General features: G+C 48.8%; 2 protein-coding genes across 2 annotated transcripts; both read right to left on the bottom strand.

Moving 5' to 3' along the window:
• Positions 1 to 6,437: 6,437 nt before the first annotated feature.
• On the bottom strand, positions 6,438 to 23,362 carry CADM4 (cell adhesion molecule 4). The gene is made up of 9 exons (XM_049900120.1): positions 23,256 to 23,362; positions 13,054 to 13,200; positions 11,951 to 12,103; positions 11,353 to 11,487; positions 9,674 to 9,838; positions 9,494 to 9,584; positions 8,764 to 8,936; positions 7,374 to 7,502; positions 6,438 to 6,875 (listed from the first exon to the last, which is right to left on the bottom strand). The coding sequence occupies exons 1-9, from the start codon at positions 23,317 to 23,319 to the stop codon at positions 6,766 to 6,768; spliced, it is 1,167 nt and encodes a 388-aa protein (XP_049756077.1). The 5' UTR covers positions 23,320 to 23,362; the 3' UTR covers positions 6,438 to 6,765.
• Positions 23,363 to 35,964: 12,602 nt separating this feature from the next.
• On the bottom strand, positions 35,965 to 52,965 carry PLAUR (plasminogen activator, urokinase receptor). The gene is made up of 7 exons (XM_049900121.1): positions 52,827 to 52,965; positions 50,748 to 50,858; positions 48,810 to 48,953; positions 41,111 to 41,263; positions 39,743 to 39,877; positions 37,564 to 37,710; positions 35,965 to 36,530 (listed from the first exon to the last, which is right to left on the bottom strand). Exons 1-7 carry the CDS (start codon positions 52,894 to 52,896, stop codon positions 36,277 to 36,279), a joined length of 1,014 nt encoding a protein of 337 aa, XP_049756078.1. The 5' UTR covers positions 52,897 to 52,965; the 3' UTR covers positions 35,965 to 36,276.
• Between the last annotated feature and the right edge of the window lie 2,372 nt (positions 52,966 to 55,337).

Raw genomic sequence — 55,337 nt, 5'->3', positions numbered from 1 at the left:
ATCTTTAAGCCAAGAATAGCATGCAGCTAGAATGGGAATCTTTCTGGCAGAAGGAAGAGCCAGAGGCAAAAAGTGCATGGTTTGAGGAAGTGAAAGTTTAGTATGCCTGGAACACAGAGTGGGAGAGGGGAAGGGCTCCTACTGGTAAAATTGGTTGCTGTCATCAGTCACGACTCAAAGTGACCCCATGTGTGTCAAAATAGAACTCAGCTCCGTAGGGTTTTCATGGCTATGACCTTTGGAAATAGATTGCCAGGCCTTTCTTTTGAGGCACATTAATATTTGCACCACCCCGAGACTAAGGCTTTTACAGTCAGACTGTATTCTGAGAGTGTAGGAAGTTCTTGCAGCATTCCAGACTTACAGGAAAAAGTGACTCTGTCACATCCCAGCTTAAAACTCTCCAGTGGCATTTCGTTGCACTTCGGAAAAAATCTAGACTCCTTATCATGGCAGTCCATGGGTTACAGATGAGATCCGTTCCTAAGCCTATCTTCTTTAAGTCGGATTTGTACATAAGTCGGAACGGGAACATACGGTTCTTACTTAGTGTCCTGGCGGCACAGTGGTTAAGCGTTCAGCTACCGAAAGGTCAGCAGTTCGAATCCACCAGCCACTCCTTGGAAGCCCTATGGGGCAGTTCTACTCTGTCCTATAAGGTCGCTATGAGTTGAAATCAACTCAACGGCACTGGGTTTAGTGTTTTGGTTTTTTTTAGTCAAATGTTTGTCTTAGTATTGATTTAGAAAATAATATTGGAATCACCATTCCCTGAGCATAGAGAATGTGACCCAGCTGGAGCTGGGTTCACAAGGACTCACAAGGACACATCAAATGGGCCAGGAGGTATAAAGACAATAGCTAGGATAATCTTGGAAAATATCTTTAGAGAACCTTTTACATATGCCAAAAAACAGAACACAAGAGTTTCCATTCTTATCCTTTTCTATTAGCATTTAGTGAATAGAAAATTTGTTGGACCAATAGAAACCCTGGTGGCTTCGAGGTTAAAAGCTACAGCCCCTAACCAAAACGTCAGCAGTTCAAATCCACCAGCCACTCCTTGGAAACCCTACGGGGCAGTTCTATTCTGTCCTGTAGGGCCTCCATGTGTCAGAATCAACTCGATGGCAATGAGTTTGGGGGTTTTTTCCCCCCGGTTTTGACCGTTGTTAATGAAGTCTGTAGCGATGATTATTAAGAAAGATGCTCCAAATATGAGATCACAGTTTCTAGCCTATCTGCGAAAAGGTGAAGCTTTCAGTGGTTTTTGCCTCTTTGTGATGTTAATATATACTGATGACTCTGTACTCTTCCGCGGCTCTAGCAGCATGCTTGTCCGGTTTCCCACTTTTGCTTATTCTGTAATATTCCTCAGACTCAGGCAGACATGAGTCTAGCAGCACGCTTGTCTGTTTTCCCCACTCTTGCTTATTCGGTAATACTCTTTGGACTCGGGCAGACGTGGTTCTGGCAGCATTCTTGTCCGTTTTCCGACTTTTGCCTTTTTGAATATATGCCAACTAAAACTTTTTTTGCTTTACTAAACTTTGTGATTTTTTTTTTGCCCTACAACAGTATATAGCATATGTTTTACCTCTCTATGCATATAAAACACTCAAGAAACACTCTCAAATACACTAAAACATCTTAATAACACAGCACATAATAATGCAGTAATAATAAAAGTAACTACATATGGTACTGGACTGAAGAGAGATCTGTGTGTATGTGTGTAGGTATAAAGTTAAAAAAAAAAACTGAAAAACAGTATACAGTACTGTAAAAAAAAATTGTAAAGAAACAGGTCTTAAAACAGTTTAGATAGAAAAAAGGTCATGATTAAAGGTTAACACACTCTCGTTCCATTGATATCTTGGACGATGGAGGAAAAGATGATGGAGAGGTGGCTACTATTGAGATGAAGGGCCTGGTGCTGGAGAGTCAGGGTTTGATTGTGCTGCTGGAGCTGAGCGGTTTACTACTGGAGTCAATTTCTTGAAGTAGGCATCAAGACAGGTTTGTATAGAGTGTTTCTTTTTCTTGTCATAAATGGCCTTGTAGCAGCTAAGGCCCTCATTAACTGTACGGTAAACTTTGGTGAACCTTTCTGTATTAGGGTCTTGCTCCTCTAACTTTGCCATCCCTGCTTCAATGAGACGAAAGGCTTCAGCTAACTCTTACGTCAAAAATTTTTTCATTTCTGAAGTTTTTAGGTCCTGGTCTTCTTTAAATGCTATCATCTTGTTTACATTAAATATTTGGTCTGGCAAATAACCTTCATCCTCAATAATGTTTTCCATCTTTTCAGGAAGGTCACTCACAGCACTTATATCTGCACTCGCTGCTTCACCTTGCACTTTGATATTATGTAAATTTGCCCTTCCTTTGAAACGATTGAACCAACCCCTACTCGCAAGAAATTCTTCTTCACAATCGCCTTCACTTGCTGCACGTGTAGCTTTTAAATCACTGAAAAGACTACGAGCCTTTTCTTGCACTAAAGTAAGGCTAATAGGCATATTACGTTGATTTTGATCCTCTAACCAAATTATCAATAGCCTTTCCATTTCAATAATTAAACCGCTGTGTTGCTTAGTGATAATTGTTGCTTTCATCGGGGCACAGCCTTTCACGTATTCCATTATTCTCACTGTATTCTTTATAATTGTTCCAACTGTTGACCGACGGTAGCCTAACGCTTTTCCAATGACCGATGGCATTTCTCCCCTTTCTGATCGCTTTATTATTTCCATTTTATTTTCAATCGTGATCGTTCTCCTTTTCCTTGAATCACCAGCACTAGCATTGGATTTACGCTTTGGAGGCATGGTTACAAGGGTAAATGAGGGGAAAATGTAAGCCAAAATTACACACTCGACACAGTGTTAACAGCAACGTGGTCCAGCGTAAAATGGCAGACGGGTTCTTCTTCCTCAAGTTGACAAACCGCTGACGCTGCAAAACGTTTTCCCGAGCACCACAAAGTAGTGCGTGTGTTGCTTGTTATGAACCATTGTACAGGCAGTCCCCGGGTTACAAACAAGATCCGTTCCTAAGTGAGGCTTTAAGAATTTGTAGGTAAATCAGAACAGGTGCACACAGTTCTTATTTAGCCTTACTTGAATGGAAGAAAAGGCTCAAAACCTTTTCAATGATTTAAAAGCTGCACCTGCAGCAAGTGAAGGTGATTGTGATGAAGAATTTGTTGGGAGTAGGGCTTGGTTCAATGATTTCAAAGTGAGGGCAAATTTACATAACATTAAAGAGCAAAAAAAAAAAAAAAATTAACCCGGGGGAGTGCCTGTATTTAACTTAAATTTTAATACTTTATGTTGGAAACCCTGGTGGCGTAGTGGCTTAGAGCTACGGCTGCTCAGCAGTTCAAATCCACCAGGCGCTTCTTGGAAACCCTCTGGGGCAGTTCTACTCTGTTCTATAGGGTCACTATGAGTCGGAATCGACTTAATGGCAACGGGTAGGCTTATATGGTAGTTAGTTCTGAAGTACGAGTCGTCCAAGTCAGACGTTCTTAACCCGGGGCCTTGGCCTGGCCAAGCTTATCTTTCTATCCTCATCCACTTCTCTCCTATTTATCCATTCCACTCCTGTCTAGCTCCACTTCACCTCAGACACAATCTCTTTACCATCTCAGGCCTTTGCTCTTGCTGTTCCCTCTACCAGAAAGTGCTTTTCCTTCTGATTTTCCAACAGTTGCCCTTGTGCTCACCATTTGTATCTTGGCACAGATGCCAATCTGAGAGACTTTCCCTGATCTTTATAAAACAGCACCTCCAGATTTGCTTTAGGATAACACTGAAGTGGGTGGCATTGTGGATAAAGCAGGACTGGCCACGAATCAATGAATTGTTGAAGCTGGGGTGATGGGTACATGGAATTTAATTGTCTTGTCTATTATTTATGTATGTTTGAAGTTCTCCATAATAACAAGTTAAAATAGCCCCCCACAACCCCATACTCTGCATTTTATCTTAATAGTACTTATTGCAATGGGAAATTAAGTTTTTCTGCTTCCTTAGCTAAAGCTTCAAGAGGGTAAGAATGGGATCACCCTGTTTCACTTTGGGTCCTCCAAGTCTAGAAGATCAAGTTTCAGATTTGTGCTAAACTGTCTCTAACCCCAGTTTGGGACAAAGAATTTGACTTGGCCTTTTGTCTTTGGTTTCTGAAAATAGCCCTAACAATTAAGGTGTTTTTTGTCGTTTTTAAAACGGCTGGGCAACACTTAAAAACTTTAAACATGTGTAAATAAGTACACAGGTCCCACCCTGGCTACAAGCCTCTGGAAGGCAGGAGCTTGATGCAGTAAGTAATGCGTATTTACTGCTTGGACCAATCATAACTATGCATTAAGACCCCAGTCATGCATATACTTTGGGGTCCCGATGACTTATAAGGAACACTAAGCCTTGGAACTCTCTTTTTTGGGTGGCTTCCTGGATTTGGTGACAACATCTATATGCTGGAGAGGGTGGTTTGTCCCAGAGGACAATGGAGGCCCTATGCCAGGAGCTCTCCCAGATACGCCTGATGAGTCTTTTCCTTGTATCCTTTCTGGTTATAATAAATGGGTAACTGCAAGTATAGTTAATATTTTCCGTGAATTTTATGAGCCATTATTGAGAATTAACGAACCCACAGGGACAATGAAATTCTGATTTAGCTCAGGGTGGCTAATTCAGAAGAGGGCTGTGCAGAGAGTTGTAAGGACAGAGACCTAACTCCTGAGGAACCAGCTTTGGGTGGCCAATGGACGGGGAAAGGCGGGACAGTCAGTTAATGAAGAGGGACCAAGACCTAGCTTGTGACCTAGTCTCAGGGGGCTAGGGGCAGAGAGAGGGGCTGGCTGGTCTGAAGTGCAGGGAGTTGCGCAGATTCCTGAGACTATGGCTGGTACCTGATGACCTGGTTCCAGGTGGCCAGGGATGTTTTGGCCTAACTTTGGGTGGTCAGGATGAAGAGGAAGTGCCACAGAAATGGCTAGTGACGAGGAGTAGAGATAAAGGAAGGTGAAGCCTGGGTCTTCTTCCAACTGGTAATTGGATTTATGCTGACCCTTGCCAGGCAGGGGGGGGTTTGTCACTAACAAATAGTGCAGTTAATGACAGCAGAGCGCAACACCTAACGTTTGGCAGTTTAATTCACCGGGGATCTCCAGACCTCTGAGCAGCACCTGGCACACAATAAGAGTTCAATATTTTTAGATTTTAAAATTAGAATCATTCATCTAAAATTTAGACGAATGAATGATTGAGGGGCCTGGAATGCCAGGCTAAGGAGCTTTGACTTGATCTAGAGGTGATGGAAGCCAGGGAAGAGTTTTGAACAGGGTAGGGACCGGGTGAGATGTAAATGAAAGCCCCCTTAGAGACAGATGAGAAGGGTGAGAGAAGCCAATGTAAGGGTCTAGGCCACCGCGATGGGAGAGGGTAGCTCAGGCCAAAGAGAAAAGACTAACCAAACCCGTTGCCATCAAGTCAATTCCGACTCATGGCAACCCTATAGGGCAGAGTAGAACTGCCCCATAGGATTTCCAAAGAGTGGTTAGTGGATCTGACCTTTTGGTTAGCAGCTGTAGCTCTTAACCACTGCACCACCAGGGCTCTGAGAAGACTAGGGCACCATTTAGCTAAAAGAGTGGCCAAGAAAAAAAAAAAACAGGTTTCTCGGGAGGGTAGAGATGCCCTCGGTGAGGTCAGGACCCTCTCCTGTCCCATAGGACCCACCAACAGCTGTTAGACTCCCCTTCCCCCACCCATTTCTACCAAAGTGATACAGCCCTGGCCAGAGGGGCAGACACACAGCCACTCCAAACACTTGTTCTCTCCTCAGTTTAATGGTGGTTAGTGGAATTGCCAAACCCCTCCCCGTCCCATATAAAACATGTTTTTTTTGTTTTTAACAAGAAAAAGGGGGCAAAAGCCAGGAATGGGGGGGGGGTTTCAATCTGATATTTTCATACAGATTTTTGATTTTTTTAATATATTATATATAAAACCATATAGATCAATGTGCCCCCCCCCCAACTGCTTTCCCCCTCCCAGGGGGGCCTGGAGGAGAGATGGGGAAGGCCCCCCAAGGAGTGGGTAGACAGAGAGACAAATATGGGTGGGACAGATGTGGGTGGAGGAGGTGGAAGGCAGGGGAGCCCTGGGACCTGGGGAAGAGGAATTTAGAGAAAAGGGTTGGGCCTGTCTCCCTCACCGCCCCCCATCAAAGTTATGACACAAAGACACGGAATCCCTGTTTCCACACCCTCCCCCCGCCCCTCCCCCCACCGTGCAAACATGGCTTTGCAAAGAGGTGCCCAGAGCTCTGTGGAACTCTTACAATGGCTGGCATGGGGTCTGAGACCCCCAAAGAAATCTGTGTTCCCCTTCCCTGCCCACCCCCCCTTCCCAGAATCTGTTCCCCTCCCCACAAGACCTGGTTCTGCAGCCTAGGGGCCCTGGCCTTCCCCTAGTTATCTTCCCCCAACCCAATTCCTACTGCCCTCCCTGCACTTGGGGGGTTTGGACCTTTGGCCCCTGCCCCCAGGGGACCCAGATCTCTGGGACCTCAGTTCTGGCTGGCCCTGGCAGAGACCCAGTCATCCGACAGCCCCATCCCTGCCCAAGCGTCTGAGGTGTTAGTGGTGGGGGGAGAAGCCCACCATCCCAGACTCTGGCAAATGTCTTTGCTGGTTCCTTGCAACTGGCAGTGCGGGCGACCGAGCCCAGGCCCAGGCCTGGGGTGGAGGTGGGGTCAGATGAAGAATTCTTCTTTCCGCTTGTGTCCATCGCTGCCATTGAGGAAGGCTTCTCTTGCTTCTCCCTGTTCATCCAAGCCACTGGCTTCGTGGGTCAGATAGGAGCCTGAGAGGCGACGCAGTCCCATGCAGAAGGAACATATATGCAGACCCAGACGTTGGACAGAAATATACGAGACAGACACCGCATGAAGGAAGAGGGGGAACAGAACCCACAGGGAGTCAAGTTCAGGGAATAGCAAAACAATGGCAGAGAAAGAAGTAAAAGCAGAAATTAGGAAGGTTCCAAAAGTTCAGGAACCCTCATCCCTTGCTCTGCTCCCAATAAACCCAGCAAAAGATAAATTGTTTTCTTCAAGCTTGTGCCCTTAATTCAGATTCTTAAATTTCTTCGCTTTTAGAGTCCTCGGCCGGCCCAAAGCCTAGCCCTTTTCAGGATCTGGGCTTCAAGTCCCCACTAGGTTTCCAATCTTGGATCCAGGCCCTGCCCCCTTATTATCCTGGTTTTAACGCCCTCTTCCGAGTCCGGACTTTAGGCCCCGCCCCTTCCCGAATCCCACAGCCAACCACACCCCTCGCTGAGCCCAGGCCCCGCCCCACTCACCCTTCTGTCGTACCGAGCACCAGACCATGCCCACCAGTACACAAATGATGAGAAAGACCAGTAGCGCCAGGATGCCGCCCACAATGGCGTAGGGCACCGATGTCTGAGCCTCTACCACAGCACCGGGGTCTGCCAGAGGGACAGGGCGCAGTACCAGGTCACCAGAGGATGGTCCTAGCGCTGCCAAACTCTTAACCCATTCTGCACACCACACCGAGCCGTGCCCCTTTATGTGCCACCCCCTTCAAAAATTACTGCCATCTTGTGGCCCCATCTCATGACTCCACTCTTCCAGATGCCTCGTTTCCTCAAGGAATGAATGTTCATTGGTTTGCACACTGCTTGACTCCGCTCCTCTATCCCCTTAGTTAATATACGCCCTGCTTTTTCCCTCCTCCCACACAGAAACCGCATACTCCTTTTCTTTTTACTGTTTCTTCCCCCACAGAACCTCAGGTCCCATTTCCTTCCCACCTTATCTACAACGCTCCAGTTAGTTAAAATGCTGGGCTAGGAGCCAACCACTTCCAAAATTCCTGCCTCTCCATGTTGTCGTTATTGCTAGGTGCCAGAGAGTCGGTTCCGACTCATAGCAACCTTGTGTACAACAGAACGAAACACTGCCCCGTCCTGTGCCATCCTCACAATCATTGCTCTGTTTGAACCCACTGTTGCAGCCACTGTGTCAAGCCATCTCATTGAGGGTCTTCCTCTTTTTCACTGACCCTTTACCAAAAATGATGTCCTTCTCCAGGGACTGGTCCCTCCTGGCCCCACTATAATAAGAGCTAAACACATACCACTTATTATGAGCTAGGGACCATTCCAACCACTTTACACATTTAGTGCATATGACCCTCACAACTCTATGAGGTAGGTGCTATTGTTTATTTCCACTTTACTGATGTGGAAACTTAAGGCAAAAATAAACCCCCCCAAAACAAGCCCGTTGCTATCGAGTCGATTCCGACTGGTAGCAACCCTCTAGGACAGAGTAGAACAGCCCCATAGGGTTTCCAGGCTGGATATCTCTACAGAAGCCGACTGCCACATCTTTCTCTGGCGGAGCGGCTGGTGGGCTCAAACCGCTGACTTTTGGTTAGCAGCCAAGCGCTTAACCACCACACTGCAATAAGGTACAGCAAAGCTGAATTTGAACCCAGACCGTCGGTCTGGCCCCGGAACTATTGAACTGTGTTAGCTGTTGACGCCCTGAATATTAGCTTTGCACAAACCCCGCCCCTCAAACGCAACTGCAGCTTGTGGACCTTCTGCCCTGGGGGCCTTTTGAGCCCATTCCCAAAGCCCCATCCCACCCAGGGCACGGTGGTTTGCGCGAGAGCTTTAGGGACCGAGCCCCGCCCCCAGGCCTGCCGCAGTCTTCCCTCACCGTAGACTACAAGCACATAGAGCGCCCTCGCGTGGCCATGCTTGTTCGATGCCTCGCAAGTGTAGGTGCCGTTATCCGCTGACACTAGCCCTGGAAGCGTGAGCGTTTCCCCCAGAGCCTCGGCCCGCTCTGGCAGAGACTCGTTTCCGCGGTTCCAGCGGATCTGGTTTGGCCTGGGGTAAGGGGGAAGGTGAGCAAAGGATAGTGAGAATTAAGGACTCGGGTACCAGCTCCCAATTCATGTTTCGCAGGAATCTGGACAGGCAATTCCCACCCTGCCCTTAGCCCGTAGCCCACTGTCTGGAATCAATTCCTGGAGACCCCATGTGTTACAGAATAAAACTGCTCCATAGGGTTTTCTTGGCTATAATCTTTATGGAAGCAGACTGCCAGGCCTTTCTGTGGCACTACCAGATGACTTCAAACTATGAATCTTTAGGTTAGTAGCTGAGCACAAACGTTCTGCATCATCCCACAGGGACCCCAAAATAATAGGGCTCCTCTAGTCCTTTCCTTCTCAGCAAACCAACAGTTCCAGGCTCAGTTCCCAGCCATCACCAGGATCTCAGGAATCCTAGGCCACAGTCCATTTCCCCTTCAGAATCCAAGAGTCGAAGACCCCCCAGATTCCTTCCTCAGGAACCAGGAGTCCGAGCCTCCAAACCCCTCCTTGCTGAGGACCCAGGAGTCTAGGCCCCAGCCCTCTTCTCCTCGGGGCCCCAGAGCTCACCTGGGGTTCCCTGTTACAGCACAGGTCAGCACCAGTGTGTCTCCCTCCCTCACCACAGCCTGGGAGGCATGGATCCGGGCAGTAGGGGAGTCTGTGGGAAAGAAGTGAAAAAGCAGAGTGGATGTCTGGGTCATTATACCGGACAAGGGACCACCCTGGGATGACATTGGGGGCACTTACACTGTACATCCAGCTCATACTGTGTCTGCTTGCTGTGTCCAGCGGGCAGCGCCTGGTTCTGTGCCTCACAGGTGATAATACCGCCGTCGTCCTTGCGGTCCACCCGAAACCGCACTGTGCTTATCACTCTCCAGACCTTGCCATTTTCCTGTTGGCTGCTCACTCCTGCCAGGTGCCGCCCAAATACAGTCAGACAAGGATTCTGGACCCACCCACCCAGGACTGTCCCCTCCTCAGCAAATCCCACAGCAACCTACAGTCATGTCCTGATTAACATCCATGATATAGTCTGCAAAATTGGACATTATGTGATTTGGACGTTGTGTGAACATTATATTATATACAGGTACTCTGTAGTTACGAACCAACCCCCATAAAGCTTATTATATTAAAACCTTATGGGAGCCCACAGAACAAAACTCCAGAGCTGTATCTACTGGATACAGGAGGCTGGCCTTGCCAGGTGTGCCGCTACTAGCTGGGCAGGGGCTGCACTGGCAGCCAGATCAGGACTTTTCACATACCTGGGTGCAGGGTGAGGGGCACATGGGGACCAGGCTGGGTGCGGGTGTGCGGGTGTCCAGAGTGCTGCTGGCAGTGGTGGCCCTGACTGCCACCGGTCCTGTTGGGACTGCTCCCTGGTCATGTGTGGCCACCACCGCCCCAAGCCCGTGAGCATAACCAGGCCCAGCTGGTGCCCCCACCGGGGCCAAGGCAGGAGCAAAAGAACCATGGCAGGCGCTGCCCTGCACAGGGAATGAACCACTGCAAGGCGCTGGGACGGGTGAATGAAGCCAGGAGGAGGGGAAGAAGGAGGAGGAGGTGGTAGTGGCGGTGGAGGAGGAGGCACTGTGGGGGCTGGGATACACCCTAGAACCTCATTCACTCCAGGGGTTTGAGGTCTTTAAAACCATGATGAGGAAATAATAAAAGGAGAGCTGCTTTCCCTTTTTTTAAAAAAGAAAAACCTTATGGGCCCATAGACATACATGGTGGGACCTTGCCCCAACAGACATTATGAGGGGATGACTGTATTTACCAAGCTTTTGTCCCTTACCTACATGCCTCTCCTCTAGTCTTCCAAGCCCTTCCCAAACCAAGCCTACAGCCGCACTTGCCTCTTCCCAAATTTTCTCCCGCATTCACTCAAACCCCTTCCGAATGTTCGATTCATTCAACAGCTGCATACAGAGTGGTAAGTAGCTGTCAGGACTGGTACGCTCTCTCCTCCAATCTCTGTTCACACAGAACTCACCATTTTCCCAATAACCTCCAAGCCCCATCCAAGATAAAAAAAAAAAATTGCCTCTTTAAAAAAATTCTGGTCTTTCTTCAAACACTACTCCTAAGGGACCTGCCTCTTCCCCAAGCTCATCTTCTTTGAATCCCGATTTATTTCCAATCTCCATCCTCTTAGAATTGGTACTATTTTCTGAGCTCCGCACCCATGGAATCCCTCTCTTTTCTGAGCTCCGCACCCATGGAATCCCTCTCTTTTCTGAGCCCTCTGAGAATCCTGACTTTTTTCCAAGCTCACGCCCATAGAACAGGCCTCTTTTCCAGGCTCCCCATCGGAGAAACCCCGCCCAAGCCCCGCCCGCAGACCGCCTCTTTTCTAAGCCCTACCCCAGCAGCCCTTCCTCATGTCCCGCCCTCGCCGGCATCCCACCCCCAGGTACCTTTCAACTCCTTGCGGTCACGGTACCAGCGCAGGATGGCAGCCGGGCGGGACCGTGGAACGAGGCAACTGACCTCCACCTCGCCGCCCTCCACTGCCTGCTCCCGGACCTCCACCACGGGATTCTCGGGGGCCACTGCCGCAGGGAGAGGGGAGTAAGGGGAGCAGTCAAGGGAGACACAGACGTGGGCCCAAAGTGACCAGCCCCCAGGATTAAGGGGAACCAGGGTCCAGGTAGCACGGATTAAACACAGAGGCCACAGGTCAGGAAGACCATATTTACTGGGGCCAAGATGTCCCAAACCAAAAGCCAAATCGCTGCCATCCAGTCAATTCCAACTCACAGCGACCCTACAGGACAGGGGAGAACTGCCCGCACAGGGTTTCCAAGGCCTTAATCTTTCTGGGAGCAGACTGCCACATCTTTCTCCCATGGAGCAGCTGGTGGGTTAGAACTGCTGACCTTTCCGTTAGGAGCTGAGTGCTTAACCACTGTGCGACCAGGGCTCCTCCAAGATGTCCAGGAAGTTAAAAATAGGCAGGTCAGTCCATCTCAGGATAAAAGGAAAGCAGAGGAAAAAGGAGGGGGAGGCCGTTACCCAGTACGGTGAGCGTGGCGATCTGGTGGTGGGTATCCTCCGTGTAGAGCTGGCAGAAGTAGCCCCCCTCGTCCTCCAGGCGGGCATCGGAGAGTCGGATCCGCACCCTGCGTGGGGAGAACTCCTCAAGCTGGAAACGCTCATCCTTCAGGGCTAGAGGGGGTGAAGGGGAAGGGATGAACTTGGGAAGTCCTGGCCTCCAGAATCCCACCCCTTCTCCAGCCCTCTTTTCTCCAGCCATACTTGAGTCTGAGGTGCCCACACCGTTTACTCCCAGGATGATCCAGGCCCTCCTGACTACAGACCCAGGAGTCCAAACCCCCAGGCCCTTCATCCCTCAGACCCAGGAGTACAGCCCCCAGCCCCCTCTTCCCCAGACCCAGGAGTCAGCCCCCAGCCCCCTCCTCCCTCAGACCCAGGAGTCCAGGCCCCCAACCCCCTCCTTCCTCAGACCCAGGAGTCCAGCCCCCAGCCCATCATCCCTCAGGCTGAGGAGTACAGACCCCAACCCCTTCCTCCCTCAGACCCAGGAGTCCAGGCCCCCAGCCCCCTCCTCCCTCAGACCCAGGAGTCCAGGCCCACAGCCCCCTCCTCCCTCAGACTCAGGAGTCCAGGCCCCAGCCCCCTCCTCCCTTAGGCTCAGGAGTCCAGACCCCCAGCCTCCTCCTCCCTCAGGCCAGGGAATTCAGGCCCCAGCCCCTTCCTCCCTCAGACCCAGAAGTCCAGGTCCCCAGGCCCCTCCTCCCTCAGACCCAGGAATTCAGGCCCCCAGCTTCCTCCTCCCTCAAACCCAGACCCCTCCTCCCTCAGATCCAGAAGTCCAGGCCCCCAACTCCTTCTTCCCTCAGACCCAAGAGTTCAGGTGTCCAGCCCCCTCCTCCCTCAGACTCAGGAGTCCAGACCCTCAACCCCCTCCTCCCTCTGACCCAGGAATTCAGGCCCCCAGCCTCCTCCTCCCTCAGACACAGGAATTCAGGCCCCAGCCCCTTCCTCCCTCAGACCCAGGAGTCCAGGTCCCCAGCCCCTTCCTCCCTCAGACCCAGAAATCCAAGCCCCAGCCCTTCCCTCCTTCAAGACTCAAGATTCTGGTTCCCAGCACTCACCCCGGGTGCCATTGAAGAAGAGGGTCTGCCGGGCTGGGTTCTGAATGACAACTATGGACCCATCATACTGGTGCAGACGGCAGGTGATCTCAGCCACCCCGCCTTCAGCCACTGTCACATTCTCAGTCTGTACTTCCTGTCCTGTCCCTGTAGAGAAAGAGACAGAATAGGAGACGGCTTGAGAGCTACAAATCAACCTTTCCTTTCTCCTTCTGCTCCTCGCCCACCCAAACCTCCAAGCCTTCTCCTTCAGTTCCTTACACCCACTTCCTGGGGGCTGGAGTCCAGGAGATGGATAAAACCTGCTCCATGCTCTGGAGGAGTTGCAGTCAGAATCCAGTGTTACGCACTCTAACTGGGCTGCACAGGGTGTGCTAGGAGCCCAGAGGAAAGGAAGACTAGGATTGCCTGGGGAGCCCAGTGGTCAGAGGAGAAGGCTGCTGGGAAGAAACTATGTTGAATCTGGGTCTTAAAGAGTGAGCAAGTTAGGGGACACTGAGCTTCTGCTAAGGGTGATGGAAAAACGTGGAACCGAATTAGGTTGAACAATATGATAAACGTTAACAAATGTCGCTGGATTGTACACGTGAAGAATGTTGAAAAGACAAATGATCTGTTACATACACATTTAGCACAATTTTTAAAAAGAAATCATCATAAAATAAAAACAGTGAGCAAGAGTTTACCAGGTGTGAGACTGCTGTGTGTACACCAAACCCCATCTTTCACACCTGGGCACATGTGGCTTGTCTACAAAGAGGGTTGCAATACTCACAATATTTTTTGCATCCCTGCACCTGCCCCTTGCAAGCTGACTTTCGCATTCCTCCCATGAAGGAGGAGGTACTCCACACCCTGGAATCTGGGTAGGTCTTGTGACTTGCTCTGACCGATAGAATTTTCTGGAAGTGATGTTGTACTCTGGGTGGTGCAAATAGTTTGTGCTTGACTACTAACCTAAAGATTGGCAGTTTGAACCCATCCACTGGTGCTGTGGAAGAAAGGCCTGGCAATCTGCTGCCATAAAGATTACAAGCAAGAAAACCCTATGGGGCAGTTCTACTCTGTAACAGATGGGGTCACCATGAGTCGGAATCAGCTCGACAGCAATGGGGTGGTTTTTTTTTTTTTTTTAATGTACGAGTTCTGGAGTTTAGGCCTCAAGAAGCCTTGCAGCTTCTGCTCTTGCCTTCTTGCTGCCCCTAAGATTGTTTCGTGAAGATGCCTGGATGAGCCTCTTTGAAGATGAGAGACCACACAGAGCGGGAAGCCCAGCCAACAGTCAGCACCAACTGCCAGACTTGTGAGTGTGGCCGTCCTGGATCAGTTGCACCACCAGATGACTGTAGCCGCAGGAGTGACCCCAGTTAAGATCGAGAGAAGAACTGCCCAGCTGGATCCAGCCCAAATTGCTGACCGCCTGGGTGGTGAGCGAATAAAGTGGTGGTTGTTTTAAGCCATTAAATTTTGGGAAGTGTGTTAAGTGATACAACACACAATTAAGCTACATTTTCCAGCATCCTTTGTAGTTAATCCAGCCCATGTAACCTGTTATGAGTTCCTGGGTGGTGGAAACGGTTAAGAGCTAGATTAGGAGCCAAAATGTTGGCAGTTCAAACCCACCCAGAGGCACCTCAGAAGGCCTGGCGATCTGCTTTGAAAGCCCTATGGAGTACAGTTCTACTCTGCACACATGGGGGTCACCATGAGTTGGAGCTGACCCCATGGCAACTCCACATCACACAGCAATGTGGGACTTATTGCTGGACAGCGGGATAGAGATGAAAGAGATAAACGCCTTTTCCAGGCCTGGCCCATCTCCCACACAATCCTTCATGCAAGCTGAGTGGAGAGGACTCCAAGGACTCCAGAAGAGGTCAGGGTGACAAGATGGAGGAGCCTGGGTTCCTGACTGACTGTCCCCCATGACCTACACAGGACTGTGACACGCATGAGCGAGAAATACAGTTTTTTGTAAAGTCGTTGAAATGTCAGTGCTGCTTCTTACCAAAGTCAACCTATCCTGATCAGAGGAACCAGGTGGGGGATTAGAAAGGGGGTGCTTCCGGCAAAGGAAACAGCATATAGAAAAGCTCAAAGTTGAGACTCATCATCACCACCACCATCCCCACCATTGTTGTTGTCACCTTCAAAATAGCAATAACCACAACTGTTGTCATTGTTAGCTGCCGTTGAGTTGGTCCCCGACTCAGGGCAACTCATGCAGTTCGGACAAAATGCTGCCTGCTCCACACGGATTGGTTGCGGATTGAATGGTTGTGATCCACAGGGTTTTCATTGGCTGATTTTCAGAAGTACATTGCCAGGCCTTTCTTCCTAGTCTGTCTTAGTCTGGAAGTTCTGCTGAAATCTGTTCATCATCATAGCAGTACACAAGCCTCCACTGACAGGTGGTGTCTATACATGAGGTGCATTGGTTGGGAATCAAACCCAGATCTCCTGCAAGGAAGGCAAGAATTCTACCACTGAAACACCACAGCCCCCCTCGATAACCACAACAGTTATCATTGATTAGGCACTTGCTGTGCCAGGCCCTGGGCTAAAGGATATTTCCTATACAATTCCATTTAATCATCACAATACCTGTATAAGTTAGGTGCTATCATCAATCCTCTTTTTTTTTCCCATCCCCATCTTATAGGTGAGAACATCAGCCCAGGGAGATGAAATGACTTGCCCAAGATCACAGCATCCAGACCTCTCTGATCCCATCTCCTGCATCCATATCCGCTCCCCCGTGTCTGGGTGGAGTGTGCGGCATTGGTGAGGGGTGGTGGAAGGAGGCTGATCATATTAAGTGGGATGAGGTTTTGAAGGACATAGAATGCCAAGCTCAGAGATTAGCTTTTATCCTGAAGACCAGAGGAGGTTTTGAAGCAGGGCAGTGTCATGATCAGATCTGGTTATTAATCTTTAAATGTTGGATAGCTAGCTCTTCATGTCTCCTTCATTCTGTCTCAGGGTCTCATTCATTCATTCATTTGAGTGTTTCCTGAGCAGCTGATAGGTTTTCAGGGGCTGGGTGTCCAGAGATGAGACACATGAGGTCCCTGCCTTTGAGATTTATGGGGGAGTAGGCACAAATCACAGTATTACCCCATCAAAGATGTTACATTCCCTGTAAGCAGGACAATTAACCTGATTTGGGGACAGAGGGCTGGGAAAGATTAATTCTGGTGGGTGGAGGCAGAAACAGCAGGCTGCCTTCCCTTACATCCCTCCTTCCTCTTCTCTTCAGCAAAAAAAGCCCTGATCACATTTTATGGTTGTCCTATGTTCTGCTGAAAGAGATATTTCCCAGCGTCCCTTATGGGTAGGTGAGGCCAGGTAACAAAGTTTTGTCCAATTGGATGTAAGCAAAAGCAACACATGGTAATTTGGGGAGGGCTTCTTAAACAAAAAGGACAAGTTATTTTTCCACCAGGTCACTTTTGTGCTGACTGAAGCTAGGATGTGATGGCTGGAGTTCTGGCAGCCATATTGGACCACAAAGACAAGAGCATTAGGAATGGTGGAACAAAGTGCTGGAAAGTGCCTGTGTTTCTGGTGATGATGTGGGGCTGCCATAACAGCCCTGGACTCCTACTTCTGGACTTTTTTTCATGTTTGAGTATAAACTTTGGGTATTTAAGCCACTATTTGAAGTGTACCCAGTGCTTCCTGGAATATCAAACTTAACATGTCCAACCCTTGCCCTAAACTTCTTCATCTCGAGTTTTTGTAATCTCAGTAAATGTCAGAATCATCCACCCAGTTGCTCTGGTCAAAACTTAGGAATTATCCAAGCTCTTGCTCTTTCACACACGCAAACATCCACTCATTCTATCAGCAAGATCTGTCCATTCTAGCTCTAAAACATCTCCCAAATCTATTCACCTTCGTCTACATCCCCTACCCTCACCCTAGACCAAAATATCACCTCTCACCTGGACACTTCAAAAGCCTACTCAAGGGTCTCCCTGCTTCTATGCCTGTCTCTCCCCAGGCCATTCTCCACACAGCAGCCAGATGGATTTTTCAAAAAGCTAAATCAGATTAAGTCACCTCTCTGCTTAAACCTTCCCGAGGGCTGCCCGTTACACTTAGGATAAAATCTAGATTCCTTCCCCAGCTCTTCAAGATGCTGTGTGGCCTGACCATGGTTATGACCACTCAGTTCACTCCAGCCTCACTGACCTTGATGTCCCTCAAACACACTGAGCTTGTTCCCACCTCAGGGCCTTTGCACTTGCTCTTCTCTCTGCCTGGAATGTTCTTCCCCCGATTATCCCAGGGCTGCCTTCTGTTCTCATTTGGGTCTCTGCTTGCATTGACACCTCCTCAGAGAGGCCTTCCCTCACTGCCCATCCTTTCGCCTCCGGAACACTTTATATTTCATTATTACTGTTTTATTTCCTCTATGGAAATTTCTGGAAACTTCACTGAGACTATCTGATTAATTTGTTTACTTGTTTATTGTCTGTCCTTCATGACTAGAAAATACACACCATGAAGGCAACGATGTAAACTGTTGGATTTACCCCTAGTGCCTAGAAGTGTGCCTGGTACTCAGTACATGTCTGGGGAGCTTGCTGAATAAATGACACTTCTCAGGCAGTATATGGTTTCAGCCTCACAAGGAGCTCATGACATCATTATTCTCATCGTACACCAGGACCACTTGCCATCTGTGTGACCTTGGGCTTAACTTTTTGGAGCCTCAATGACCCCATCTGTAAAATGGGGATGATGCCAGCGCCTGCCCCATATGGATGGGCCCAATGCCTGAAGCTCAGGGAGTTCTCTCTGCAAGGCTGTTGTGATTATAACCTCTGGAAATATGCCCATGCACATGAAGACTGGTCGGCACATTTGGGCACTTAAAAAAAACATCTTGAAGCCTATCCATGGATTTTGGAACCCAGGGCTAGTCTAATGCCAGCTAATCCCCCCCACCCCCATTTTACAGATGCGGAGAATGAGGCTAAGGGGTCCCAGGGCAAGTCAGTGGCAGAAATAACCATCTCCTGGGAGCCATCAGGATCTCTGGATCTGCCCCCCAAAACTTATCCTCTGCTCTCTGCTTGAGGGTGTACATGGGGTGAAGGTGGGGGGGCTTTTGTCCTACTCCCTCCCCCTCCTGAGGACTCAGTAACCAACAGTGACTGTGCCTGGAATATTAATGTCCTGGCAGCTTTTGTTTCAGGGTTGGGGGTGGTGGGGGCGGGACTTTTGGTCAGAGAGGGGTTGAGCTTTTGGGACTGGGGCACTGGCCCTTTAAACCGTGTTGACAGCCTGGAGTCGTCATGGGGATGGTGTCTGGAAAAAGGGACAAGGGAGGGTTTGGGAAAGAGAGAGGCTGAGCAGGTGATATTTAGAGACCCAGGAATCCAGCCTCCGCCCCCTCCTCCCTCAGGACCCAGGATTCTGACCCTTGACTTTCTCCTCCCTCTGACTGAGGAATCCAGGCTCCAACCTCCTCCTCTCCCAGAACCCAGAAGTCTGGCCCCCAGCTCCCTCCTCCATCAGGACCTAGGAGACTGGGTTCCTAGCATCCTTCTCCCTTAAAGCCCAGGAGTCCAAGCCCCCAGACTTCTCCCCCACTTCAGACACAGGAGTCTGGGCCTCCAGCCCCCTCCTCCTTCAACAGCCAGGAGACAGGGGGTCTGGAGTACACAGCTGGTGGATGTTTCCACGGAGACTAAGCAGGGTGGGGGGAGCACTTCCTGGGCCCTGAGTCAGCAAATACCCAAGGGAGTCTCAAGGTCACAGTTCTGGGAAGGTCACAGCCACCCACTCCTTATCCACTCCCCAGTGGGCTCATGGCATCATGCCTCTTTCCCTCCTTGCTCCCCCAGGGAGGTGGTATATCCCTTCGTCCTGACCGAACCCCCCATCAGCCCCCCATCAATGGCGGAGTCCGAACATCCTTGCACAAAGCATCAATTCTTCCCTAGCTCAGCCTTGTGAAGGCGCGCCTGTATTCGCAGGACCTAGGCGTCAGGGTCCCAGCCCCTCCTCCCTCGGAAACCTGAAGTGGGACCCCCAGCCCCTTCCTGTCTCAGGACCTAGCAGTATGTACCCCAAGCTCCCCCGCCTCCCTTAGGGCCAAGGAGTTTAAGAGCCAGCCCTCTCGACCCTCAGTCCCTCAGACCAAGAAGCCCAAGACCCCATACCTCTTCTCCTTCAGACCCAGGAATCTGGGGCCCCTAGACCTTCCTCCATCAGACCCAGGTATCCAGGCCCCCAGCCCAGGAGTCCAGGTCCTAGCTCCCTCCTCCCTCAGATTCAGAAGTCCAGGTCCCCAGACCCACCTCCCTCAGACCCAGGAGTCCAGGTCCCCCAGACTCTCCTCCCTCAGACCCAGGAGTCCAGGTCCCCAGGCCCTCCTTCCTCAGACTCAGGAGTCCAGGTCCCCAGACCCTCCTTCCTCAGACTCAGGAGTCCAGGTCCCCAGACCCTCCTCCCTCAGACCCAGGAATCCAGGTCCCCAGACCCTCCTCCCTCAGACTCAGGAGTCCAGGTCCCCAGCCCCTCCTCCCTCAGGCCCAGGAGTCCAGGTCCCCAGCCCCTCCTCCCTCTGACCCAGGAGTCCAGGTCCCCAGCCCCCTCCTCTCCCGGAAACTTTTGACCCCAGATCCACAGTCCTCAACCCTCAGAATTACAGTCCCGTCTTCCCCCAGCCCTTTGGCCCCCTCCTATCTGGGGACCCAGGCCATCAGATGGGGGCGTGGGGGTGAGTCAGCAGTCTCACACACAAAGCCCCCCCTGTGGTCCCCACATTCCCAGGATATTTGGAACTCCCTGGATTCTGGCCTCAGGCCCAGCCAGGGGGTGGGGGAGTCCTCCAGAGGTTCCCCCTGAGTGGGGGTCGGCACAAGAATTACTGCTCCAGAAAAGATGCAAGTGACACTGAGTTATCGCTGTCCAGTCCTCCACCCCCGGTGCCCTCTATTCACCCCTCTCCCCAGAACAGCCCAGGCTCTGCCGTGTGTGGGGGGCCTGGGGGCCTGGATCCTTGAAGGCCAATGGGCCTGGGGTCTGCACAGGCGGGAACCTGTGGGTGCTTGGGTCCTGATGCCACAGGACATTGGGCACTGGCGGGTCTGTCTGTCTCCAGGCACCCCCCCAACACCCCACCCAGAGAGAGAAAGCTGCCTTTGTGCTTCCTAAGACGGGGACAGGCCAGGCTCGCACGACATTAACCCACCCCAGGCCCCAGGCCTGCTGCGTCTGAGGTCTTAAAGTCTATTGCAGAACCTGACCCCCACCCCCAGGCTCCGGAGGCTCAGGCGTCTGGCTCATGGGTGGGTGGGGGTCAGCGATGGAAGCCTCCAAAGACCTGTTCCCTGGGGTGATTCAGAGTCGGGGTAGAGTTCCCCTGTTGTCAGTGACAGGTCAGAACTTCAGCAGGGAAAAGTGAGTCACGCTGAGGGGGAAACATTATTCTGGATCGACAAGCTCTCCTGCACAAGGCCCCCAACTCTTGAAGCCTCTCTGTTCTTTCTTTGTATCTGCGTATCTGTTTCCTCTGCTCCTTTCTGTTCCACCCAGTTTCTGGCCTGTGTGCATCTCCGGGCAGTCAATCAATCTCTCTTTTTCTCTCCCTCACCCCCTTCCTGCCGTCCCCGACCCTGACTCTTCTTTCTTTTGGCATTAGGTCTCATTATCCCCTTCTGCTTTTGTCTCGGCACATGAGTGAACCAGGAAAGAGAATAATTTTTTGAAAGGGCACAAATGGGCCCCACTTCTCATCCCCACTTCTGCTGGCTGGGCAAGGTGAGAGAGGAAGGGCACTATAGGGACAACCCACTACCATCTGGTGGCCAAGGCCATTCAGAAATATCTAATGAGAAGGAAAGCAGGCAGAACCCTCTGAGACCATGAACTCTAGCCCCGACACCATGCTTTACAGAAGTGGAAAGAGAGGCTCAGAGAGGGGCAGGGACTGGCATAAAATCATACCAGAGAGGCCTGGGCAAGTCTGGGACCCCGGTTTCTTAGCTTCTTATGACACCTAGCTCTTTGCCAACCTATCAAGCCCCACGTCATGTAATATGAGAAAGTTTACAGAGCAGATTAAGGTACTAGGAAGCAGCGACTTTAAAATCAGACAAAGGACAAGGCTGTAGAGTTATTCTCCAAAAGTGCTGAAGAATGGATTCTTGAACTGAGTAGGTGGTCATCTCAGGCCGTATTCTGATTCTGAGAATCCAAAGCCCCATGATTCTAAGCTTTCAAGATTTCAGATGCCAGAGATGTCAAGAGCCAAGAACTCAAGGGGTCAAGATTTCAGAATTCTAAAGATGCCGAAATGCTAGAATGCTAACAACCATCGAGGTTTGAGAATTTTAAAGTTGTAGGGATTCTATGATTCTGAAAGATGTCAAGGGTTCTAAAAAACCCTCAGGTTCTTTGTTTACTGGATTCATCTGTTCCAGGATTCTATGAGCCTGATTTTCAAGGGCTAAAAAAAAACTAAATAAAGAAACAGAAAATTCAGTGGAAACGTAGCTAAGGTACCAAAGCTCTTATCTGGGAAATTGTGGTGCATCTGTCGCAAAGAAAGGAGGCAATGATAAAAGTTCTGAAGTGATCGCAGAAGACTAGAGGAGAAAGAAAGGTGGAGGGTGACAGGTCAGCTTTGCCCTTCGCCTTGTCCTGAGGAGAGGGAGACTCTGCCCTTCACCCTCAAACCCTGGAGTCCGGAAGGTGTTAACTGCACCCAAATTGCCAGAAACACACACAAGGGTCCAAGCTGGAACTGGTCATTGAGTTCAACATCCTCATTTTACAGAAAAGGAAACTGAGGTCCAACGAGAGCGAAATACTTTCGTCCTTGGCTGCTGTGGCAAATGGCAAGAGCCAGGATTCAAATCCAGGCGCCCAGCCCTGTGCCAGCTGGCCACACTCCTCTCCCAAATCTCTACAGAACATCCATCTCTCTCTGTTTTGGCCAAGTACCTCCCAGCCATCCATTCCTCCCAAGAGCAGCTTTAAACTGCCAATGAGGGGGTGACCTGTGTAGGTTCAAGGCACACACAGTGTCAGGGTGTGAGTGTGCAGGTAACATCTCCTGACCTTGCCCCCAGCCTCAGGGACACCCCATCTCAGGGGTCTCCAGCTTTTCACAGTGTGGGATAAGGAGCTGTGGATGGCTCCCTTGATATCCAGCTCTGGAGGGGGGATCTCTGTAAGTCATGCCCTGGGTGTACGAATGGGTGGAGGGGGGGGACAGGGTTTGGGAGGCAACTGCTGAATCCACATGTGTACCCACATGCCAGTGTTCCCCATTCTCACGTCCCCACACACATACACATGGCATTCTCCCCAGGGCTCTTTCAGATGCCCTGCCTGACTCAATTCCTCTCCAGAGGCACTGAGGGAGAGAGATGGAGGGAATGAAGGAAGGGGACGAGGGTCCTGGGATGGAGGTTATAAGGGTAGAGAGAAAGGCAGAGGGACGGAGGACAGGGAGAGTGGGACAGAGAGGGGATACAGAGGGAGGTGGGTAACAGAGGAGGCTAAAGAAGCAGGGGTGACACAAAGATAGGGGACAGAGACGGGGGATGGGGTAGAAGGGGGGACAGAGAGAAAGGAACAGAGAAACAAGGATGATAGCAAGACGGGGCAGAGAGGGGAAATGGGGGCAGAGAGGGAAGGCAGAAATACAGGGGGACAGACTACAGAGGAAACAGGGTGATGGGGGACACAATGACCCAGTCAAAGGGCACAGAGGTGGGGGACAAAGGGTAGAGATGGGGCTACAGGGAGGCAGGGAGAAAGGGGGGTAGAGAGAGGGAGGGACAGGACTTTGAGGCTGGGGGACAGAGGACAAGGGTAGGGGGACAAGGAAAGAGACAGAAGGACCCAGAGATGAGCGGGCAAAGGGACGCAGAGACCGGACGAAAGGGCAGCTGGACCAGCCTCGGGAAGGCGGGCTTGGTGGTGGTGGGGGTCTCGGGCCCTTTGTCCCCTCCGGGATCGGGGCCTGTGCGGGGTGGGAGGGCTGCGGCACGGCGGCCGGGGCCCGCGCCCCCTCCCCCGCCCGCGGCTCCCGGCTCCCGGCCCGCGCTGCGCTTTGTCCCGGGGAGGGGGCCCGGCCCGGCTCCGCGCGCATTGTTCGGCCTCTGCAGCCCCGCGGCGGCCGGGCTGTCACCGCGGCGCGTCCCCGCCCCGGCCCGGCCGGCCCCCGACCCTACCTGGCCCCGCCGCGGCCGCCCACAGCAGCAGCAGCGGCCACTGGAAGCGCCGGGCCCGGCCCATGGTGCCGCCGCCGCCGCCGCCGCTCGCTCCCGGCCCGGCACCTGCACCGCCCGCGCCGCCCGCCCCGCCCCTCGCGCCCCTCGCGCCCCGCCCCCTGCCCGCCTGGGGGCGGGGCGCCGAGGCCGGGGCGGGGCCATCGGGCCGGGGGGAGCAGGAGAGGAGGGGCGGGGGTACCCGAGGCGGCAAGGGCGGGGGGAGGATGCGGGCACCGAGATGTGGGGAGATAAGGGGGGGCGAGGGCTGGAAGGCGTCGCGTGTGAGCGTGAAGGTGCTGCGAGGGTCCCGGGCGAGGGCGCTGTGCGAAAGGGGGAGACCGCGAGGTTGGGGGTGTGCAGAGGTGAGAGTGTGTGAGGGTGAGAACACTGTCATGTGCTATGTGTGAGGGTGAGAACATCGTGTGGAAGTGTTAGTGTGTGAAGGTGAGTGTGTTGTTGGAGAGAAGTGTTGCCAGAGTGTGTGAAGGTGCAGGTGGGTGTGAGCCATGCGGGCGGTGGGTAAGATGGGGAAGGGAAGGTAACTGTGAAGGTTTGGCTCTTGTGTGCGGGGGTGCGCGAGAGGGGAGAATGTTCTGTGAGGAGAGAGGGTGAGTGTGTTATGGGAGAGGTGAGTGTGAGAGGGTGTTCTGTGGACAGGTGAGTGTGAAGGCGAAGGTGTCTGGTGAGAGGCTGTGAGCTGAGCCACCTCGTGAGGGAGGGAAGGGTGCAGCGGGGTGTCTGGGCAGGTCCAGGATCTCCCAGTGTAGGGTGGGGCTGAGGCTCAGGCTTGGGGTGGGTCAAGCCCCTCCCTTCCTCCATTCTGTCCTGGCCAGAAAACCCGTTTTTCTGCATGGGTCCCTGGGAGGGGCCCCCAAAAGTGACCCAACCGGAGGGAAGCCTGAGTCCTGGGCCCCAGGGAGGGAGTGATCGCCTGTAGAGGCCTCATAGGCCCTAGCGTCCCAGGTTCTCCACCCTGCTCCTCCTCTGTGTCCCTGTTTATCTGTGTGTCCTTGTTTCTCTGCCCTTGCTGCTGCTTCTCTCTCCATTGTTGGTGCTGACTCAGCCTTCCAGACTTTGGTCTCTTCTCCTTCCTGGGGAGGTATTCTTCCTGAGTTCACTTTTGGGGGACCCTGTAGACCTAGTGCAGGATCCTCATCCATAGGATCCAAGAAGAGTGAGAAAGCATGGAAGATCAGAGGCCTCAAACTCTCTCATGCCTGCTTGACAATCAGGTACACTGAGGCCCAGAGATGCCAATTATGAAAATCTTTACTCTTTATCCATCACTAGTGAATTCTATATCCAGGTCTACAAAGGGACTTGAGCTCCCAGCATCCTCTCTGTCCTCAGGACCAAAGCCTCCATCAGCCCAGTGTCCCAAGGCCTACTATTGTTACTGTTGTTCCTTGCTGTTGAGCCGATTGCGACTCATGGTGACCTATGTGCAGAGTAGAACTGTTCCATAGGGTTTTCAAGGCCATGACCTTTCAGGAGCAGATCACCAGGCTCCACTGGGTGGGTTCAAACTGCCAACCTTAAGTGCTAGCCGAGCACTTAAACTGTTTGAGCCACCCAGGGACTCCCCAGGACCATGGCTCCTAGCAACTTCTTTTCACTTCTCTGTTTACCCTTCCATAAAAGTCCCTACCCAGAAACCCATTGCCGTTGAGTTGATTCTCACTCTTAGCGACCCTACAGGACAGAGTATAACTGCCCCATAGGATTTTTTTTTTTTTTTAATCTTTATGGGAGCAGACTGCCACATCTTTCTGACTGCTAACCTAAAGGTTGGTGGTTCATACCCATCCAGTGGTACCATGGAAGTAAAGGCCTGGTGATACGCTTCTGTAAAAACTGTTGTTGTTGTTAGGTGCCATCGAGTCCGCTCCGACTCATACTGACCCTATGCACAACAGAACGAAACACTGCCTGGTCCTGAGCCATCCTTACAATCGTTGTTACGCTTGAGCTCGTTGTCGCAGCCACTGTGTCAGTCCACCTCGTTGAGGGTCTTCCACTTTTCCCCTGTCCCTGTACTTTGCCAAGCATGATGTCCTTCTCCAGGGACTGATCCCTTCTGACAACATGTCCAAAGTATGTAAGACACAGTCTCGCCATCCTTGCTTCTAAGGAGCATTCTGGTTGTACTTCTTCTACGACAGATTTGTTCATTCTTTTGGCAGTCCATGGTATGTATATTCAATATTCTTCGCCAACACCACAATTCAAAGGCGTCAATTCTTCGGTCCTCCTTCTAAAAATTACAACCAAGAAAACCCTATGGAGCAGTTTTACTCTGTAACACATGGGGTTGCCATGAGTCAGAATCCACTACTTAACAACTAACAGCAACAGCAAGCTGTAGGAGGAGGTGGTCAGGCTGGATAATATCTACTCCTCCTTCCAGGGCTCACCTTGTATGAGTTAGGATAAGAGGCAGAGATGTGTTTGACCTGGATTCAGGATACCCGTTCAGGGGGTAGCTGATAGTTTTTTTTTTCCCCAAGAACCTATACGCCCCCTTGCTCAGGGTTCTAACTAGTGTCTCTTGGCCCAGCCGCAGGGCACCCTGGGAGATGTTGGTTTGGTTCATATGTGACATTTGGGTCCCACCATTTCTCCACCTGAGGGCACCATAAGAGTGGTGGTCCAATTTCCATCCTACTCCAGGTTACTATATCCATTAGGATTTTCGTGCAAATGACAGCAAATCCAACCCAAACTGGCTTAAGATAATGGGAATTAGATCACATAACAGAGTTACATACGGATGGCTGGCTTTGGCATAGAAACCCTGGTGGTGTAGTGGTTAGGTGCTACAGCTGCTAATCAAAAGTTCGGCAGTTCAAATCCACCATGCACTCCTTGGAAACTCTTTGGGGCAGTTCTACTCTGACCTCTAGGGTCACTATGAGTCGGAATCCAGTCGATGGCAAGGGTTTTTTTTGTGTGTGTGTGTTTTTTTTTTGGCTTTGGCATGGCCTGTCCATCACTCTGTCCTGAGGTTGTATGGCTCCTCCTTGTGTTGCAAGATGGCTGGCAAAAGTTCTGGGGTCACATTTCTTCACATTTGGGGAGTAGGGAGAGAAAAGGTTCCTAGGTAGTGCAATTAGTTTGCGCTCGACTGCTAAATTAAAGGAACCCACCCTTGAAAAATAGGCTTGGTGACCTGCTTCTGTAAAGATTACAGCCAAGAAAACCCTATGGAGCAGTTCTATTCTGTAACACATGGGGTCGCTGTGAGCCAGAATCCACTAACAATCATAACCAAAACCAAACCAAACCCACTGCGGGTGACCCTGTAGGACAGAGGAGACCTGCCCCATAGGGTTTCCAAGGCTGTGAAGCTGACTTGCCACGTCTTTCTCCCACGGAATGGCTGGTGGGTTCCAACCACCGACACTTTGGTGAGCAGCTGAATGCTTTAACCACTGTGCTGCCAGGGCTCCTAACAATAACAAGAGGGACAGAAACAGACAGACTGAGAGAGCTGACTAAGGAAGCCTGAGAGGGGAAGAGAAGGGAGAGAAAAAACAGACTTTAATTCCGTGAGCAGGGTGGGAAACCTTTTCTTCCCCCCAGAACCAGTTGGCATTAACTTGATTCTGGCTCATGGCAACCCCATGTGTATCAGAGCAGACCTGTTCTGCACAGGGTTTTCAGTGACTGATTTTCCGGAAGTAGATCCCCAGGCCTTTTTTCTGAGGCACCTCTGGGTGGACTTGAACCAGTGCAATAATAAATAATCTTTTGCACGACTCAGAGACTTTTCCCCCCGCAGAAAAAAAAAAAAATTTTTTTTTTTCCCGAAACCTCTGACAAACCTTTCATTGTGCCTTAGTGGCCCAAATGGTGCTATGCACCTATCCCTGAACGAATAAATATGGCCAGGGGGTGGGATTATGCTGATTAAATTAGACAAGAACCTGAGGCTCCAGCCTGGGGTCAGAGGTGAAATCAGCTTTCTTGAGCAGAAATGGATACTGGGGAGATAGCTATTATGCCTACCATTTAGGGGGCAAAGAATAGGTCCCTAAAAGATATGTGGGCTGCAGGCCATGAGTTAATCATTCTTGAGGCCTTGAAATCTTGGGATGGTGCAGACTTTGTTTTCTGTCCCTGGTGATGTCTGGTACCTAGCTCTTGTTTGGACTCTTCCAATGAAGTTGTCATTTTTGCTTAAGTCAGCTGAAATAGATTTTGTTTCTTGAGACTGAAAATCCGTGGACAAAAACTTGAAAGCTATAAAAGATGAGATCCTGATCCAGTATCATTCCCTCCCCCTTTGCTTCTTCCTGAAAAGAGCCCTGGTGACACGGTGGCTAAGCGCTCGGCTGCTAGCTAAAAGGTTGGCAGTTTGAACCCGCAAGCCACTCCGTGGGAGAAAGATGTGGCAGTCAGCTTCCATAAAGATGACAGCCTTGGAAACCCTATGAGGCAGTTTTGTCTGTCCTACAGGGTCACTATGAGTTGGCATCGACTTGACAGCAATGGGGTTTGGTTTTGGTTTTTTTGTTTCTTCCTAAGAGAATTCTGATTTCGTTCATTCACCTTTCTCTAATAGTCAGGCGACTTGGGGGGAAGCCCAGGAGTATACTTTGCCAAAGATTGTGGTCTCAGGCTCTCCTCTAGTGATTGCTTTAGGCATGGAAATATGAAACAAGTCAGGCCAACAGGAGGGCAAGTCTAAAAGGATGTTTGGGGGTAAGCTTTCCTTGTTTTTTTAAAAAAGACCCAAGAAAAAATGGCCTCTTTGTTATTGGCTCTGGATGTGGTTGTGATGTCTGGAACTGCAGCAGTCACCTTGAGGCCATGAGATAGACCAGCCTGAATGGGTCCCTTAGGAACTGGTGGAATCCTTGAACTGCCATAATTTGCCGTCTCTTGTTATTCCAGATCATTTATTTTATCTTTGTTTTAGCCATTTTGAGTTGAATGTTCTGTTATGTGCAGCCTTGGCCACCATATTGCCCATGATTCACATAGAATGGAGAGAGCCTTTCTCGCAGATTAAAACATTCTAGCAGTGCCATGGAAGAAAGGCCTGGTGATCTGCTTCCGTAAGATTACAAAAAAAAAAAAAACCTGTTGCCATCGAGTCCATTCTGACTCATGGTGACCCATGTGTTCCAGAGTAGATCTGAGCTCCATAGCTCCATCACGTAATCTTTATGGAAGCAGGTCACCAGGCCTTTGTTCTGTGACACCACTGGGTGGGTTCGAACCACCAAACTTTTGGTTAATAGATGAGCACAAACTGCTTGCACTACCCAGGGACCTTTCCGTAAGATTACAGACATTGAAAACCCCACAGGGTGCAGTTCTACCCTGGATCACATGGGGTCGCCATGAGTCAGAATCCACTTGATGGCAGCGGGTTTTGTTTTTGTTTTTGGTAAGTGATACTGTTTGCTCCTTCAGCTTCTCTCTCACCCCTGTAGCAGGATCTCTCTCACAGAGTCTTTTCCCAGCCCTGGCTGAGTGAGCTACATACCACGAGAACCTCAGGAGCAGTGGATGGCTGTGTATGACCCCAACATCCATCTATGGTGGCTTTAATGTGAACTTCCCTGACTGTAGCGGGAGGCGGCCACAGGCAGCCCCTGACCCAAATTGCACTCTGTCAGAGTCTCTTGGCTAAAATTTTAGAACTGGGACTCAAGTGATTCTTAGTACTTGGCATCTCAGTGGGCATATGTGGCTACTCTGTGTGAAGCAGAGGAAGGTAGTCTGTGGAGAGACAGAAAAATAAAGTGTAAGCCCAGAAGTAAAAAGACAAGTTAACAGTGAGAGACAGAGACCCAGAGAGGCAGGGAGATTCTGCAAGAAGGGGAGATGACCTTGATTTCACATAGTTTTTCAACTCTGTTTTCTGTCTCTGTAAGATTGTCCCTTCCAATAATTTGTCATATTTTGCTTAAGTCAGCTCAAACAGATTTTATTTCTTGCAGCTGAAGATCCCTGAACAAAAACTTGGGAGCTGTGAAGGATGAGGTTGTGATCACAAGCCTTGCTGTAAAGCATCATGGGAAATGTATTCCTAGCCTCCACATCTGCTGTAGGGCATCATGGGACATGTATTTCTATCCTGTAGGGCATCATGGGACATGTAACATTGTTGCTTTTAATTGCCATTTACTTGATTCTGACTTATGGTGACCCCATGTGTTTAGTGTAGAATTGCTCTTTCGGGTTTTCAAGGTTGTGAGCTTCGAAAGCAGATCGCCAAGCTTGTCTTCCGAGGAGCCTCTGGGTGGGTTCAAACTGCCAACCTTTTGCACGCCGAACCATTTGAGCCACCTTGGGACTCTAGGAAATGTAATACTAGCCTCCAATCTCTGCTATAGGGTCTCATGGGAGATACAGTCCTAGCCTTAATCCCGGCTGTAAAGCACCATGGGAAATACTCCTAGCCTCCAATCTATGCTGTAGGGCATTGTGGGACGTGTATCCCTAGCCTCAATATTGGCTCTAGGGACTCATGGGAGATACATTTCTGGCTGCATTCTTGGTGGAGGGCATCATGGTAGTTGTACTTCTAGCCTCCAATCTCTGTTGTAGAAGATCATGGAAAATGTGAAACTATCTTCAATTTTCACTATGCAGCATCTCACAAAATGTCACTTTAGCCTCACCTCTGCTGTAGGGCATCATGAGCCGTGTCATCCAGGCCCCATTTTTGTTGTAAGTCACTATAGAAGATGTAGTTTTTCCTTCCTTCCTTTCTTCCTTCCCTCTTTTCTTCTTCATCACCTGCCATGTTTCAGGCACTGTTCTAGGCACTGGGAATACAGGAGTGAGCAAGTAAAAGGCCTTGCCCTCCATGGAGATTATGGCGGGAAGAGGTAAATAAAAACAAACAAACAAAAAAGGAGTGTTCTAATTAGCCATCGTTTGCATAAGAAAATACCCTAAAACTTAGTGGCATAAGACCGCAACCATATTATGCTTATGATTCTGTGGGTCAGGAATCTGAGCAAGGTACAGTGGGATTGGCGTGTATGTGGTCCACAATGTACTGGGGTCCAAAATGGGCTGGTTCGAACAACTGGAAATGGATGGGATGGTTCATCTGGTGCCATGTATCTGGAGCCCTTGTTTCTGGCTGTGGGCTGGTATCTTAGTCATCTAGTGCTCCTATAATAGGAATACCACAAGTGGATGGCTTTAACAAACAGAAATTTATTCTCTTGAGGTCTAGTAGGCTACAAGTCCAAATTCAGGGCGTCAGCTCCCAGGGTAAGCTTTCTCTCTCTGTTGGTTCTGGAAGAAGGTCCTTGTCTTCAATCTTCCCCTAGTCAAGGAGCTTCTAGGGCGCAGGGACCCTGGGTCCAAAGGACGTGCTCTGCTCCCGGCACTGCTTTCTTGGTGGTATGAGGTCCCCATGTCTCTCTGCTCTTCTCTTCTTTTCTTTTTTTTTTAATTTTACTTTAGATAAAGGTTTACAGAACAAACTAGTTTCTCATCAAACAGTTAGTACACACATTGTTCTATGACATTGGTTAACAACACCAAAAGGTGTCACCACTCTCCCTTCTCAACCCTGGGTTCCCTATTACCAGCTTTCCTGTTCCCTCCTACATTTCATTCCCTGCCCCAGGGCTGGTGTGCTCCCTTAGTCTTGTTTTGTTCCATGGGCCTGTTCAATCTTTGGCTGAAGGGTGAGCCTCAGGAGTGACCCCATTACTGAGCTGAAAGGGTGTCTGGGGTCCATACTCTCAGGGTTTCTCCAGTCTCTGTCAGGCCAGCAAGTCTGGTTTTTCTTTTGGAGTTAGAATTTTATTCTACATTTTTCTCCAGCTCTGCCTGGGACCCTCTATTGTGATCTCTGTCAGAGCAGTCAGTGGTGGTAGCGGGTCACCATCTCATTGTTCTGGTCTCAGTCTGGTGGAGGCTGTGGTAGATGTGGTCCATTAGTCCTTGGGCTAATCTTTCCCTTGTATCTTTAGTTTTTTTAATTCTTCCTTGCTCTGGAAGGGGTGAGACCAGTGGAGTATCCTAGATGGCCTCTCACAGGCTTTTAAGATCCCAGACGCTACTCACCAATGTAGAATGTAGGACATTTTCTTTATAAACTATGTCATGCCAGTTGAGCTAGATGTTCCCCGAGACCATGGTCCCCACAGCCCTCAGCCCAGCATTTTGGTCCCTCAGGGAGTTTGGATGTGTCTATGGAGCTACCATGACCTTGCATTGTACAGGTTGTGCCGACTTCCCCAGTATTGTGTACTGTCTTACCCTTCACCAAAATTTCCACTAATCTATTGTCTGTTAAGTGTTTTCCCATCCCACCCCTCCCCTCCCTCGTAACCATCAAAGATCACTTCTCTCTTTTATATCTCAGAAGAGATTGGCTTAAGACACTATCTAATCTTGTAGATCTCATCAATATAACTGCCACTAATCCATTTCATTACATCATAGTGGTAGGATTTACAACACATGAAGAAATCACATCAGATGACAAAAGGGTAGACAATCATACAATACTGGGAATCATGACCTAGTCAAGTTGACAGATATTTCTGGGGGACACAATTCAATTCACGACAGCTGAGTTCCCCAGTTCTTCCACACATCACACCTGCTGGGGCCGTAATGTTCAAGGTAGCTCTTCCACTCAGTTGTCTGGTGGCTGGGATGAGATGCTGGAACAGCCGAGGCTCTCTCTTCATAAGGTATCTATGCATGACTAGCTTGGGCTTCCTCACAGCATGGCAGTTTAAGGGTAGTAGGACTTTTACATGGCAGCTGGCTTCTCCAAAGTGAGCATTCCAAGATTCAAAAAGTGGAAGATTACAGTTTCCTGAAGTTTCTGGGTGTCACAAACAGCTACACACTCAGCTACTAACCAGAAGGTTGGCCATTTGAACCCCTCAGTGGCACCTCGGAAGAAAGGCCTGGAGATCTGCTTCTAAAAAGTCACAGCCATGAAAACTCTATGGAGTGCAATTCTGCCTTGAAAAACCTGGGGCCGCCAATGACAACTGGTTTTTGGTTTCAAGCCTGGACCCAAAATGGCCAACAAGCACATGAAAAGATGTTCAACATCATTAAACGTTGTTGTTGTTGTTAGTGCTGTCGAGTCGGTTCCGACTCATAGTGACCCCATGCACAACAGAACGAAACACTGCCCGGTCCTGCACCATCCTTATAATCGTTGTTATGCTTGAGTCCATTGTTGCAGCCACTGTGTCACTCCACCTCGTTGAGGGTCTTCCTCTTTTCCGCTGACCCTGTGCTCTGCCAAGCATGATGTCCTTCTCCAGGGATTGATCCCTCCTGACAACATGTCCAAAGTATGTAAGACGCAGTCTCGCCATCCTTGCTTCTAAGGAGCATTCTGGTTGTACTTCTTCCAAGACAGATTTATTCATTCTTCTGGCAGTCCGTGGTATGTTCAATATTCTTCGCCAACACCACAATTCAAAGGCGTCAACTCTTCTTTGGTCTTCCTTATTCATTGTCCAGGTTTCACATGCATAGGATGCGATTGAAAATACCACGGCTTGGGTCAGGCGCACCTTAGTCTTCAGGGTGACATCTTTGCTCTTCAACACTTTAAAGAGGTCCTTTGCAGCAGATTTACCCAATGCAATTCGTCTTTTGATTTCTTGACTGCTGCTTCCACGGCTGTTGATTGTGGATCCAAGTAAAATGAAATCCTTGACAACTTCAATCTTTTCTCCATTTATCATGATGTTGCTCATTGGTCCAGTTGTGAGGATTTTTGTTTTCTTTATGTTGAGGTGTATCCGTACTGAAAGCTGTGGTCTTTGATCTTCATTAGTAAGTGCTTCAAGTCCTCTTCACTTTCAGCAAGCAAGGTTGTGTCATCTGCATAATGCAGGTTGTTCATGAGTCTTCCTCCAATCCTGGTGCCCCATTCTTCTTCAGCTTCTCGGATTATTTGCTCACAGATTGAATTATTTGCACACAGATTGAATAGGTATGGTGAAAGAATACAACCCTGGTGCACACCTTTCCTGACTTTAAACCAATCAGTATCCGCTTGTTCTGTCCGAACAACTCCCTCTTGATCTATGTAAAGGTTCCTCATGAGCACAATTAAGTGTTCTGGAATTCCCATTCTTGGCAATGTTATCCATAATTTGTTATGATCCACACAGTCGAATGCCTTTGCATAGTCAATAAAACTACATCTGTGGAAAGAGACGATGGAAAAGCTCAATATCATCAGTCAGAACAAGGCCGGGACCGACTGTGGAACGGACCATCAATTGCTCATATGCAAGTTCAAGCTGAAACTGAAGAAAATCAGAGCAAGTCCACAAGAGCCAAAATATGACCTTGAGTATAGCCCACCTGAATTTAGAGACCATCTCAAGAATAGGTTTGATGCACTGATCACTGGTGACCAAAGACCAGATGAATTGTGGGATGACATCAAGGACATCTTACATGAAGAAAGCAGGAGGTCATTGAAAAGACAGGAAAGAAAGAAAAGACCAAGATGAATGTCAGAGGAGACTCTGAAACTTGCTCTCGAACGTCGAACAGCTAAAGCAAAAGGAAGAATTCATGAAGTAAAAGAGCTGAACAGAAGATTTCAAAGGGCGGCTCGAGAAGACAAAGTAAAGTATTATAATGACATGTACAAAGAGCTGGAGATGGAAAACCAAAAGGGAAGAATACGCTTGGTGTTTCTCAAGCTGAAAGAACTGAAGAAAAAATTCAAGCCTCGAGTTGCAACAATAGAGGATTCTATGGGGAAAATATTAAATGAAGCAGGAAGCTTCAAAAGAAGATGGAAGGAATACACCATTAGACATTAGGGAGACACAAATCAAAACCACAATGTAAAATGGTGCAGCTGCTGTGAAAAAGTTTGGTGGTTCCTTAAAAAGTTGAACATAGAACTACTGTATCTTAGGCATATGCCCAGAAGAAGTGAAGGCAGGAAAGCAAACAGAAATCTGTACACAATGTTCATTGCAGCCCTTTTCACGATAGCCCAAAGGTGTAAACAACCAAAATGTCCCCTCCAAAGAAGAATGGATAAACAAAATGTGGTATATACTGTACTTACAATGGAGTATCATGCAGCCATAGAGAGAAATGAAGTCATGCATGCCACTCCATGGATGAACCTTGAAAAAATCATGCTGAGTGAGACAAGTCAGTCACAGAAGGGCAAATACTACATGAGCTCAGTTACGTGAAATAAGAAAATACAAAGAAACCAAAGATTATGGATTGTTACGGGGTGGAGGAGGGAGACGGGGGGAAGAGGGAGTTTTCTTGAGAGACACTGAGTTTATGTTGATTGTGGTGGAATATTTTGGTGGCACAACAAGAAAAGTGTAATCAATGTCATTGAGTTGTAAACGTCAAAGTTATTGTGTTCGCCAATGTTTTGGTGCTTATATTTTCACCATTAAAAAAAAAAAAGCCTGGGCCCAGCAACTGACACAGCAAGCTTCCAGCACATTCCACTGATGAAGGCCATCACCATCACCAAAACCAAATCAGTTGTCGTTGAGTCAACTTGGACTCATGGAAAGTCCATGTGTGTCAGGGTAGAGCTGCGCTCCCTAGGCCTTTCTTTCAGTGGTGATTTTTGGGAAGTAAATTGTCAGGCCTTTCTTCAAGATGCCTCTGGTTGGACTCAAACCACCAACCTTTTCATTAGTAGCCAAGTGTGTTAACTGCTGCACCACCTGGACTCAAAGCAGTCACAGGGTCGCAGTAATCAAAAGGCGGAGACACAGACCCCATCTCTTTATGCCACCAGAATGACAGGTAGTGATATGTGATTTGAGGAAGCCCTAAAAAGAAGTCCTGTCCCTCGTCTGTCCCCAAATACCATGGAAGATGTCCTATCTTTTTCTTCATTAGTCACAGGGCCCCACGAGGTATGTAATTTTGTCTCTATGGGTTACCTCAAGGGACCATGGGCAACATGAATTCTATCAATATTGTACTCCGAGACTGCCACTGAAATTATAGTTCTGTCTTTTTCTCTATCAGTCCTGGGGCTTTCTGGGAAATATAGTCCAGCCTTTATCCCCCTGCCCCCAGGACACCAGGGGACATGTAGTCCTTATTCCCCACGGGAATGCATCAAGAGTTTTGGCCATCAGTTCATCTTCTGTAGCTCTTTTCCCACCTTCTGTCCCAGAACCCCATGGGAAATGCAGACATGCCTCCTTAGAACAACAAAGCAGTCCTGACCTTTGGGGGTTGGGAGAAGAGACCAGAAGGTTAGTGCTTGGGTGGGTGAGTTGGAGGGTTGCATTTGGGGCCCAGAAATAGATGTGGAGGTATCTTAGGGTGGAAACCCTGATGGAACTGTTTCTAGGGGCCTCAAATGCCTGGGTCCTGAAAAAAAAAAAAAAAAAACTCAAAAAACTTGTGGCTGTTGAGTTGAATCTGACTCACAGCGATTCCATGTGTGTCAGTACTCCACAGGATTTTCAATGGCTGATTTTTTGGACGTAGATCGCCAGGCCTTTCTTGCAAGGTGGCTCTGGGTGGACTCGAACCACCAACCTTTTGATTAGTACACAAGCACTTAACTGTTTGCACCACCTAGGGACTCCCGGGTTCTACAACATGACCTCTATTGCCATGAGTCTGTGGAAAGGTGCCCCCCTCCCACCATTCATCCTCCCAAAGAGAGACACAATGGAGAACAGCAGACCTGGCCTTGTTCATTGGTACAAAAATCTTTATTTATGAAGTATAAAATATTAAATAATAAAAATATTAATTCATAATAACAATAGCGGTAACTATGAATAATAACGAGTTCTCCCACTGGCCCGCAGCCTTTCTCCAGCTTTCCTCCTCTGGTTTTCATGACAACTCTGTGAGGTAGGCATTTTGATGGCTGGGAAAACTGAGGCCCAGAAAGGACAGAACACTGGCCTGAGGTCACACAGCAAGTCTGCAAGGCTAGGAGCTGAGGAAAGGGCAAAGGGGTCCACTGGATCCAGCCAGGGTATGGGTGCTTCTGGGTTCAGGTCCAGAGGAGAGTGCCTCCCCATAGTCTTGCTGTCATAAGCAGGGTGATGGTGAGACTGAGGTGGGTGGTGCCAGGTCGGGGGGCACCCCCTATGCGGGATTGGGTGTCCCGGGCTGGGTGGTTACAGCCATTTCCAGAACAGCACGAGACATTGACATGGGTCAGGCTGAAGGTTTCGGCCATGTGGAGGCCTTGGCACCATGAGGGGGCAGCACAGCCTCTCACTGTGTAGCTTGGGGCCCCCAGCCCTGAGGAAAGAGAAGACTGTGTGAGAGACTCAGCCTTTCCCTGCCTTTCAGGGAGTCTCCTGAATCTCTCAGAGACTCCCAGTTCTAGTGCCTAGGCTGGAACTCTCACTGGGTGACATACCACCTTGTGATGGGAGACTTCTCCACTGCCCCTGGAGAAAGCAGTGGTTCTCTAAGTGTGGTCCAAAACAATGCTAAGACATTATGTACCTTTTTCACTCTCATCCTCTCACAAGTGGAGTTTTCCAGAAACTACAGGACATGTGATATTGCCAAGACATAAATGCAGAAACACATAGGAGGATCCAGCTGCCTTCTATTAAAGCCAGACGTTAAAGAAATTTGCAAAACGGTAAAATAATGCCTCTCTCCTCATTAAATTTTTTAGTTTCATAAAACATAGTCATATAAAAAAATATGTTGTTTATGTTAACAGGTAATGGACTTGTTATTCTGAAATGAATTAATAAATAAGTCATTTAATATTTTCTCAGCTTTAATTTCTAATAGTTAGATAGATATAACCCACATAAACAATGGTTTTTAAGAGTGTAAAGGAGTTTTGAGACCACTGGAGTAGGAAAGAAAATTTTCCCAGGACCTCACAGGATGAAAGCCCATGACATCCACAGGAAGTCTCACCCACCTACAGGAAATCCCACTCCCCAAGAATGGCAGAATGTCCATTTCCTAATGGATAATTCCTAATTCCTTACAACAATTTCTACCCTCCTGAGGGAAGTCCCACCTTTTCTACAGGAAAAAAAAAAAACAAAAACCCATTGCTATCAAGTCAATTCCAACTCATAGCTACCCTATAGGACAGGGTAGAACTGCCCCACAGAGTTTCCAAGGAGCGCCCAGTGGATTCAAACTGCCAGCCTTTTGGTTAGCACTTAACCATTACACCACCAGCATTTCCTTCCACTGGAAGATCCACCTCAATTAAGCCCAGTTGAACTGGAAGTCAATCTCTTGCAGCATACCACCCCCCTTCCAATAAGTATTCCCAGGGGCCTCCAAATGGTATTACCATTAGAACCCGTGGCTTCCAGGCATTGAGTCATGGGGCCTCGGCAGGAGATGAGGGAAATCTTGTCTGAGGAACATTCTTCGGTGCTGCTCCCCTCGCAGCTATAACACTGGAAGTCATTCAGTGGCAAGTTTTCAAGCTCCAGGACTTAGGAGAAGGCAAGAGACACAGAGACAAGGAATGAGCATGGCAGGCCCCCTCCTTCCTGTCACTGCTTTTAGGTAATGCAAGTACTCCTCAGGACTTCCAATTCTGAGCCTGCGATGTCACGGAGCCACCTTGTGGTCAGGCATTGGAATGGCAATTTCTTTTGGGGAGTTCTCTAGGACTTGTGAGAGAAATCCCAGCATCTCTCAACTCCCCACGATCCCACTATCAGGCCAGAGAAAATGCCAGCACTGGGTGTACAACCGTGTAGAATGAAACAGTCCCTGCCTTCACAGAGCTTACAGTTTGGAGCTGCTTTGTCAAACACGGTAGCCACTAGCCACAAAGTCACATGTGATGGTTTAAATTTAAACTTTTTCCTGTTGTTAGTCATCGTCATTGAGTCGGCTATGACTCCTGGTGACCCCATGTACAACAGAACAAAAGGCTGCCTGGTCCTGTGTCATCTTAACAGTTGTTGGCACGTCTGAGTCCATTGTTTCGGACAACCTAGGGGGTTCATCTTCCAGAACTATATAGGACAATGTTCTGTTGTGGTCCATAGAGTTTTCATTGGCTAATTTTTGTAACTAGATAGCCAGGCCTTTCTTCCTAGTCTTAGTCTGAAAGCTCCACTGGAACCTGTCCATCATGGGTGACCTCGCTGTTATTTGAGATGCCAGTGGCATAGCTTCCGGAATCACAGCAACACAAAAGCCACCACAGTATGACAAACTGAGAAATGGGTGGTAGAAATGTAAACTAATGAACATTAAATAAAATTTAAAATTCAGTTCACATTTCAGGTACTGAATAGCTACTTGTGACTAATAGGTTTCATATTGGACAGTGCAAATTTAGAACATTTGCACCACTGCACAAAGTTCTGTTGGACAGTGCTGGTTTAGTGAGATAGAATAACATGAAAACTCTAGATTATGTTGGAGGGGAGGGACAGGGAAGGTTTCCCTGACGATGATACATTAAAGCTGAGATCTAACAGATGAGAAGTAGCCAGACAGGCAAACTCTTGGGGGAGAGGTATTCCAGGTGGAGGATATTGCGTGTGCAAAGGCCATGAGGTAGGATGAAGTCCGACAGTTGTTGAAACTAAACGAAGATCACGAGGCAGACAGGTACCATTACAAAGTCCATAGGAAGGCTTTTGCGTTTTATTCTAAGAGCAAGGGGGAAGTCATTGAGGTGCTTAAGGCAGGCGAGTGACATGCTCTGATTTATCTATTTTTTAAAAAAATCACTCTTGCTGCTCGGTTGAGCATCAGCCCTAGAATGGCAGGAGTGGAAGCAGAGAAGCCAGCAAAGAGAGCACTGCAACAGTCTAGGGAGAGGTGATGGTGGCTTGGACCAGGGTGGTGGCAGTGGACGTAGGGAGCAGGGGAAGAATTCGAGAGAGATGGAGCAGGCAGAAAGCAGAGAAGTGTTGATAAACCAAAAAAAACAGTTGCCATTGAGTCGATTCCTACTGATGGTGACCCCATGTGTGTCAGAGCAGAAATGTGCTCCACAGGGTTTTCAATGGCCGATTTTTTAGAAGTAGATGACCAGGCCTTTCTTCCAGGGTGCCTCTGGGTAGACTTGAACCACCAACCTTTTGGTTAGCAGCTCAGTGCTTAACCTTTTGTGCCACCCTGGGACTCCAAAGGATCGATAACCAGTTAACTTGTTGCCGTCAAGTCGATTCCGACTCATAATGACCTTATAAGACAGAGTATGAGGAAACACTGCCTCACAGGGCTTCCAAGGGAGCGGCTGGTGGATTCGAACTGCCGACCTTTTGGTTAGCAGCTGTAGCTCTTAAGCACTGCGCCACTAGGGCTCCAAAGGATTGATAGTCTCATTGAATTCCTTAAAGTCTCTCTTTGAGGAAGGACTCAATGTGCCCATTTTTCAGAGGAGGAAACAGAGACCCAGAGAGGAGAAGTTCTTTGCCTGAGAGTGATTGTGCTGAGGTCTGCCTGAGTGCACCTCCTTGCTGCCATCCCAGGCCTCACGTTGGGTCCCTGTTCCTTACCTGGGCCCCCATTGCAATTGGTGGTGTTGCAGCACCGCAGGAAGTGGAAGGTGTGGTTGTTGTGGAAGCCAGTGGGGCCTGGGCAGCCAGGGAGGTAGCCACAGCCACGTGAGTGGCGCTCATCCTCTGGACTTGCTGTAGGGGGCAGAGGAGAGAGGTCACGTCATCTGTGAGGAACTAAGACTGGATTTATCCACCGCGGTATTTTTTTTAGTAGTCATTATTCATCTATTCTCTGCTTAGGGAAGCCATACATCTAGCCGAAAGACTATATTTTCCAGCTTCCCTTGCGCTGGATAGGTCTTATAACTAAGTTCTACCCAATAGGATGTAAGCAGGAGTGCTTTAAGGAGACCCCCTACTACAAAGCTGTGCCCCTTTTGCCCCGTCTTTTCCCTTCCTTCTTCCTGGAACTTGGACATGAGGTCTGGGGCTCAAGCAGCCATACTGGACCATGATCTGTTCCTGTTGAGTCAATTCTGATTCACAGAGACAGTACAGGGCAGAGTAGAAATGCCTGTCGTGGATTGAATTGTGTCGCCCCAAAATATGTGTCAGCTTGTGTAGGCCATGATTCCTAGTATTGTGTGATTGTCCACCATTCTTTCATCTGATGTGATTTTCCTGTGTGTTGTAAATCCTACCTCTATGATGTTAATGAGGCAGGTTTAGAGACAGTTATGTTAATGAGACAGGACTCAATCTACAGAATTAGGTTGTGTCTTAAGCCAGTCTCTTAGGAGATATAAAAGAGAGAAGCAAGCAGAAACACAGGGGGATCTCATGCCACCAAGAAAGAAGAACTGAGACCATAGCACATCCTTTGGCCCTTAGGTCCCTGAACTGAGAAGCTCCTTGACCGGGGGAAGACTGATGACAAGGATTTCCCCCAGAGCCCACAGAGAGAGAAAGCCTTCCCTTGGAGCTGGCACCCTGAGTTCAGACTTCTAGCCTCTTTGACTGTGAGAGAATAAATTTCTTTGTTAAAGCCATCCACTTGTGGTATTTCTGTTATAGCAGCAGTAGATGACTAAGACACTGCCCTGTAGGGTTTCCAAGGAGGGGTTGGTGGATTCAAACTGCTGACCTTTTGGTCAGCAGCCAAACACTTAACCACTGCGCCACCAGGGCCCCATATTGGATCATAAGGCGATCCTAAGAATGGAAGACATTTGGGTTCCTGGTGACTGTGGAGCTATCCTAGCAGTCCTGGGCTTTTTACCTCTGGATTTTTTGTGTATGAAAGAACTTTCTACCTTGTTTCAATCACTTAAACCTTGTTTAAATCAGCTATTTTGGGGGTTGTTAAATGTAGCCTTGGGAAGGAGCAAAGCAGGCGAGAGGAGTTGCTGGTGGATTGGAGCTCACATTCCAGGCCCCGGTGGGTCACCACCTCCAGGCACTGTTCTCCAGGGTTACGGCATTGCAGGCTCTGGTGCCGGCCCCTCTCACAGCTCCTGTCTGATGAGGCACAGGAAGCACATTCGAGATACCGGCTTCGGGGGAAGATGGGAGTCCGCCCTGGTTGGAGAGAAGCAGGAGGGTGAGGCTCCATGTGGAGAGTCCTGGAGATCTGGCTCCCTCAAGGACTTATCTCAGCATCAATTCTTCCTTATCTCAGCCTCCAGGAATCAGCAAGCCCTGTCCAGTCTGCCTCCCAAATTTTTCTGGAATCTATCCCCTCCTTTCCAGCCCCCTGGCCACTTCTAGCTCAGAACTTCTCTCTGTTTCCAGTTTTCCCCCTGCCCTCCAATGCAGCCCCACATGGCCCTAGGATATTTCTTTTTTTGTAAATTTTTTTTTTACTGAACTTTGGGTGAAAGTTTACAACTCAAGTTAATCTCTCATACAAAATTTTATACACATATTGTCATGTGACACTAGCTGCAATCCCTACAATGTGACAGCACACTCCCCCTTTCCACCCTAGGTTTCCAGTGTCCCTCCAACCAGCTCCTGTCCTTTCCTGCCTTCTCATCCTGCCTCTGGACAGGGGCTGCCCATTTGGTCTTGTGTATCTACTTGAACTAAGAAGCACACTTTTCATGAGTATTATTTTATGTTTTATAGTCCAATCTAATCTTTGCCTGAAGAGTGTTCTTTGGGAATGATTTTAGTTCCGGGTTATCAGAGCGTCTGGGGGCCATGGCTTCAGGGGTCCCTCCAGTCTCAGTCAGACCATTAAGTCTGGTCTTTTTACATGAATTTGAGTTTGTTCCACACTTTTCTGCTCTGTCAGGGACTCTCTGTTGTGTTCCCTGTCAGGGCGGTCATTGGTGGTAGCCCTAAAAGGATATTTCTAACACCCAGATCTGACCCTGTCTTTGCTCTGCTCATGGCTCCCTATTGCCTTCAGAAGACAATCCAAGCATTCAAGGTCTATCAAAGACTGGGTCCTGGCCACCTGTCCTCATCTCTTACCACTATCCCTTTAGACTCTTTTTTCCACACTGACTCCCTACCAAAAAACCAAACTCATGGCTGTTGAGTTGATTCTGACTTATGGCGACCCCATATGTTACAGAGTAGAACTTCTCCACAGGGTTTTCTTGGCTGTAATCTTTACGGGTTGTCAGGACTTTCTTTCACGGCACCATTGGGTAGGTTCAAACCACCAACCTTTAGGTGAGTAGTCGAGCACCAACTTTGCACCATTCAGGGATCCTTGACTTCCCACAGTCCCTGAATATACATGCTGATTTGTATCCAGACCTTTGCATTTATTGTTACCTTTGCTTAGAACACCTTTCTCTTGCTTTCTCTAATTTCTACTAATTCTTCAGGCATCATTTTTAATTTTACCTCCTCCATGAAGCCCTCCCTGACCTCCTGGCCTGGATCAGGCATCTCCTTTGGGCTCCCACAGCCCCTTGGACTCCCCCATCCCAGCTCTGCCCACTCTGGGTCTTCACTGTCTGCTGACAGATCTCTTTTCTCCCACTGGACTGTGAGCCCTGTGAGGGTACAACTAGGGCTGTCTCAGTTACCACTGTGTCCCAGCACCACACAGCACAGAGAAGATATGCACCACACAGCACCAGAGAAGATACGCAATAGATGCTTGTTGAATGAATGTTCAAAATGTTCAAAACCCTTCTATTGCCCCTGTGGTAGCCAGCCTCCAAGATGGCCCGCAATAATCCCTGCCTTCTGGTATCCATGCCCTTGCGTAGCCTCTTCCCATAAAGGATAGGGCTGACCTGTGTAACCCATAGGATACTGCAGAAATGACGGTATGACTGCTCTGGCCAGATCATAAAAAACATTGCAACTTCTGCCCGGCTTGCTTGTGGATCACTTACTCTGGGGGAAGCCAGTCGCCATGTTGTAAAGACACTCAAACAGCCCAATGGTGAGGTCTACATGGTGAGGAACTGATGCCTTCGCCCACCCATGGGAGCGAAGCGACTTTGGGAGCCTTCAGGTAAGTGAAGCTTTGGCTGACATTTTGGCTGCAACCTTACGAAAGATCCTGAGCCAAAACCACCTAGCTACGCCACTCACAGATTCCTGACCTTTAGAAACGGTGTGAAATAATAATTGTTTATTTTTTTGTTTTAAGTTTTAGGGCAGTCTCTAACACAGCAATAGATAACTAACACACTACTTAGTTGCCTCGGGGATCAAACCCTCACTTTGTTGATCTTTGATAACTTTGTCTCTCAGTGGATCAGTTACTTTTCCCTGTAAACACTCTTCCTCTGCTCATGCCTTTGCTCACACTATTTTCCATGCCTGGCTTGCCCTCCCCTTCCTGACTCCAGATACACAAGTTGAGTTTGAGCCAAGTCTTATACAAGTGAGAGGGCTGCCTCAGCCAAGGTTCTCAACTGGTAAGCCAGGAGCCATAATTAGGTGAATCATTTCCATCCAAAGCTTAATTCTCCCTTCGAAGAAAACTACAAGGCCAATACCCATGTCTTCTCACGTGAGCTTCCTTGAAAACGAAAACATGAATTGCGAACACTGCCAAAGCAGCAAACTCACATGACTTATGGGTCTCCTTTGTGAACTCTTCTTCTTACGTCACTCTTCTAAATGCAAGTGATCCTTAGGGTTCTGCCTTAGCCCCTTAGCCCCTTTTTATTTCTCATGATATACACTTTCTCCCTTAAGGATGTTATCCTTTGACATGGCTTCATTTCCGCCAGTATGCTGGTCACTCGCAAATCTCGCTTCAGTCCAGATTCCCTCTGAACTTCAGACCTGTACATCTAACTGCCTCCTGGATGCTCCCTGGCTATCTCTCAAACACCTGAACATCTACATGCCCCAAACTACAATCTCCATCTTCTCCTCAGACCTGCTCCTTCTCCTGAATCCCACATCTCTCAGGTGGCCCCATTTAGTCCCCCAGGGTAGAAACTTGGCAATCCCCCTTTGATCCTCCACATCTATGCAACAAGCTGGCTACTTCTACTGACCTGTCTCTTGTTCTTTAATCCTTTTCTTCTGCTGCTTATAATCTGCTATTAAGCTTGTCTATTGAGTTCTTAATTTCAACCACTGTTTTATGTTTTCTGTTTGACTCTTTTAAAAAACAGATTCCAGATCTGTGGTATAATTTATCCTTTCCTCTATATTCTTGAACATATTGATCATAGCCATTTTAAAGTTCTGTTTGATTACTCCAATATCTGAATCACTACAGGTCTCTTTCTGTTATTTGGCTTTTCTCTTGGTTTCCAGTCAACTGGTTCTTTATATTTTCTTCAGCATACCTTGTAAATTTTGGTTAGATGCCAAACACTATAGGTTAAAACTTTTAAAAGGCTCTAAATGATGTTATCTTCTCTATAGTGGGTTAAGTTTTCTTCTTATCAAGGGTTGGCTATAGGCTTTTTTAAGTAGCCCTGGTGGTGCAATGGTTAGGCACTTGGCTGCTAACTGAAAGGTTGGTGGTTCGAACCCACTCAATGGCTTTGTGGGAGAAAAACCTAGAATATTACAACCTAGAAAATCCTATAGGGCAGTTCTACTCCATCACACGGGGCTGTTATGAGTCAAAATTGACTTGATGGGGCACAACAGCATAGGCTTTTTTAGGATTGATCTGTTCAATTTCACACTTAATCCTAGGATGTGCTCTCAGAGGAAAGCCTGAGGCGGTTACCGAGGCCTCTCCAAGTTGGCAACCTATATTCCTAGCATCACGAATCTGCTGAAATCCTCACTCAGTTCTGTAGCTCTCTAGCTACTGTTTTCTGCTGGGTTTCTTGGAGTCTCATTCTACGCACGTACAACTTGCCAATCACTTGAGGGAAATTCGTAGGAAGGTTTGGGGGTTTCCATCCATTTGTGGGTCCCATCCATTCTAGAATTTTACCTTTCTATTTCCAGATACTCTGGCAGCCCCAAACTCCAGTTTCTACCTAGTCCAGTGTCTGTCTTTCTGTTTGGGCTCTATTTCCCTCCCACTGCACTGGATTGGAACATGCACTTGGGGGGGAAAGCCATGTTGACTTTGGAACTCAATTTCTGTGCTCCCCTAATTTAAAAGATTGTGATGCCTCATGTTCCTGCCTGCATCCGCTGCTCTCCAGTAACTTCAAATGGTTGTTTATAATTTGTACATTTATAATTACAGTTTTAATAGTTGTCACTGGCAGGAGGGTTAGTCTGATACAAGTGACTCCATCATGACTATAACTAGACGTCAACCCACATACCTAATCCATCACTAAGGCTTGCTCATCTATCTGCTAAGCAGCTCTTAAATCTATCCACCCCTTTTCCATCTGCATGGCTGACACTCTAGTCCAGCCACCTTCTACTTTATCTGGACAACTGCACCCACCTGCAAACTGGTCTCCCCTCACCCACTCTTGCTTGCCTCTAATCCATCTTTTACCCTGAGGTCAGAATTTTTTTTTTTTTTAAATACAGATCTGATTGTGATACTCCGCTGCTCAAAACCTTTCCATGATCACCTTCCTATTGTCCCCAAGAGGATGTCTGTATTCCTCACCACAGCCTAGAAGGCCCTGTGTGATATGACTCAGTTTCACCAGCTTGTCTGTCTCCGTTTTTTCCTTCCTCCAGCCAGACTACTTTCACTCACCCCTGGGCCTTTGTATCTCTTGCTCCTGTGTCTATAAAACCTCTTTCCATTGTCTTTTTGACAGTCTGACTCCTACTCATCCCTCAAAATCTGTCTTCTCTGGGGTCCCATAGTCTCTACATCATACCAGCCTTAACAATTCTGGCCCGTGCTGCCCTATCTCAGCTCTGACTCGTCTGGTGTCTGCTTCCCCCATCATGGTCCTAACCACTTTGGACTTTGCTTTTGCCATCTCAGTCCTGACCCCTTTGCCTGCACCTCCCCATCCCCTTGGCCCCTCTGCCTGTGCTTCTGCTCCCATTTTGGCCCAGACCGATCTGGGCAGTCACTGTCTGGTGATGGGTCTATTGCCTCCCCATACACACTGGACTATGAGCCCCAAGAAGGCAGGGTCTGAGGCTGTCTTGGTCACTGCTGTGTTCCTGGTGTCACGTAAGTTACAGGGTAGAGTGAAACCATCTGTTCAAGTAGCCAGAATCAGGGTAAGATGATAGTAGAAATGGGGCAGCTTAGCTTAACTAGTAAAGATTGTCTGCCTTAAGTCTTGTGCTCTTTTAAGATCTATCTACATGTGATCAAAGTGACAACAGCAACTCCAGCGACTTTGTGTTAATGGGGGAAGAACAACTTAGAGAAGGAGGGTGAGAATGGCTGCCCAACTCGGATAATGTAATCACTGTCACTGAATAGTGCCTGTAGAAACTTGAATTGGTGTATGTTTTTGCTGTGTATATTCTCGACAACAACAACAAAAAAGAACATAAATTTTTAAAATAAATAATAAGAGATGGGGCTTTTTCATCAGTTGTTAAATTGCAGAATTGATGGCCGCTGCCCTAAGCTCCCTGGTGGACCCTGACCATTTGCAACTCTTCCTGGAGATCCCTCATGTCTCCATGTTCTGTTAGCTAAAGGGTTAACACCAGGCCCAGCAGGGGGCCTCCAGGAGTCCTTCCTGATTGGCCAGTGCCTGATTGGTCAGGAGGCATTGACCAATGCTGTTAAATATTTTGAATATCATCTTTGATTAGAAGCATTACTTAGAAAAAAATTACTTCTTTCTTTCAGCACTTTTAGCAGAGAGGAAGCTGGCATCCTCTGTCTTGTACTTCTGTGAAAATAAACATCTGATCCAATCTCCATCAGCAGATTAAACTCTGGGGTCAGGATGGATGAAATCAGGCAGAATTAGCATGAATTAAAAGCAGGAAAACATCAGTTCAAACGCTGGTCTGGCTCACTGACATCACCGTGGCCAGATCGGCCTCAACTGAGTTCCTTCCTCGCCAGAGCCAGAAGGAGAAATCTCTGCTTGGCCATTCAACACGGGTCCATTCTTGGCCCACGCTTCCTCTTGGGTGGGAATGTGACCCTCTCGAAGTCTTTCCTAGAGTCCCTGGGTGACGCAAATAGTTAAGCACTCGACTACGAGCCAAATGGTTGGAAGATGGGCCTGGTGATCTGCTTCCAAAAGGTCACAGCCTTGAAAACCCTACGGAGCAGCTCTACTCTGCACACATGAAGTCTCCATGAGTTGGAATCAGCTAGATGGCAACTAACAACAACTATCAACAACTAACACAACAACAGAAGTCTTTTCTTAAATCGACTGCAGCCTAAACCCATGAAACTCTACAAAACGGTTTATGGAAGTTTTTTCACATCTTTTTTTAAATTGTGGTAAAACTATACATAAAACATTTGACGAGCCAACCATTTTTACATGTGTAATTCAGTAACGTTGATTACAATCTTCATGTTGTACAACATTGTCACTACCCTTTTCTGACTTACTCCACCACCATAAACATAAACTCCGTGCTCCCTAAGCAATAACTGCCCCTTCCCCCCTCGCCCCGATAACCAATCATAAGCTTTGCATTTTATATATCTGCCTTTTTAATATAAGCGAGGTCATATGGTATTTGTCCTTTTGTCTTTACATCTATTTTCACTGCTCAAGCCACGGACCATCTATTTATCCCAGCAGCTTTCCCAGTTCACCTCAGCCCACCTGATGCTCTCCTCTTCTGACTGCCATTAAGAACTGTGAGTCTCAGCTTTGGTCTTGGCCACTCAGCATCTATTGCCTGGACCATCTCCTGTCCCCATGGAAAAGTTAGATGGCAAAACATCAGTGAGACACCTCCTCTACCTCGTGAGCGGGTATGTGTGTGTGAGTGTTGAATGGCAGCTGTTGCATCTTAAATATAAATCCCAAAACCAAACCCATTGCCATTGAGTTGAATCTGACTTATAATGACCCTGTAGGACAGAGTAGAACTGCCCTACAGGGTTTCCAAGGCTGTAAATTTTTACAGAAGCAGACTACTACATCTTTCTCTCTCACAGTGGCTGGTGGGTTCGAACCACCCTTTTGGTTAGCAGCCAAGCACTTTAAACACTGTGCCATCAGTGCTCCTTCATCTTATAGATAACAACCAAAAATATAAACATGTGCAGGACGGGGATAGGGTTGGGAACGGGATTGAGGTTGGGGAAGAGTACATAGCTGGGGGTGGGAGTGGGGCCGTTTGAGATGAGGATGGGTTGAATTGTGGATGGGGTTAGGGATGTCTTTGGAAAAGGATGAGTTTCAGCCAGAGTCAGTGTTGGGGTAAAATGAAGCTGGGGATGGGTTTGGAGATGAGATTGGGTTGGGGATAGGGTGGAGAATGAGTTGGAGATGAGATTGGGTTGTAGTTGGGGAGGAGGATAGAGTTGGAGGCAAGATTGGGTTAGGCACAGGAACAGAGTTGGGGATAGGTTTGAGAACAAGTTAGAAATGAGATTGGGTTGGGGTTGGGGATGGGGATAGAGGTGGGAATGAGTTGGGGATAGGCCTGAGCTAGAGATGGGTTTGGGCATGTGTCTGAGATAAGAATAGGTTTGAGTTGGGGTAAGGCAGAGAGTGGGGTAGAACTGGGATAGAATTGGGATGACAAAGCGGTTGAGTTAGGGTTGGGATGGTTTGGGGTTGCGGATGGTGACGGTTTCCTTACTCACCAGGCTTGGGCTGGTTGCACAGATCTGATTCACACACAGCCTCTGTAAGGGTGATGATCTGTGAACCTGTTCGGTAGCTCATGGTTCTGTTGGTCTTATTTGGGTGGGCACATCCTCTCTCCACCTTCTCCAGCTCTTCACCTTCTGTGAGGAATATGTCTTTGTCACCTCAAAGCCTCTCCTGGGTCCAATCAGCTTCTGACACTTCCAGGGCTAATTCCTGTCAGGCCTCTCTTGTTTGGGTACAACTCTGTCTTTTCCAGAGTTATCCACCACCCCAACCTCAACACACGGGAAGCCTATACCCTCTCAGTGACAACAGTGTCACTGGGACCTTCTGGATCCATCTACGCTCCTAGCTTAGTGATCTCAGCAGGGAGATGCCTCTAATAGGAATTTTTAAAGAGAAATACATCAAACTAACCAAAAAGTATAGGAGAATGATATAATAAATACGTATTTATCTCCTAATTTTGTAATATATTAGCATTTTGCTATGTTTCTTTCAGATAATTTTTTAAAAGAAGTAAAATATTACAGATACAGTTAAAGCCCCCTGTACATCCCTCCTTTCATGCCCTGTTCAAAGGCAACCACTGGTGAAATTTTTATTCTATGTATCCATAACAATATAAGCTATGGTTTTACATGTTTTCAACTTTATGTAAAAAGGTATCATATTTTGTAACATATTTTTCTTTCTCTCAACCATATTCTTGAAATGTATTCATGCTGATATATACAGAACTCTCCCTCCTTCACTTAAATTACCACATAAACAAAAAACCAAACCCGTTGCTGTATGAATCAATTCCAACTCATGACAACCCCAAATGTTACAGAGTAGAATTGCTCCAAAGGGTTTTCTTGGCTGTAATCTTATGGAAGCAGATTGCCAGGCCTTTCTTCCATATATGCCGCTGGGTGGGTTTGAACCACCAACCTCTGGTTAGTAGTTGTCATGGATTGAATTATGTCCCCCCCAAAATGTGTGTATCAGTGGGACTGGGCATGATTCTCGGTGTTGTGTGATTTTCCCATATGTTGTAAATCCTGCCTCTATGATGTTAATGAGGGAGGATGGGCGGCAGTTGCATTAGTGAGGCAGGACCCAACCTACAGAATTGGATTGTGTCTTGAGGCAATCTCCTGAGATATTAAAGATAGAACCAAGCAGAGAGACAGGGGGACCTCATACCAACATGAAAGCAGCACCAGAAGCAGAGCGCGTCCTTTGGACCCGGGGCCCCTGCACCAGGGGAAGATTGAAGACAAGGAGGGACCTTCCTCCAGAGCCAACAGAGAGAGAAAGCCTACCCCTGGAGATGACGCCCTGAATTTGGACTTTTAACCTACTTTACTGTGAGGAAATACATTTCTGTTTGTTAAAGCCAACCACTTCCGGTGTTTCTGTTATGGCAGCACTAGATGACTAAGACATTAGTCAAGCACAAACATTTTGTGCCACCCAGGAACCTTCGACCACTGCATAGCATTCTACTCTGTGATTATACTACTCTATTCGTCTTTTATTGTGGGTGAGTCAACTTACGTTGTTTTCAAGTTTCCCAACATTCCCAAGCATCTTGCTAAGAACATCCCTATACATGTGTCCCTGAGCACATGTGGCCAAGGTTCTTTGGAGTTTCTGTATTCCTAGAAGTTGAGCTGCTAGCTGAAGGGTGTGCTTATTTTCATCTGTACTGGCTACTGTCAAATTGCTTTGTGCGGTGGATGCACTAATTTACCCCCCTACCAGTGGGGTTGGTGCTAGGCATTCTCACCAACCCAGGTGTTGTCAGATGGTTAAATGCTTTCCAATCTGGTGGGTGTTAAATGGGGTGCTTTTGTGGGCTTCATTTGGATTTCCCTGGTTACTGGTGAATGAGGTTTCATGGTCACTCGCGTCCCCGCTCGCGCTGGAGTGAGGGTTCTCACCTTCCCATATGCGCAGGACCGTGGTCCTGCAGAGGTCCAGGCCAAGGGGGCACTCGCCCACTTGGCAACGCCCGCTTGTCTCACACAGCATGCACCGAAGGCCCCAGGAGACTGCAGGTGAGGAAGAAGGAGGCGAGGCTGTTACATGCTCCGCGCCAGGATCCCCCTCTCGCCCCCAATACCAGTACCCAGTCTCCCAGCCTAGCCCATTCAGTTAGCTTCGTGCTTCGCGCTTCGGGTTCTGTCCTCCCCTCGATTCCAGCGCTGGGTTCCAGCCGCCCTTCTGTCTCTATCTAGCCCGATGTTCTGTGTCCGCCCACAAGCCCTCCCCTAAAATCATGCCCTCTCCCGTTTTCCCTTTAATTTTGTCCTAGCCGAGTCTTGCTGAATCCTATCCCCGCCCTTTCTGATGGTCTGGACCTTATAGCTCTGGTCCCATTTTGGTCCTTTCTCCCACCCGGCCAGCTCTCCTTGGGAACATTCTATGTTCACCCCACCCCATCTTTCAGTTCTACCCTGGACTCCTCCTGCCCTAATGTAACTATCCCCACCCACTAGAGCCCCAGGCTCTGTTGGCGGTGTTGGGCACCCTCTAGTCGATTTGGGCTCATAACGACAGCATATGACAGAGTTTTCTAGGCTGTAATCTCTGCGAGCAGATAGCCAGGTCTCTCTCCCACAGAGCCGCTGGGTGGATTAGCAGACAAGCGCTTAGGTACCCAAGTTCTAGCCCCACTCAACAGCCCCTCCCCAACGTTCTCTCCCCACCCACCAGTCCTTCCCGAAGTTCTAGGTCCGCCCTCCAGCTCCTCCCCGAGGTTCTAACCCCACCCATGGTCCTCCTCCAACGTTCTCTCCCCGCCCACCAAACCCGTAGCCACGTAGTGGATTCCGACTCAGCGACCCTATAGGACTAAGTAGAATTGCCCCATAGGGTTTCCAAGGAGCGACTGGTGGGTGTGAGCTGCCCATCTTTTGTTAGCAGCTCAGCTCTTAACCACTGTGCCACCAGGGCTCCTCAACGTTCTCTTCCTGACCACACACACACAAAAAAAACCCTTTGCCCTCAAGTCAATTCCGGCTCTTAGCTACCCTATAGGACAGAGTGGAGCTGCCTCATAGGGTTTCCGAGGAGGGGCTGGTGTATTTGAACTGCCGTCCTTTTGGTTAGCAGTCCTAGCTCCTAACAATCGCGCCACCAGGGCCCCCCCTCCACCACACCAGACTGTCCCAAAGTTCTAGCTCCGCCCCAGCTCCTCCCCGAGATTCTAACCCCGCCCACTACCTTCCACCAACTTCTAGTTTCGCCCTTAGCCCCGCCCCAACTCTAGCCCCGCCCACAAGCCTCCCGCACCCGAGCTGTCACCGGTTACTCATTTTCTGCCCCCCGCGGTCCCGAGAGCTTCCTGGGTTATTCATCTCCTACAGCCCCTCCCTCCTGCGCCCGCCTGCCCCACCTTGGCTCAGTGCCTTTTCAATTTCCTTCAGTTTCTCAACCCGTTCCTCCACATTTTCCGGGGGAAGCGGGTGAAAGGGTTACGTCGTTGAGCGGGTAGTGAAAGGGAAGGGTCCTCGAGGGACAAGGCCTGGGTCCCTACCCCCTGGTTCTGCTACGATCTGCCTGCCTCCCTCTAGACCGTCTGTAAAACGAGGTGCGGTCCTCTGTCTCTCCAGGGAGGGGATCCGACCGAGTGGAGAGCGCTGGGGGCTCCACTAAGTGGTCAGAGTCCCACTTATTCCAGGACTGGCTGTGTGACCTCGGACCAGTTACGTAACCTCTCTCTGTCTGTTTCCTCCTCTGTCAAACCGAATTTGAAACTGCAAGGAGCCTGACATAAAGACAGCGCTCGCTAAACAGTGGCTGTTGTTAAACGCCTTCGTTCAACGCTTTCCTGGGCACCTACTGTGTGCCAGGCACTATGTCGTGTGAGGCCGTATTATCTATCATCTGGATGGGGAGCTGGGGACTGAGTTCCCCTCCCCAATCCGTCAGACCCAGAGCTCTCCCCGCCCTCCCCGCCCGCCGCCCAGTATCAGACCCGGCTCCCTAGCGCGGGCGTCTTGGGCTCCCAGCCCTACCTGGGATGCAGGTGTGAGCCAGCAGCAGCAGCAGCGGCAGCAGCAGCGGCAGCAGCAGCGGACGACTCATGTCTGGCAGGCGGCTCCTGTAGACTGCCGCCCAGCGCCGCTTCTCTGTCTGGCTCCCGGGAGGTGAGAGTTTTGTGGCCCCGAGGGCTCCTCCCAAAGGTTTTGCGAAAGAGCGAGTCAGCCCCAGATGCGTGGGCGCCTCCTCCTCCATCCCTACATCCCCGCCCCCAGCACCGTGAAAACTTCTATTCCCGGGGCGCGGCCAGCCAGGGGCGGAGGGGACGGAATGGGGGGCTGGCTGTGCCCAGACTTGTGTGGCGGTGGTCACAGTCTAGCCCCGAGTGCCTGTACACGAATCCCAGTTCTGCCACTTCCTGAAGTAGGACCTCGGGCAGGAGACTTCACCCCTCACTTTCCTCAGCTATAAAACCAGGATAGAGCTTCCAGGTGGAAATTTGAATGCGGATTGTTAGATAATACTAGGATTTTTGTTAGTTTTGTTAGGCGGGATAATGGTATTGTGGGAAACTGTCCTTATCGTTTAGAGATCACCCGGAAATGCTGGGAAACAACATAATGTCTATAATTTATCTTAAAATACTAAAGCCAAAAAAAGAAAAAAAAATAGATATTGCTGTTGGGAAAACGGTTTTGTGGCTATGTGGGAAAATGTTCTTATTTTTAATAATGCCAGCTGAAGTATTTAGGGGCAAATGCCATTGATGTTTGTATTTACTTTAAAATACTGGGGGGAGGGGGGAATAAAGGCAAATGGTAAAGTATTAATATCAATTATATCAAGGTACCAGGCATATGGAGACTCCTCATGCTATTCTCTCTCTTCTCTGTTTTTGAAAGTGTTCATAATTAGTGAGAAAAAAGAAAGCAAAATAAAAATATAGTCTCAGTGTCTTAAGATGCTTCTGAAAACCAGATCAATTTAGTGTCGGTGAAATGCTGGAGCAATTGCCAGCCCACACAGAGGGCTCAATAGATTTCTTCAACAATTATTTACTGAGGACCTACTATGTCCTGGGAGCGCTGGTGGCACAGCGGTTAAGAGCTCCGCTGCTAACCGAAAGGAAACCCTATGGGGCAGTTCTGCTCTGTCCTATAGGGTCGCTATGAGTCAGAATTGACAGCAATGAGTTTACTGTATTCCAGGCACTGGTCCAGGAGCTGGGGACACAGCAGGGAACAAAGCAAAGTCCCTGCCTTTGTGGCACTGACAGCAGGGTGGGGAGCAGATATGTGTCACCTAACTTATCAATATCAGGCAGCAATACATAAAATGGAGAAAAACAAAGAGAGCTGAGGGTGTGAGTGAGGCATGTAGTATTTTGGGCTGGGTGATGGGGTGGGCTTTTCCGAGTAGGTGGCATTTAAGCAGAGACTGAATACAGCCATGAAGAAGGAAGAAGTTGGGCAGATTTGTACAGGAAGAAGTCCTGGGGGAGGGAGCAGCCAGTGCAAAGGCCCTGAGGTGGGAACACACCTGATGATGTCTGGGAACAGCAGAGAGGCCAGGGTGGCCAGAACAGAGTAGAGGAGGGAAGGAGTAGTAGGCCATGAATAAGTCATAACTACCACTCCTGATAAAGAGCTCTGGTGGAGCAGTGGTTAAGCGCCCACCTGCTAACTGTAAGGTTTTCGAATTCACCAGTGGCTCCTCAGGAGAAAGACATGGCAGTCTGCTTCCCTAATGATTACCCTTGGAAACCCTGTGGGGCAATTCTATTCTGTCATATAGGGTCACCACAAGTCAGAATCACCTCTGTGGCAATGGGTTTGGTTTGGTTTATTGGACCACTCCCAACACTACAGTAAAATGATTATACTATTGTTATTCTTATGAATTCTTTGAAGCCTTAAGCTAGCATATCTAAGATAAATCTCAAAGAAATTCTCTCTTCTAAGAGGCAGTGTAGCCTAGGGGTTAAGAGTGTGGGAGCTGGCATCAGACTTCATAGGTTTAAATGCCAGCCACTCACTAGCAACGGGGCCTCAGACAGGTGACTTAACCAGCCTGGGCCTCAAGTTCCTTATCTGGGAAATAGAGATAGCAAGTCAGTGGAGATGAAAAGAAGGTACCGAAGCTTTTGCCACAGTGCCTGGCACAGTGTACGTAAGTGCTCAGTAAAAGCGGTTAGTGTGGTTGTTTTACTCTGGACTCTGGTCCTGCATTTTCTTGCAACAGGAAGAGGGGTGGAAATGTGTCATTGAATCTGAGGTCAGCAGCTGTCATGCCGGTGACGCTAGAGTGGACTCCTCCCTGGTTGGGTCACTCTGCACCAACAGATGTCCTCTTAGGCTCAGTTACTCATCTGGAAAATGGGGCATCTCTGGCTTGACTCGAAGACCAAATGAGGTATTAATGTGTATGCAAAGGGGAAATAGAAAGTTGGAGATTTGGTCCAGGACAGCTTGAGACCCAGCTCAGCCACTTGCTCCTCTCGGGCCCTGGGCAGGTGGCTTCACTCCACTGATCCTTGGTTTTCCCAC

Source organism: Elephas maximus, chromosome 11 (assembly GCF_024166365.1).
Source record: "Elephas maximus indicus isolate mEleMax1 chromosome 11, mEleMax1 primary haplotype, whole genome shotgun sequence".
Lineage (NCBI taxonomy): Eukaryota > Metazoa > Chordata > Mammalia > Proboscidea > Elephantidae > Elephas > Elephas maximus.
Note: the sequence above shows the minus strand (reverse complement) of the source record. Positions and strands in the feature narration are given on the sequence as shown.

Excerpts from the sequence above, each read along its gene's own strand:
- CADM4 (XM_049900120.1), bottom strand. The coding sequence starts at position 23,319 with ATGGGCCGGGCCCGGCGCTTCCAGTGGCCGCTGCTGCTGCTGTGGGCG. Across the intron at positions 13,201-23,255 it reads GGCGGCCGCGGCGGGGCCAG|GGACAGGACAGGAAGTACAG; the intron begins GTAGGGTCGGGG and ends CTTTCTCTACAG. Across the intron at positions 9,585-9,673 it reads GTATGAGCTGGATGTACAGT|ACTCCCCTACTGCCCGGATC; the intron begins GTAAGTGCCCCC and ends TCTTTCCCACAG.
- PLAUR (XM_049900121.1), bottom strand. The coding sequence starts at position 52,896 with ATGAGTCGTCCGCTGCTGCTGCCGCTGCTGCTGCCGCTGCTGCTGCTG. Across the intron at positions 50,859-52,826 it reads GGCTCACACCTGCATCCCAG|TCTCCTGGGGCCTTCGGTGC; the intron begins GTAGGGCTGGGA and ends CCTCACCTGCAG. Across the intron at positions 39,878-41,110 it reads GACCCACCGGGGCCTGGAAT|CAAGTCCAGAGGATGAGCGC; the intron begins GTGAGCTCCAAT and ends TGCCCCCTACAG.